Below are 72,089 nucleotides of genomic sequence, written 5' to 3' on the forward strand. Positions count from 1 at the left end.
ATTTACTAAAAATGTCAAACAATATCTTGTCAGCTTGTCCTATGCTGATACAGAAAATATTGTTATTGTGTAAAAATAGTTAAATATAAATTTGTGTTATGTAGAAATCCAACCAGCCAACAAGGAAAAAAAAGGGTGTACTTATGTACGCGCGTAAGAAGTTATACTTCTTTGGCATTATTAAAAATAGTTTTTGATTGCATGCAAATAATTAATTACAATTAAATAATCAAAGACTGGAAAAGGAGTCATTATAGTCAATAAAGTTCAGTTTACATTTGAAAAATTAAATAAATAAATATTTATTATTATTCTCTTACATTAAGTGTAACATAAATTCTATTATTATTCGAATGTTGTTTTTAAATTATATCCAATGCCGTAGCATCTTCCGTGAGCAACTTCATTCTGTTAATTTTGTGTCACGGTACGCGCACATCGTTAAATTTCACTCTGATTAATTTTTCATAACGCGCCTAAAGAACTTCGAAAAATTTAATAACCTATACAAAAATGTCACAAAACAAAACTATCGTAATAAATTCTCAATAATAGTTTAAGAAGCACATTAGTCTCATGAATGAATCATTGCGAACCCGTCCCCAGACCCCGGTGGTCGTATTCGATTAGCAGGAATAATTTTGAAAGGGAAATTGAAAAGCTAAAGCGATGCCCTCAGGACTTGCTCTTTCTGTTATTTGTGGTCTGTCCCGCGCCGTGCGGAATACAAAGCTGGATTCGTTATGGTATGATTTGTGATTCATAATGTTAGCAAGAATGTGTGAATCAGTGTAATTGCTTAGAGCCGCTTATAGTATAGATATGTAACATTATTTTACAAACAATTTTTTTTAATTTATGTAGTTTTAAAATTAATTTATAAATCATGTCCCAACAAATGTCGTTGTATGTATAATATAAAAAAAATGTTTATTTCTCTTTTCACAATTTAGCATTTTTAAGTTTACATTTTTTTAAATGTATAAGGAGGCAAACGGGCAGAAGCTCACTTAGTGTTAAGTGACTCCGCCGGTAAAGGCCTGTATACACTTTGATTAGTGATTAGTGCAGGTGATTAGTAGACTGCGTAGTAAAGTGATTAGAAGCGTATAGTGAAATGCGAGTAGCTACGTCACTCCCTTCCCCCTCACTCGCAGCGTACCTGCCAAAACACATCTAGACAGGAAGCAGCACTCTTCGGTCAACCTGAAAGCAAAGTAATATTCCGTCGTATCTTCAGAAGTCAATTCTTCTGAAGATGGGTAGAAGAAAAGGGAAAAAAGGGTCTTTTATTAATTCATTTTCGAACTATATACATTATACATGCTTCTTTCAGTACTTCTTCCAATTGCAAGCGCGCTTCTCGATGTTCGTCCAAACTTGCTGATCGACATCTGAATTTACTTAACAGAGCCACTAAACAATAATTGGACACTACTTGCACTACACACCTGCAGTAAACATCCTCAATTACTAATCCCTTTCACTGGCACTAATCAAAGTGAATACAGGCTTTTAGTGATACCGCCGTCCATGAACACTCACATTACTAGAAGGCTCTTAAGTGCATTGCCGGCCTGTTAAGAATTGGTTCGCTTTTTTTGAGAACCCGAAGTCGAAATGGATCCGTAATACTTCAGTAGGCAGCTGGTTCCACATAGAGGAGTTGCGCGGCAAAACTACCTAATTTTCTTTATATTATGCCCTAAATATTTTTTAACTATATAATTTTTTTATAAGCTGCCTTTATTAATATAATTAATTAGTTTGCATTAGAAGTTTCGCACTCTTGCAATTATTTTTATTAGAATTACCTGTAAGATAACAATTATTATTAGCAGTAAAGTCTCCAATTCTTTGTATTCGTTTCTTGATTTCTGTTTTGTTTGCATAAATATAAATAAATAAAAGCCTAAAATTATACTTCATAAGACTGCAACTTTCATAATTTCATTAATATATCATCCAGATGTACAGTAGGTGGAACTAAACACAAAAATGCTATTTGTATGTGAATTACAACTAAGCTCGTTTGTGAAAGCTATGCTATTTGCTTTGTCTTCGAACTCTGTAAACACTGAATGGGCAGACAGGGGTCGACCAGTAATCCTCTGTTAATTAGCTGTAGGTCAACCGGCCGTGACTACACACGGACTTTGCAAGCATTTGTATATGTCACCGTAAAATTGTAAACACCGTTAGATTGTAATCTATCGAGATTATAAACTGTCGAAAGATTGTGAACCTCAACGAACTGCTTACAATTTAACGTATTATTATTCGGTAGTTATATGAAATTGTTGGGAAGTAAAATTAATCTGTAATTGACCAAAGAAGTTTGAATGATAACTAAGTTAGTGTAGTACAATTTACCGAATAACAATACGTTAAATTGTAAGCAGTAAGCTGAGGTTCACAATCTTTCGACAGTTTATAATCTCGCGAGATAGATTACAATCTAACGGTTTTTACAATTTTACGTTAACATATATTTATCTAAAACGTATTATAGATGTCTAGGCACACGACTGTAAGCACTCGGGTTCGAACCCCAGCTGCTAATTAACAATAAAATAAAAACAAAATCAAAGGCGCTACAAGCATAATAATTTGTTAATCTAATAGGCAAGTAGGTGATCAACCTGTGCCTGACGCACGCCCTCGACTTTTTGGGTCTGAGGCAATATTCATGGTGTTTTCCTTCACCGTTCAAGCGAATGTCAAATGCGCACATAGAAAGAAAGTCCTTGGTGCACAGTCGAGGATCGAACCTATGACCTCAGGCATGTAGTCACACGCTGAAGCCCCTAGGCCATCACTGCTCTCAAAAAAGAATATATACACATAGAAAAAAACTACACAACATGTAACCTACTTACTTGCCTATTAGATTGGCAAATGATCATGAAACAGATAAAGAAATCTGAGACACAGACCTGAAAAGGTTGTAGTCCCACTGATTTTATTTATGTATTGTTTTATAAGTAATTTAATTTTAATAGTAACCGTATTGGTGTAATCTGTAATGGCAGCCTGTTTTATTTAATAAATAAACTATTGAAAAGCAGGCTGTATGTAGCGAATAAGGCTTCAGTTGTTAACACAAGGCGTACTGAGAATTCATAATTATGTTCTAACTGCGAGTAACGCTGATAGAGTTTTGGATCACTGTATGTTATTAATATATCTAAGCCTTTAAGGATTATAAAATGTTATATATTTTATATGAAGTGGCTTATAAGTTTATTGTATTTATATTAATGTAACAGGAGGCAAACGGCCAGGAGGCTCACCTGATGTTAAGTGATATTGCCGCCCATGAACACTCTCATGCCAGAAGGCCCACGAGTGAGTTGCCGGCCTTTTAAGAATTGGTACGCTCTTTTCTTGTAGAATCCTAACTCGAATTGGTACGGAAATACTTCAGTATTCAGATGGTTCCATATTGTGGGGTTGCGTAGTAGAAACTGCCTTAAAGAACGTTCAGTTGTGGAACGACGGATGTCGAGGTGATACAGATTTTTTGTATTTTGCCTTGAGGTCCGATAATGAAACTCAGCTGCATGTATTTATCCGAACAACTCCTCTGAACACTCTCCATGGTAAATGCGGTAGAAGACGCAACGCCTAGAGAGCAAGCCAGTCGCAAAGTGACTGGTCGTCGACGAATCTAATCGCTCTTCGTTGACTACGGTCAAGTGGAAGGACCTGATACTCCCGCCCAGCTCGTAGTACTCCATATGGGGCCGAATGTAATGAATGAATGAATTAGTAATGAATAATATATAAAACACACAAACAATTATTATTTCCAATTACCTGCCGTTTAAGTCTCTTTTATGCTCTATATTTATAATATTACTAGTGGACCCGACAGACGTTGTCCTGCATGATATTTCAAGCAATTAGTAAAGCAAAGTATAAAAGTACCGACTGCGGCGCCATCTGGCGGGCTGATTTGTGAATCTAAACCATTCCCAGATCACCTTGAACACACACAAAAAATTTCATCAAAATCGGTCCAGTCGTTTGAGAGAAGTTCAGTGACATACACACTCACAGAAGAATTATATATATAAAGATATATTTATATGCATTGTGCAATAATTTAAAAATAATAGGTTAGCATCCTAAATTACATATTACTTCAATATAAAGATAATATTTTGATTTGTTAGAAAGATTAGATGGATGTCTGCTGTCGAAATGGCGAGGCTTGTATACTTCAGTTACTTCCATAGTGTTATGACATATTATGGTATATTGTTGTGGGGCTCAGCGGCCGATATTCAAGATATTTTTGTTTTACAAAAAAGAGCAATACGCGCTATATACAAATTAAAACCGCGTGACTCGCTAAGAGAATTATTTAAAGAGATTGGTATTTTAACAGTTGCCTCCCAATATGTGTATGAAAATATTATGTACGTTTATAAAAACATTAATAAATTTATAAAGCGCAGTGACTGTCACAATTTAAACACAAGAAGTAGGAATAGACTTGATTTTCCAGCTTTCAGACTTCATAAAACTGCTCACTCATTTATGGGGAAATGTATACAGATATTTAACAAGATTCCGGACCGTGTAACCAAACTTCCGATACATGAGTTTAAGCTTTGCATCAAGAAAACCCTAACAAAGGGAGGATATTACACTGTTCGGGAATTTATAGACGATGACAATGTGTGGGCACTAGTGCCGCTGTAAGATGGGGAGTTGACATGCATAAGAGTACAAATTGTACCTAAATGATTAAATGACTTATTATTATTATTATTATCGATTTTAATTTGTATACAATTAAAAGCTTACGATATAATTCTTAGATATAAGTCAGCCACGACGTCGCTAATCCAGGACTAATTGGTGGTCTGAAGTCTATTAGACGTGAAACGGCAACCCCAATGCAATTATCACGACAAAGGATTTGCCGTCTCCATAAATGTACAGCTATTATCTTAATTAATCTGAAAAGAAAACAGTATTGAGCAGCATTAGCTTAGTTAACCTTGTGATTTTTAGCGTTCCAACCCCCAGAACTTTTTGTTGCAATGAACACTTGCAAGTACTGAAACTATGTGGGCCAATATCGTGTGTTCATCAGTGGCTCAAGTATTTGTTTAATTAAAAGAAAGAAAGAAAGAAAAAACTTTATTTTACACAATACAGGATATTTAGATAAAGTAAAGTGCACTGGCACCCACACTAGGATTCCCTGTGTTGTGGGCAGCCATTCCTTTTGACCTGTAAACAGTATGACAGTATGATTAATAATTATGAATTAACGTTTATTTATTACAAAAATACATACATTATCCTTACAGTAAGCCAATATGAAAATGCCGAAAAAAAAATACATAATATTAAATACACACTATCCACATTAGTTACCTACAATCTACATATATAATACACATTAGTTTTATCTAAATAATGATATGTCTTATGTAGTTTTGCACTTTTCCGCTCATCTCTTCTTCTTCCGCTCATCTTATCTTTTTTATTTTTTTTTCTCACAGTTGTTGCCTGAAAGAGATCTCTCAAAAGCGCTAAGGCCGCCAGTTGCTCTCCTTTTTATTTATTTCTTTTAATTGTTCTTTATTTCTGTATACTTTCAACGAAGTGTTAATAAATTAATAAATAAATAAAATAAATGTCGCTACTGTGAACTCACTCTGCGAACATACATATAAAGTCAGCATTCAATAAGCGCAACATCTTTTTAAACGGGGATCTGTGGGGGATTTCCCATGGGTAAAAAGAAACGGACTTGGAGAACACTTGGGTTGCTCATCACCCTCCGTAAGACTAAGTATTTAGTAGTCCAACTGTAAGTCCCGTCTGGTTTTTAATTTATTGTTTAATTATTTATTTTTAAACATTTTTGACAAAAAAATTCCAAGTCAATAACCATTGTACATTTTATCATTTAATTTCTGTTTAAAAACACATGTTGAAAATGTCCCTTAATATGTTTAATATTAAGCCCTTTTTCAAAGTGGAGAGAACTAGCAAGTTACTCAGCTACTTTTAAAAATCGCCAAGTTTTTGGCAAGATGCGTAACGTACTGCAACCATTATAAATCACTCCACAAGACATTGAATGAATTCATTAAATTATGCTTCGATTTTCCAACTTCTAATACAATATTAATTCAATGAACGATGCTTCTTGCTTCCTTTAGTTTCATATACACTCAAGCACTGCTTAAGTTTTCCATAAAAAAATATCGTTACATTAAAACGTCGTTTCCATACGAAACTCAATCGTAACTATGTCGTAATTTATGAGCTATTTGATGTCTTCAAAGTGAGTAACGAAAAGGAACTGGGCAAAGGAAAACGATTTTGAATTTAGAACTCCAATATAATCTGAAGTAAAGTCATCTACGGCATAAAAGAAACATCGGCATTCTTTAGGGAAATATTACTTTGCAATCGCTAGATTCTTCACTGAAACAACTCGGAAGGTACCGTTCGTTTCGACAAAAGCAATATTCCGCGCACAAAGGAATAGCAGCCGATATATTCAATGTAGTGACAAGAAACGGTACGAAGTAACAAAGCTGATATTGAAAGTTACAACGGAGCGAATCGTTTGTCGATTTCGCGTTTTCACTATTTTAAAATTTATTAGTACTTAATGATTTACTTTCAGATCTTGTATTGAGAAATATAATACTTACTATGTTTTAAACGCGAGCCCTCTGGCATTGAGAGTGTCCATGGGCGGCGGTATCACTTAACATCAGGTGAGCCTCCTGCCCGTTTGCCCCCCGTTCTATTAAAAAAAATCATCATTTGGTGGTTCATCTGAGTGATAGATTATATACAGGAATAACACAGAAGTAACATATCCTATTATGATTATTTAAAAGAAAATTGCACAAATATTTATGTATCCTAAATAAATATAAAAAAAATAAAATAATAATAATAATAATTTCTTAAATAATATATATTTTCTAAGTTTTTATTTATCTTGAATCTTAAATGATTTTGTTATTTATTTATCTAGGCGATATGAAATCCATTTGTTTAATGTAAATTACGAAATTTTCTATAGTGGATTTATCTAAGATTTCCAAGCATACTTATTTTTGACATTTCATAGCGTCATGTCCGAAAATAAAATACATATAATAAAGTTCCATTTAACAGCTCTTCTAAATTTTACAAGAATTTGTTCAACGATTTTAGTAAGTGATTTGTATTAGATGTGATCTTGGTACAAACGTTGTGTAAAAAAAATGGCGATTAAAAAGAGTGGCGGAGAGTTTATTGCCAGTTCTTTTCGTCCGTTCTACGCCCTTGATTTGAGAACTGGCAGTAAATGTTAAATTAGTAGCATTAATATGTATTTCTTTACTGACAAGTCATAAGTGTACATTATGTTACCTACATGATTAAATTATTTTTTACTTTACTATAGACGCGCAAGTCTAAAAGTTAATTAATAAAGTATCCAATTAGAAGCGAAGATATGGTTAAGATAGATTGGAATGCGAAACTTCTAGAAGTCTTAAAAGTAAGATAGTCCAGTTTCATTTTCATTGTACGAAATATTATGCATATTCCAAGTACAATACTTATCTGCTCTAAAGAAGTTTGTAGTTTGAAAATTTTCAGAAGACGAACGCATGCGCGTATTTTACGCACCACCCCTTAGACCACACGACCGCCTTCCTCGTCCAAATATCACAAGAAAATTGAACCTTAATCCAATACTCATAGAGCCTATCATGCTAACCGTGATGAAAACTTTAAAATCATACATCATCATCTAAAACAGTCATTATGCTTGTGTAGAAAGATTTGAATTTCGAAACATATTCCAAGGGTCTTTTGCGCGTAATAATCTTTGCGATGAAAATTGAACTTAGTTGCGTTGGGATAGGGTTTACTTTTGCTTGAGTTGACGCGTTCGTGATTTGTTTTCCAGGATAACTAGAGAGAGAATCTGAATTCAGTCGGCGACGAGCCTTGGTACTGATCGTACCGGGTGCCTCTTTCGTGTCCTGCGCGTAACTTATTTCGTGACAATGTTGCTAGTGCTATTTTGTAAGTAAACTTAGAAGTGGTTCAGTTATCTTGAATCGTGCTTGCGGTTTGAATAAAGACGTGTGTAGGGTATAGGTTTCTATATGAAATTTATATCTTTTAAAAACCGAAACTTAAAATAATTAAACATTTTATTTCATTTTGACGCTTTCATAGAATTTTATTCATTTTAAAATCCGTTAATAACGTAATGAGGTATGCTCATTTTATTCTCTCGTTACGGTATTTTGTCTGTGTAATAAATTAACGCAAGTTAAATGTAAATCGTACTGGTAGTTAGCGCAGGGGCGGGCGGGCGGCTGGGCGATCCGGGCATATTTGCCATTTTCACGACATTCCCCAGTTAATTAAACCCATTTATACACTGTCTCAAATATAATTTATGAAATGAGAATTTACTTAAATATTTATTACTAAATATGCAAGGTATTTGGAGTCCATTGCGCAGTTTACGTTCGAGTTTCGTTTAAGATGTTTGAAGGGACGCTTTCGATAAACAACGACCTTTTCTCCACCTCTTTGTCGATATCAAAATAAGCCCGCCTCAATCTTTAGCCACGCCTACTGACAGAAGGTAAATATATAATGTTATATACTTAAATCTCGAAGGCTTAGGTAATGATTATACTATAATATAAGAGGTGACTGAACCTCACTCTTGAATTTGGCAACGTAATGCTTTCATAGACTTCGCCTATGTACCAGTTTTCTCAAGAAATGTATGTTAATTCACTTACAAATCTTCTAGCGTTTCAGATAGGTCTAGGCGGCGGTTAGTGCTTAAGTTTGAGACCTGTCTACGACCTTGGAAGGTCCAAGTCTAATTTCACAAAAATCAAATTTTGGTTCTTTTCGTTCTAATATATATTCAGCGATCGCTAATGTAGAGGATCAAATCAATTTTAGATGATACGAAATGCATGTTTCATAAATTCTAAAGTATAAAATTGTGTACAAGGTATTTGAAATTCATTTTATCAACGTTACATTTTACGAAATATGAAAGTTGGTAATTCCCAAAGTGCAATTGAAAGAGCCAAATGAGCACGAAAACTTTTGCAGCTAAGAAGTGGAAACAGTGCATACAATGTTGAGACTCTAACAAGCCAACCATCAGAAGTTGTTAACCGTACCCGAGCGGCCAGCCGACGTATAATTCCGTGGCTACACTTACTAACTTCACGCAGACACTTTGAAAGTGTTTAACCACATACAGTCCGTATGGAAATTCAAAATCGATAGAATTTAAATATGGAAACACACTCCTTGGGCCGCACACGCCAAACGCCCGCAGCGAGAAATCACATCGTCTACACAGATCACAAAGGACGCAAGTGAGTATAAAATTTAATTTTACCACAGAACTTAAACACGGAATTTTTCATCGTTTTTATTCATAAATGCACCGGTACACTGCAACTCCCAATAGCGGAAGCGAACCCAACTTTGATGTTGTTTGGCACGCGCTCCTAAAGTAGACATTACACATATAAAAAACATATTTATTCAAAGTTACATACAACAACGTGGCGATCGCTGGCACTGGTCGGAGAAAAATATTAAAACAGAATGATTGTCTTTCGAACATGTTTGTGAATAATACAAAATATTTAAGCTAATATACAATCAAGTTTAAAGCTTTTTGGTTTGAAGATGTCAAAAACTGTTATAACATAATGCGATATTATTTTACGTAAGTATATTTAAAGAACACACATTAAACTTTAGTCTCTGCTGAAGAGCATAGAAAACGTAAAATAATGAAGAAAATGTTTTAAAATCGCGTTAATATCGCTTGAAGAAGTTATGATAACAATTTTTCGAGCGTTTAAATAAGGATTGCTCCACGGGAATCGGAACTTCAAGATGTAGATACTAAATGCTACAGATATTCCCATAAAATGGGGAAATTAAACCTAATAAATGGATGGAATTATTTCTCTCAATTGAGCCCCACAAGTAAGGTTGGCCAAAATGTGAAACTCAATGTCCGTGAATTTGTAATCTTCATTAATTTTACCCACAAATTTCCTTAAATATTCACTTTGGATTTTCTCATTTAATTAAAATGTTAATCATGCCAAGGTCAAATCTTTAATATTAAACTGTGTTTTGTTGAACTTTCTATTTTTATACGCTTTATATTCGCTTCACCTGTATGTATATATGTAACCGACTCCTTCGGACTCGATTTTGACACACTTTTAACGGACAGATTTAATTCAGATTATTGCAGACAATGCAATAATCCGAAAAAAAAATGTAACTAAAAAATAAAAAATTAATAATAGTTTAAAAAAACTAGAACACACGCTTTATACCAATGCAATAATATAGAAAACTAAACTAAAAAACAGAAAATAAATATTAATTAAGAATAATGTAAATAATTCCTAATTTAGGCTGAAAATGGTAATGAACAAAAAATACTGGTATTATTGTGAAAAAGCGTGTGTTGTTCATAGACGAAAAATATGGCACAGAGAGTTTTCTATCTAAAAAAAACTTAATTATACATAACAAAAAGGACATTAAGTTAAAAAGAAAGTGCACTAACCCCACACTAGGATTCCCTGTATCGTGGGCAGTTAGTCTCTTCCATTTGACATGTTAACGATACATAATACTTACAATTTTATAATTAAACTACTGTTGCATAATAAGAATACTTTCCGTTTCATCATATGACAGAACAGATGTTGATTAAGATTGTTAGCAAATGTATACGGTTTTTAATAGTTATAGTTATGTTTAAATCCAAATTATCGTGGGTAAATCTAATAAGCTGGTAGAACATGATAATAAATTGTTGCTTTTAAGCCTTAGCCCCACGAGCTGGATTAGAATAAAGCTATTAAGGCTTTTTAATTATCTATATCTCTTCTTCAGGTACCACTTTATTACTAAAGGTTGGCTGTTAACAACTTCAATTGCCGGGTATTTTGCACTATTCTAAAAAGTTCCTCGGCGGATATGATATCACTCCCTTACCGCAACCACGACTTCTTCTTTCCAGCCAGTCTCTTGCCTTGAATTTTAGTTATCATGATAACGAACAAGTCGTATAGAGTTATTTAAATAAATCCATTTAAAAAATACTTGCTTCCCCCGCGAACTTTGTAACTCCTTAATGTGATTTTACTTAGCCTACCTATTTAGTACATACCAACATGGAACATTTTGCTATGGTACCCCAGAGACTGTTCGGTTTTCCAGAATGAAATTTTTGTAGGTTTTTCTGTGATTTTTCTCTATATAAACCTCAGAGTTCTAGTAAGTGAATAAGGTCTTTACTAACAAATAAACAATAGGGGTTGATCGTAGAGGGTAGATGAAAATTATTTTTTTGTATTTTTGTTTGCTGTATCAAAAAAGTATTTAACTAATAAAATTGACAAAAAAATATTTTTTTTGTGGTGGACACTCCTTATCACTTAGGGGTTTGAAAGATAGATAGTAGGATCTTTGACTTACTGAATATCCATAAAATATTTCATAAGAATCGGTCGAGCTGTTTCAGAGGAGTATGGGAACGAACATTGTGACACGAGAAAGTTATATATTAGATATATCTAATTCAAATTAAATATGTTTCTTATACTATGATACTTCATGATAAACGCTAAATCAAAATAACTTATGTTGATGGCATACAAAAACTGAATTAGCATATTACCATTGCATTAATAACATAACTCATATTCATTTCCTTCCTACAATGTTTTTTATGTATCAAAGAAAGACGGGTAATAAGTTTATTGATGTTATTGTTTTTTAATCACTGGAGAATAGCAGGCTTACCCTGTAACATATGACGACTGCGATTAGTTTTCATACCAACGCACTCTGCAAGAAACGGAAAACGAATGAATCAAAGTGAGAGTGGGTTTCGTCATATATCGTAATTTATTAGCAGTGCTAATCAATTAATAATAGGAATCGGTATTGGGTTTACAGAATAAACCTTCCGTTGTTATAACATAGCTGGAATGCGTGGCTGTGTCTTCCCAACGTGCAGAAATCCTCGGACCAGTGAGGTCGCTCCGTGAAGCCCAGACGACTTCTGTGCTTCTGGAAGAAGCTAGGCTGGCTTAGTTAGCCACGACTTTACGCACAACGGATCTAATGAGCGTCTAAAAGCGAAAACTGAGTCCACATATAAACACCGTGTTATTATTTGCCATAACAATGCATGAAAGTGTGGGTAGGAACGCAAATGAATATTAAACTACCCACATAGCATTGCAATAATTTATGACCTATTAATTTCACCTCTATCGAGTCATAGCATTGTAGCAGCGAGGTACAATTCTAAATATAAATATACTATCTGATTACCTATGACTAACAACCATGGAAGCAAGCAAGGTTTTGATATATGTAATATAATTTTTATTAAAAAAAAAGTGCGTGCGTACAAAGTACACATGTCAGAAGTGAAACTTATTTGGCAAAATAATTTTTAGTCTTGTTCATATTACAAGTCTAAGGGTCGATTCGACCAAACTTCAATTTATACACGAGTAACTATACCAAGAATAATCTATTCCATGATTTTAATCTCGAGTAAATCCATAGTCGTTTGTCCACGTAATCGATAGTATAGTTGTGCTAGGAATAACAATACGCGAATAGCAAGAGAATGGTGGACGAAAATAAAACTCGGCAAATAAATGTTGTTCTACAACGGGACAGTGTAAGAGCATACATCATGTCAAACGACAACAAAAAGTTTTTATTCCTTGTTGGTTTGAGGCTTTCGTCTAAAAAGGAACTTCTGTTGAGCCTAGTTGAATTTCATTCTAATATTATAGAAAATAAAAAATCTAAAAACAAATAAATAAATAATAAATTGTTTAAACGTTTCATTATACAATGCTAGACTACTAATTTAGTGCGTTGCGTTGACTTGAAATTAAAACACAGAATACATATTTGTGAAATGACAGATATCAGCTGATTGGACTGACTGACGCCATTAAATTATTCTAGGAATAGCTGTTATTCCGTGCGAAACGGCGGTATAGTAGCAATTCCCGAATAAGCCCACTATTCTTAGAATTTGTAGTTGGTAAAACGTAAAATTGATTTACTCTCGATTAACTGACGATTTATTCTAAGATTAAGATTTACTCTTGTTTGGTCGAATCGACCCTAAAACTTTAGATTTCTGAGGTTTCATGAATTTCATTGTCATTAAAATATTAAAAATAGAATTTCAATAAGGTAATTCGCCCTTCTCACTCTCTCTCGATCGGTCTCAATCGCTCTCTCCCTTTTCTTCGACAAAAACGCTGCGCATATTCGTGACGTTCCGTAAAAATTTTCCCCTAATGCGCTGCAGTTTCACTTCAAAAATAAGATAATTTTCAAGATAATTACGTGCGCAAGTAATAATTGTAAAACAATTTTTTCTGTCGGCTGCAAAAGTACAAATCCCCGAAAACACAACATCAAATAAATCGACTATAAACTATTTACATTAAACGAAATACGAATTGTGACAGGTTTCTATAAAGCGTTGAATTTGAATAGATGGTCCTCGTAGGGTGAGAGGCAAAAGCAGAATGTATGTCACGAAAGGACAGTTTACTTGCACAGTTTCCGTTAGTCACATTTTAGCTACAAGGTATTCACATTTCGAGTCTGGAAAGTTGGCGTTATCGTGTTTAAAATAGTACAACACTCGCATCTAACTTTGTGATGCAAAACGGACGCGTCACTAAGATGTACATTGTATGTGTTGTATTTATAGAAATGTTAATGAAATTGTTTTGAATATCATAGGTTAAACTCATAATTAGTACTAAACTTCCACTCGTAATCTCACCCTACCTCTTATATTACTTATTAATTAAATCTAAGCCATTTTATTATACTTTATGATTATATGTTATTTATAGAAATGTTAATAGATTGTTTTGAAAAAAAGTTCGAAGTCGAAATTTAGCGCTAAGTCATAATTAGCACTAAACCTCCTAATCTTACCCTACCTCTAATACTATTTATGAATTAAATCTAAGCCTACGAAAAAGCCATTATATTTTTCTATATGAATATATGATATTTATAGAAATATTAATAGATTGTTTTGAAAAAAAGTTCGAAGTTGAAATTTAGCGCTTAGTCATAATTAGCACTAAACCTCCTAATCTCACCCTATCTCTCTTGAAGGAATCTAAGTCGAATTGGTTCGGAAACATATCAGTGGCAGCTGGTTCCACATAGTGGTGGTAAACAGTTTTTTTTTATAGAACGGGGGGAAAACGGGCAGGAGGCTCACCTGATGTCAAGTGATACCCCCGCCCATGGACATTCTCAATGCCAGAGGGCTCGCGAGTGCGTTGCCGGCCTTTTAAGAATTGGTACGCGCTTTTCTTGAAGGACCCTAAATCAAATTGGTTCGGAAATACTTCAGGGGACAGCTCATTCCACAAAGTGGTGGTGCCTTGAAAAACGCTCAGTTGTGGAACGGCGGACGTCGAGGTGATACGGGTGGAAATTCGTATTCGGCCTCGATGTCCGATGATGAAACTCAGCTGCAGGTATTAATCCGAACAACTCCTCTGAACACCATCCATGGTAAATGCGGTAGAAGATGCAGAGTGACCCCACATCTCTACGCAACGCCAAAGGATCAAGCCGCTCGGAGAGGGATTGGTCGTCGACGATTCGAACCGCTCCTCGTTGAATACGGTCAAGTGGAAGGAGCTGGTACTGGGGAGCCCCGCCCAGAGGTGAGAGCAGTACATGGAGTACTGTACTGTGGGGCCGAATTTGCGCTTTATATAGTTGCAAGCGGTGGCCCGGAGTGAAGTACCGTCTTGCCTTGCTGAGCACACCAAGCTTTTCGGAGGCTAATTTAGCCTTACCCTCCAAGTGACCGCGAAACTGAACATCGTTCGATATGTCAACGTCAAGTATTCCAATGCTGGCTGTGGCTTTGGCAGTTTTTGTTAATATTATGTATTCCATCTTTGGCTACATCTTTAATATAACGATTCGAACACATCTCACGAAAGTAGCTGAACCACTAAGCTCCCACTCGATAGGATTTCCATATAAGGTGCGGCTTAGGTGCTTCAGCGTGCGGCTGTCATCCCTGAGGTTGTAGGTTCGATCCCCGGCTGTGCACCAATGGCCATTCTATGTATGTGCGCATTTAACATTAGCTCGAACGGTGAAGGAAAACATCGTGAGGAAACCGACATGTCAGACCCAAAAAGTCGACAGCGTGTGTCAGGCACTGGAGGCTGATCACCTACTTCTCATGAATCATGAAACAGATTCGGAAATCTGAGGCCCAGGGTAAAAAGAGGTTGTAGCACATTTGTTTTAAACCTTTTGGAATATTAACTAAATCGGTAACACCACTGAATACTGCTGGAAGACGCCCTGTTTTGTATTAGATTTTAAGGAACGGAAATTATAGTTAACGCTAAGTTTCCATACTGAATCACCCTAAGACATGCCGGTTTTGCCGTAAATCAAACCTGTTTCTATGCGGTTACTAAGCAGTAGGTCGAAAATAGGAAATAAATTCGCAAAAGTAATTACGTAGAAACTACCCGTATTCCTTTAAGCTAACTTTAATGTGGAAATTTTAACATACTCTCAATGTAACTTGCTCCGTGCGAGTATAAGTGTACAAATTGATTTATTGAAGTTAAGGCGACTCGCGAGTATTCACAGGCCGTACAGATAAAGTGAAAATAAAAAAGGTAACTTCACGAACAGAAATCCCCTTGTCGCGAGATTTACGAACGGTACAAGTTGTATGTAAATTTTATGTTTATGTTTTTATTACTTGTTTTCTATTTGGGTTTGTTTTTTTTAATAAAGGTTTTGTAAAACTACCTAGAGACTAAATTAATGTTTTCACACGTAACGTTTCACACATATTACTGACTCCAATTAATGTTCAGTACGTTTGAGTAGGATTTTTTTTTATAAGATGTCTCTGCACAAAGACATCATTTAACTTAGCCTAATAAGGAATATAAAACTAACCTTACTAAATAAATTTAATTCGCGAAACCGATTCTTATATATTTTGTTAATAAAAAGGAAATGTTAGTTAATAACCAATTCAAGATATTATACGGAGAAATAGTGTCCAGAACTAAAGCATACAAAGAAGCTAGAATGAAATATATTTCCTAAAATGGAAGTTAAGGAAGTGTCCAAAAACACTATTTACAGTCTTAAGGGAAAAACACAGTTTGTGTGTACTATTTGTTTCTCACTTATCACTGTTTAGCACTTAAGACTAACGTACTCTCACACTAATGCAATAATTCGAATGGGTTTGTCAAGAAGATGAATAGGACTAATCTTAACTAATCGACTGAAAAAATTGATGATGTGATCATACATAAGAGTTATAATTCTAATTAGTGTAGTCTACATATAAAATTTGTTTTTATCTATTCGTAAGGGATATGATAATATTTTTACACCTTAAAAATAAATCATGTCAGAACATTAAGGAGTTAATAATTAGGTTTATGAATAAGACCGACGGCGTTTTAATTAATGCAAGTAGCCGTTGACACATATCTATATAGTTAAAATGCCTAATCGGTAATTTCGGGTATTACTGGAATATTTGTAAAATTGCCTCTAAAGTAGGCCTTTTTAGGTCTGCGCCTCAGATTTCTGTATCTGTTTCATGATCATTGTCAATCTAATAGGCAATAGGCAAGCCGGTTTCCTCACGATGTTTTCATTAACCGTTCGAGCGAATGTTAAAATACGAAAATCTATTATTGCACAGCCGGGGAACGAACTTACGACCTCAGGAATGAGAGTACGCTGAAGCCAGGCCTACACTGCTCAAGGGCGAATACAATAACTATAACTCAACTTATAATAACTTTTTTTTTTAATTTTGACCTTGTCTATTCGTTTGTTTATGTGTGTGTAATTGGGGAGTTTCTTCGAAATTCTAATAAATACTTTCATGGCAAATAAATACTAATTACTACTAGAATATATCTATAGCAAAGAAAAAAAGGTACGTTATCACTGTACAGTGAATAAAAATGTGGTTTGATGTCTGTACACGGCAACCATGAAACATTCAAAATTATGTCTAAGAATAATTTTGTATGTTTCATAAAATACTTTGATGAAATACCTAACAAGGTACTCAACAAAGTATTTTCCAAAGCATGCCTGCCTCATAATGTGTCTGTCCCAAACCCCAATGAGAGAATTTCAAACAGTATTGCTATTGATTTTATCGGATATAGGTTAATGGTGTTAAGTTAGTCGAACTACATTAGAGATCAATTTAGGATTAATACAATTTTATAAAGTTTTAGTAAAACTAACAATTTTCTGTCGTTCGATCATGGCGCTGATAATTATGAATAGGCACGCGATTTCTTGTCTATCATTTACTCAAAGGTTAAGTTTAACTATGTAACATATAATGTACAAATTTAATTTAAGTAACATTATATTTTTGAGTGCTTAACTGGTAGGAACATAGCTAGTTTCTAAAGAAGTTTTTTATAAATAATAATTCACAGAAGTATGACTACGAAAACCCTCATCTCACTCTTAGCAGACTTATGCTGGAGATGGGGTTCTATACAGATGCTGGTGAAATGCTTGACGCTGCTTGGGTAAATAAGGTTGACGATGATTTGAAAGCTGGGGTTAAAGGGTACATAATAATAGTGAAATAAATATTCTTATTCATAATGAATATGTACGAATATTTTTATAATTTACCAGATTTACAGACTTAATAGAGGAAATCTTAGACCCAAATAAATGAGTCAGAATGCTGATCAATTCCTTGATCTGACGTTTGAGACCCATGTAGGGTTTAAGCGCCACCGAATCATTGTAACAGTACGATGAGCTGACATTTTGTTGTATTTGCACAGCAAATGTCACTATTATGCGATTTACTCTCCTGTTTGTCAATTAAAATATTTTGAATCACTGACATCATTTCAATAGCAGTTAATTTGATTATTTGAAACTAAATGCATACGAGGGTTTATTTGATTTAAATTGTTCGCTCTCTAAATGTTTAATGACAATATTAAATTAATGACAAACTCTTCATTAGTTACTGGTTAAATTATAGATGCGTTGTTGTCTTATTTATTTGTGAATTTAATTTGTATTTCAATTGTGTATATGTAATAAAATATAATGGTATTATCGGGTTAAGTGATCGGTCAATTCAACTGTGATTTATTATAATATGTATTTAGGTAGCCAAGAGTGTATATAAAAATATAATCTTAAAATATTAAAAGATATTATAGTCTGCCACATAGATCGAACTTTTTTTTTAATTACTTTTTACAAATTTTTATTATTACTATGTATGCCTAGAAAATTGTAAATATTCATAATACTGTATATTTGTGTGTTGGATATTTATGGTTTTATGAAGATAAAGATATTCTAGCTAAAGGAAATTTTAAAATAACGCTTTTTATACAAATATTTTCTAACTAATGCTGAAGTAATATGTAATAATAATATAACTATAACCAACTTTAAAATTAAGAACTTATTGTAAACCATAATATTTATCGATAGCTTTTTGACAGTCTAATCTATTTCAATTTGAAAACTAAAATATAAATGTATTTCAAAATAAAATGAATTCATTTTTTGACGTGTAAGTGATGAAGCGTTTATTTAAATTTGACGGGTAATTTTTCAGCGTTTATAAATATTTATTATAGTAAACATTTTGTTTTATATAAAATAAAAAACATTGATGCGTTGTATATTGTTTAACTAAAGGTTATAACACCTTCTCTAAGAGCTGTGAGCGAGTGGAAAATTTCCGTCAAGGTGTGAATCAATTGTAATTGAAATAAAGAAACAAAAGGTCCAAGGCCAACAAAAGTTCTGTTGTTTTAAAGCCTTACATAAACACGTTTTGTGTACATAAACGTGACGTCAAATATTTCGATATATCCAGGATTCGTGTTGCCTAAAATAATTAATGAGTGAACTGTCGATGAGGTATAAAATTATTCGATTCAGTCGACAGCAAGTTGATTTCAGCTCGTGTTCGCAATTTATATTGCATCATGCATGACACGTACCTACTCAGTGGCGTGTTGGTTCAGATTGGCGAACCTCGATAAATATATTCGTTTGATAAGAAATCAAAATGGTCGAACATTGCGTCTGCGGCAACGAAATTGTTTTATTTGATTGACTTCAACGAGCTGTGTTGGTCTTTTGGCATCAGCGTGTGCCTCTCATCCCTGAGGTTGTAGGATCCTGGTAGGATGGACTTTTTTTTTTGACAATTCACACCAATTGACCTAGTCCCATGCTAAGCTGGTGGAGCCTGTGTTATGGGTACTAGGCAACGGATATACATACATTATACATAGATAGACCTAATACATATAAATAGATATTTAAACACCCAAGACCTAAGCACAACACCAAATGCTCATCACATCGATGTTTGTCTCAGCCGGGGATCGAACCCGGGACCCATGGATTCGCAGTCTGGGGTACTAACCACTATGTACGCATTTAACATTTTCTCAAACGGTGTGACGGCGTGAGTCAAGCACAGGAGGCTGATCACTTACTTGCATATTAGATTGAAAAATGATCACACTGAGACAAATATCTGAGGCCCAGACCTAGGTTATAGCGCCAGTGATTTTTTTTATTTGATTACCCCAAAAGGATCCCTCTTTAGAGTTTAGAGACGCACCTATAACCACAACTGCTCACAATACAGATGTAATATTCTTTAGAAAACACTTTTTATGTTAACTATATTTTATATAAACACTTTTTTGGGTTTATAGATGTTCGTTTTGCCAAGAAAGAATCCTGTATCTGTTTTGTAATGATTATCTAAACCAATAACAACCGTGATATTGAATAATTTGAAAATAACTCAATTGGTAAACACAAGCCAAACTAATTTAATAAGTCAAACGAACAGATAATGTTTCACTGACAAACTGTCAATATATTTCACATAAAGAAAAGCAATATTTCATGCAATTCTAACCTCTAAATCTAGATTTAGTTAACATAGTAATTGTTATTCACGTGTCCGAACTGATCCGAATATAGTTGGGCGATGTGGACATTCGTTTCAGTTCGTAGCGAGATAATATTTCACCTTATTTTTGTTGGTCGTTTTTGCTCTGTTATGTATGAAACAGCCGTAGTAGCCGTAGCATTGTTCAGTATATTTCAACTCTATTCCGACCGAGGGTAATAACAACAATTGTTTATTGTTTTGTGATGCAATTTAGTTTTTGGTTTCACGTCATTTTTGCCGTTATTTCTGTTGTAATTTCTTAATAGCTAAAAAGTCGTCATTTGTTTTTCCTTTGTCTACACTAATATTATAAAGAGGAAAACTTTGTTTGTTTGTTTGTTTGATTGTAATGAATAGGCTCATAAACTACTGGACCGATTTTAAAAATTCTTTCACCATTCGAAAGCTACATTATCCACGAGTAATATAGGCTATATTTAATTTTGAACAGAAATAGGGTTCCGTAAGATATTAGGGTTTTTCGGACACAAGGTGTAAAAAAATCAACCAAAAAAGTTACTTATTTTGCGTACCCTGCCTAAACTATTAAAGATAGAACCATAAAATGTTCTAAGTAATTGTAGATCTTATAAATATCTACAAAAAAGTCCGCGACACACTATACCTATCTATGTCGAGTGAGGCACAATAACCATAAATGATATAATGACATGGCAAAACGGCGTTTGCCGGATCAGCTAGTTTATAATAAAGGCAGTGTTAGCGTAGTGGCTTCTGCGTGTGAATCTCATCCCTGAGGTCGTAGGTTCGATCCCCGGCTGTCCACCAATGGACTTTATGCGTGTGCATTTAACATTCGCTCGAACGGTGAAACCGACTTGCCTTAGACTCAAAAAGCCTATTATATTGACAATTGATCATGAAACACATACAGAAGTCTGAAGGTAAGATCATGAGTTCCACTGGTTCTTTCTAAAGGTCCAGACCTATAAAGGTTGTAAGCGCTACTGATTTTTTTTATATTTTTACATAAACATTGTAACTATCGCATTAAGTTTAAACAGTGTTATCTGTTTTTTAATAGTATACTAATTATTACAGACCTTTCTTTGATAAATTGTAATTATGATTAGAGATAGATTCCTCTGTTATCTTATTCTTATAGTAGATTTATTATCAATTAAGGCCCTTTGTGCTATTAGCTGTAATATCTTTGATATTTAAAAAACGGTGAAGGATGTAAAAAGTCTGTCTAATTAGTAGTAATAAGACAGCGACGTTCCGAGTGATTAAAAGGTATTTTTGGTCAACCTGGAATGTGATTTCTTAGCTCCAAGATGTTAAGAAGAGAAGATATAATATTAGGTATAAGGTATATGTAAAAAATGTTCTCTATATTTGCTGTGATGTTTTCATTTCATTTTTTGTATTAATTGTATTTCTTTTTCACTCATCAGTTTAAAGGGAATTTATAGAAACGTCTATAAATCTAAAGAATAACCAAATGTTTTAAAAGACACAAATAACTGATTGAAACAGATTTATCCCGCACAATCACGGATCAGATGTTAGTATTCCACTCGAAGCTCGCGGGAGCAACCTCGTACAGCCTGAATAATTTACACGCACCTTTCCTGATCTCGCATTCTAGGCACTGGATGCATTATGTACATAGCTAACATTGTAAAAATCACTTCTATTGTTGTCTCCCTGGGAGCTGCATAGTGGTTCATGTTTTACGTCTTGATAGTTCATAAATAAAAATATTAAAAATCACTTTTTTTGACGCAAAATATACATTTTGTACTTACATTCTAAAGATTCTAAACATACGAATCGTTGAGGGCTACTAGGCCTAGCCCGTATTTTAAGTTCTAGGTTTGATTTTTAGAAGATGCTTTGAAAATATTGGCTATTTTATATTGTCTCAAATAAATTTGATTAACATTCTTTAACATATTACTGTTTAGAATTCGACTTCCAAAAAACACTTTAACAATCAACTTTTCTATTGCATTAAAAAAATAATAGCTTTCATTTATTTTATTTTCCAAGTTTAAATTGTTTTTAACCAATTTTTATATATATTCAAGTTTAAGTAACTGTCCTTCAAGAAAAGAGCATACATACTCCTAAAAGGCCGGTAACGCAGTCGAGAGTCTATCCTACTTGTGTTACCCCCATTTTAATAGAAATGGAAATGTGGAATTGACTCCCGGTGAGGGTCTTCCCTGATACGAGCTCCAAGTATTCAAAGTTAGAGTGTACTCCTCTCTCAAAGGCCGGCAACGCACAAACTAAAAATGGGTGTCCATGGCCTGCGATGACTGCCCTTTGCCCCCCTATTACATAAAGAATAAAAATAATCTAATTCAAATAAGATATTTTTTTATAAACATAAAATAAGTCCATTTTGCTAAAAATATATTAAAAAGTGTAAAATTCATTCAAGAGACGAAATTGCAACGTAATAAATTATTCGAAAAAATACCAACGAAATGCTTGGACATGCAAACTAAGTTTAGATGTCGTAGCTGACTTTACGCCCTCCGGGCAAAGTTCAGAACAAACTTGAAGTACTATAAGTAAAGCGTGTGGTTACATTACTTCCAGCGATTTCACGACATTTCCTTACACATTTGAAATAAAAATTAAACCGACGACGAATCGTCCATTAGAAAGAAAAATTAACGATAAAATTTACTTATTTGTGGACAAAAATACATCTTCTTTTTCATCTACAAGTGCCACTTTATTACTTAAGATTGGTAGTTAACAACGGTGAGTTGCTGGGTATCTTGCGTTTATAAACCTCGGCGGATGTGATGACGATCCACTCCAGTACGTTCCGCAACCACGACTTCTTTTTTCTACCAGCTCGTAGCTTGCCTTAAATTTTGCCCATCATTATAAGCTGCATCAAGTTGTATCGATGATGACGCAAAATGTGTTCGAGATTAATAAAACGTAACTTAACAGTCTGCTTAAACATTCATGTCTTCCTTCGTTTAAGGCCTCAACAATACAAACACTTATAAACATACGATTTGACCCCCAAATAGATAAGCCAATTATGTGAACTTTTTTAACCTAAAAATTGTGTTTTTATATTTAGACGTTAGTCTGTGCCTCAAGAGAACCATCGTGGGATTTGGTGATCGCCAAGACTCGTTTGATATCTTGAAAAAATTGTTAATCATTATAGTTAGACAATAAACTTGATATTAAAATATTTTACAATATTTATGAATTAATAAAAAGGCGGGTAAGACATAAGTAATCAGTTCGCATAACTGCCACGTCGGGTCTTTCAGCACATATATTACTTGAACCTGCGTTGATAGATTTTTGCGAACCAATTCCTTTTTCATTATGGCTGAGAAAGTAGCCATGATGATTGCCAACCTTCGAGACGGCACTATAATAAGAAGAACACTTAATGCATAAGAGGTCGGAGAGTTCGCTGGTACTATGACTGTCCATGAGCCATTATTTTTATTTAATTTCCGTTCTATAAAAAATCTACAAAAATTACTTTAAAAGGGAGAGAAATGAAATTTTAATGCAAATTAAGCAGTTGTTTCCACACTAAAACTACGTGAAGTTGTCATAACTCATTTAAATGAATTGGTGTTTTATTAAACCAAAAAGTTTTTTGAATAGTTAGTAAAAAATATATACATATGATTAATAGAGTTCAAACAGCGTAAATAAATGATATTAACTTTTATATAAGTTCCTAGTATAAGCATAATAAACCGTTTCGTTGTTGGTATTATTATCGCCTAAGAAGATTTTTAATTAATAGTAATTAAAGGAGGTAGAAATATCTATACATGTGTGTTAAGATTATAAAGATATAAATTATTGCTTATTCGATAAGGCTTGTATTCACTTTGATTAGTGCGAGTGCAGGTGATTAGTGATTAGGAGAAAACAAGTGTGGACAGCGACTGATAAGTGCATGTGATTCGTTGGCTGCTTAGTAAAGTGATTAGAACCGTGTTCTATTTTTTTTTTGAGTGAACTGCAAGTAGCGACGTCGCGTGCGCCCTCCCTTCCCCCTCACTCGCAGCGTGCCTGCCAAAACACGTCTGTACAGGCAGCAGGACTCTTCGGTCAATCTGAGAGCAAAGTAAGATTTCGACGTATCTTCAGCAGCCTTATAGAGTTGGTAGCTTGCGCCATGAATGGGTTAATTAATCCCTTTTCGAACCCATACTTTTCTTGGTCTTGAAAAACTTCTTCGGTTTCAGATAGCACCGCGTTTAATACTTCTTTCAGTACTTCTTCCGCGCTTCTTGATGTTCGTCCAAACTTGCTGATCGACAGTTATCGACAACTGAATTTACTTAACAGTGCCACTAAACAAGAATTGGACACTACTTCCACTACACACCTGCACTAATCACTTATCAAAGTGAATACAGGCTTTTAGACTGAATTCGAATTTATGTTGTTAACAACGAAGAACTCCAGCGTGTTTCTAGATTAGCGTTCTCCATTGTGCGTAACGAAATTGTATAACAGAAATAGTTGATATACTTTATTTCAATAGAGTTGCGGAATTAATTTTATAAAATTTCGAGTGTTAAAAGCAAAGTGGTTTTTAACAGACGTTAATCAATGAACGAAGTTTAAACACGTCTCATTAATTTGTAATGCAATTACTTTTGTTGGCTTTCATACATGTCAGTGGTCTTTAATTTAAATTTGTATTTTGATTATATGTCAAAATATTCCTATCAGAGACTTTGAAAATTTCAAACACTTTGAATCTACTTTAGTAGATATTCATTAAAACATTTTATAATTATTTTGTGGCTTAGTAATACTCACAGATACCGTTTTTGATGCCAGACAAAACGATTTCGACTCAGTCCTTAGTCTAACACTGATAGGTTGACATAGAAATAATCTTTTTTTATCACAATCTGACTTGATTATTCAATATGCCTACGAGAGCAATACATTGATTATAGCGGTCATACAATTTTTTTGTTATCATTTTTATAGTACGATTTGTCGGAGTTAAGAGGTAATTAAATCTCTGTCCAGCGGGCATTCTCTAGAGGTCTGAGAACATGAAAAAGTTGCTGTCCAAATCTGGAGAAAGCGGAGGATGCGGAAGCAATTTGAATATTTGTGCTGCAGAAGCGGGCTGTTCGGGGTATTTGTTGTGTTTCTCCGAGGGAGTCGGTACGGAATAAGTTTAAGGAATTAAATGTTATGACACTATCTGGTCAATATATTCTTGAAGCCTTGTTGTATGTCCAAAAAAATATAAACGATTTTAAAACAAATGGTGACTTTCACCAGTATAATACGCGAAATAGAACTAATTTGAGTGTACGCCCAACCAGGCTCCAAAAGATAAACCACTCCTTATATGGAAATTGTATTCGTTTTTACAACAAACTCCCAAGCGAAATTAGAGTATTATCACTAAATAAATTCAAAGCCCTCGTTAAACGGAAACTAATCAACAAAGCTTTTTATAAATTTGAGGACTACTTAAATGATCCTAATCCTTGGGATTGAATTGCTCCAGTTCAAACAATTTGTATGACAATACCTGGCGATTAAAAAGAGTGGCGGAAAGTTTCTTGCCAGTTCTTCTTACCCGCTCTACGCCCTTGACTTGCGAACTGGTAGTAAATGTAAATTTACGATTAATTTAACTTGACGATTCAAAAGTGTACTTGGTTACCCACTTGAATAAAGATATTTTGAGTTTGAGTTTGAAACCCAATTCATGGAGTTTTGCCATCGTTTTCATTGGTTTGTTACATGGTGCATTGTTTTGATGAACCAGCAGAAAGTTATCGAACCCATTTTATAATTCCAAATTCAAACTGCTTGAAAAAACTGTTCCGTTTACACTCTCGCGAATAATGAAACAACAAAATAACAATTTACGCAAATTGAAAGATCGAATAGGGGTAGACAAGCGAATCCCTCAGAGATGTCAACGTTGTTTTATGGTCGTCGGGACGCTAGCAAACTTCGGCAACTGCTTTATGATCCTAATTTATAAGTGAGCGTGTATTTACGACTCTTTTCGGAGTCCTCCCGCGAGTACGTTCAGCTCCATTGCTTCTACTTGTACTCGACTGTAATAACTACATACATTTAAATAATTGATGTGATTAGGGCTTTTCATAAAATATGTTTTGCGTTTTCTCAATCTTTTAGGTGACTGGGATGGAAACATGTGGCCTATTTATACTGGTGGTTCCATCTAAGTGCACCAATTGCTTTTTTAAAGAAGATGTTTAGACCTAAATATCAGACACTTGTTAAACGAATATGTATGATTTGAAACTATGAAGATATAAAGACAAAGAGATTAATGGATTGTTGAGGTGAACAATATTGGCCTAGTGGCTTCAGCGTGCGACTCTCATCCCTGAGGCTGTAGGTTCGAACCCAGCTCTGCACCAACGGACTTTCTTATTACATATGCGCATTTAACATTCGCCCGAACGGTGAAGGAAAACATCGTGAGGAAGCCAGCATGTCTTAGACCCAAAAAGTCGACGGCGTGTGTCAGGCACAGGAGGCTGATCACCTTCCTATTAGATTGACAAATCATATACAGAAATCTGAGGCCCAGACCTAAAAAGGTTGTAGCACCACTGATTCATTTTATTTTATGTGTTATTATGTAAGGATGTCATATGTAAATAATAACATTAGTAATGAATTAGATTTTTAATACACACGTGTAGTATTTTTTTGTTCGACACATATCGTCGATTTTTTGTTCCAAACCGGTTAACGTTCATCATATGAGCAAGTGTTAATATATCTATTGAATAGCCAGTATTCGAAGCCCCAACCTCATGGTTAAGAGCACACCAAAGCCTCACTGCATCGTCGCATAAAGTTTTTCTAATGACTGCGCGGGGAACTAAGTTAATTTCCTTCGCAAACTGTGTCAATACAAAGCGAGGGATTTGAGTGATTTACAATTTGAGAGCTTTAAATTTCGCAGGCATAAATTAATTTTCAATTTGCCTTTGACGTTTCGCTGAGCCGGCCTAACATGTCTCTCAGGCGAGGTATTAACCCGAACATGACTCTACCTATGCACCATATCTCTCCATACAGGTATGCCTCGTGTCATACACATGTTATGAGAAACTTAATTGAAATACGCCCCTGTGAACAAATATTTTGCTCTTATTTTGTCACGACAGCTTGATTGATTAAACCCTTGGAATTTCGATTGTGATCAATTTTTTTATATCTACAGTATGTACATAAAATAAACTACAAATTCTACGGCATAGGTTAGGTACAATTTGGTTACTTAGATAAAGCTTTTAAACAAAACCTATTTACTTTAAAACTGTATCAACATTTCTCATGTTTGTACTGGAAATGTATAATGGCTTGTAATGTAATGGATTTTTACTATAATAACCAGGCTTATTACATTGTTTAAATTATTTAAAAAATTCTAAAACTGGCCATACGTACATTTAAAATATACCCATACATAATAAATTTATCCCCTTACTTTCACACCATCACGCAGGCCAGCCGAATTAGGTATTATATATTTAATAATTTAAATTAATTTTTGGAAGTAATTGAAGCTTTTTGTTTTTATTCTATTATTATGTATTCCATCTTTGGCTCTATGTGTAGATCATTACTTGTAAATTTATAAATGAAGTATGTCCGTTTTCATTTTTATATCATTTGTGTCAAAAGAAGTGTTAATAAATATGAGGTATTTTTTCAAATTAACGGTTAATTGTTCATTATTAATGAGAATACAAATACAGAATATCCAAAAAGGTTTTATTGTATAAATCTTTTTACGGTTAAGGAAAGAGGGGTTATGATAATTACCAGACATAAAATTTCAAATGTAAACTGTGGCCTTAATCCAAATGCAATTTGCTAGAAACCGACTTTAGCCGAGAAATGTTACGCAAATAAGTACATAACGAGATAAACTTGTTTCTTTCACAACTCCCACAATTTAAATTTAGAACTTTATTTTACACTTTGAGTATATACTCTGTTTTGGGGAAAAACGTATTAATGGTTAAGTTTTATAAAACCGGTAACATTATTGAGTGATATTTATATTTTATTCATAAGGCCTTAAAAAAACAAGTTTTAATGAACCTTACACTATATTTCAAAACTAAATGGTATATGATATAAATTATTTCAAATGTACTTAACTTGATTAAGAATTCCGATAAAACGCTATTTAATCTTTTAAATTGTTTTATTTTAGCATATAAAAAGAAAATACGATAAACAATACATCTAATCAGGATTTCTAAAACAAACAATATCTTTACGAAACAAAAAAAAAATCTGTGAAAAATGACATAATAGTCCCAGATTTTTGTATCTATTTATTTCTTCATAGCCATATCGTTGATTAGCTAGGCATGATACGTGCTGTTAACTTGAGGGACTAAGGTTTCGATATTTTACTTCATATGACCGGCGAGTTAAGCGTCGACATGCCCAAGCCACTGTAGGAAATACTAACCACTGAATAAAATGCAATCAGACAAAATATTTTTAAAATTGTTACGTAATTATTAACATTAAGGTACACAAAGCGATAAAAAGTTTCCTATAGAGTATAGACTATATAAATGATATTATACACTGTCGATAGCGTCCTGTAAACTGACCTACTCAATATAATTCTCCGGGTGCCGGAATTCTCCAGTGAACTTCAACATTGTGTGAATATTATTAAACAGAGTTTGTATAGTTAGAATATTCTAAAATATAAGTAACGAACAGTATTAATAAAATTCGAAATAGAGTGAAAATAATACAGCCCTTTATTTAGCGCCACACCCCGTGTTTATTCACTTATTAACAAGTGTGGTGATAAAATTAGAGTTTTGTTAGTGTTGGTCGTGCGTTCAAGGCCAGACTAGACCACCAATGGATTATGTCTATGTATTTTAATAGAAGTCGCAATTAGATCAGCGTCCCAGTATAGTACCTCTATTGTTACCTATTCTCCATTGATTAATACTTATTATTTGCTTAATTGTAAATAATATTGTTTAGTCGTAACTTTTGTTTACTATTTTATTTGTATATTTATTCAATTTTCATCGATTTTAGTAATAAAGTTGTAAGAGCGAGAGATCCTATTCACTGGACCATTCAAAGTAGCAGATAGGCGAGCCGTAGGTACGTATACAAGACTTTTAGTTCGAGTAACTCTAGGATCACAAAGAAAGGAAAATTTTATAAGAAGACTAGTGGACCCGACAGACGTTGTCCTGCATGATATTTCAAGCAATTAGTAAAGCAAAGTATGAAAGTACCGACTGCAGCGCCATCTGGCGGGCTGATTTGTGAATCTAAACCATTCCCAGATCCCCTTGAACACACACAAAAAATTTCATCAAAATCGGTCCAGTCGTTTGAGAGAAGTTCAGTGACATACACACTCACAGAAGAATTATATATATAAAGATTAATGTGAATGTTAAAGTTAAATATTTTACACAAATATATATTTGCAATACCATAAAAACCCTAAAATTAATTGTGATTCATGATTCTTAAGATTTTGGCCTTTTTATTTTATTTCAGACGTTTATGTTTTAATTGTATTAGCATTGTTATCTGTATTCTTACATTTGTTATGCACTCTTTGCAATTTGACCCTTAGTATTATATATTTTTCCTAACTAGGGTTGCCAGGAAGAAATCGCATGTTACTTTTTTGCTGGGCTCTTTACGCAAACAAGAAATAGACATTAACAAGTATATTTTAGATAATATTTTTCATTGTAAATATTTTTGTTAGTACAGCGTTTCACATTAGCATGTAAAGCAAGTTGTAATGATTGCAAATAAAATAAAATAGTTGGTCACATTATAAAAATGCATTACAATTTAATTTGGGAAGTCTTCTAAGTAAAATATATCCAGCTTTTACATAATAATAACTTTTTTTTTGTTTTTTTTACAATAAAATTTTGTTTAAACTGTTTACGACCACTTCTCTCAATTCTTTCAAAGCATTACTCGAAACCTGCATGAGTGTGTGGGTGGGTGCATGAATAAATACATAATAAAAGTAGTTTAAATTAATATATTTGATTTGTGTAGTAAAAAGCCACTAGAAGTTGTGGTTTTGAATCAATATCCGTGACTGCGGTGATAGTCGCTCGTCACGAAGGAAGAATGTTTCAATGTATTTGATTTATTGCTGACGTAATGGAGAGTTGTGTTGCATTCGCTTGCAATAACTGCATTTATAAGCAAGGTTTACAAATGCATTGCTCTATCTATTTATTTATTAGGCATTCTAAACGAGATTATAAAAATAAACATGTAAACCAAATAGGATTACATTGTTTTCATAGTTTATCGCGTGATTATGATATATCCATGTAGCTTTCAGATCATAAACTTATACATATAAATCAGTTTATTAGAGACCCTTGGTCCGTGGGGGTAGCGCCTTAAGGCTTTATAAAGAAATATCAAAAAGGTTAGTCGACATCAAAGGAGACCAAAGATCTGGTAGCTACCTCGGACAAAGAATTAGTCTAGGTATTCAAAGGGGGAGCGCTGCCAGTATCGTCGGAACCTTGCCTAAATAATATATTATAGTTATTATATGTTTAGGTTAGTTATTTATTTATTAATAATTATAAGTTCCTTATTCCATGTTAATAGTTATTATCTAACAATGTTGTCATCAATAGACTTAGTTTATTAATCAGTTTATCACATTTATTACTGTATCTTCACTTCCCACGGGTGGATATTTAGTTTGTATAACAATTTTAAAATCAATCACCTAAGCAAGGTATGGTAATGTAGCAATTAAACATTGAAATATTTTTTGTAATCAAACCATATCGAAGTTAATTAATTACAAAAAAATAAAACTATCCTCTTAGATTACTGTACCTATCTCCAGACAGGTGAATATTTAGTTTTGATAACAATATAAAAATTAATACAGCCTACGTTACTCTGGGGTAATATAGAATTTTCAATGTGAACTTTTGAAATCGGACCACTATTGAGTTTATTCATTACAGACGTACAAAAATATAATATTATTATAGAAATTAAGTGACGGCCAGCGGTGAATCCAAAAAAAAAACAAAATATACTTCAATTACTTTAATCAAACTATTACAATTATTTGACTTAATTAAATATGAATACTTAATCGGCCCAATACTAAAATAAATATAGCCTTTTTCGACAATCTTGTAAGTTACATTTAACTTATTTCTTAGTTATTTATGAAATTTAGTTAAATTTTATGTAAATATTATTATATTATATCCTATTAGACACCGATATATAGATATAATACAATAATTAATATTTAACAATATAGATAACGGTTTCTCAAACAAGCTTAGTATTTCCAACATACAAATATACAGTATTTACAATAATGAGTTTAAGACATTAAATCAAAGTTTTTTTTCAATTTATTTCCACATAGAGTAAAAAAGAATAATTAAAACTCGTAACGAAGCTCGCAGTTGCGTGTTAATTAAAGCGCGACAAAATCGTAACAATAAAAGTGTCAATTTGTGAACAATCATAAGCAATATAAAAATCACCATGCATGTGGTGTAAGCGTGTGAACTTTGATGACTATTACGAAGCTTCGTTAGTGAAATATTGATAACGATCATCCAACATCATTTGTTATTGATTATTAGTGTGACAGCCTAGTGGCTTGAACTTTTCAATCCTGACGTTCGAAACATGTGTGAAGAATTTATTTTATTTATTTACTTACCAGACTCGAATGACTCGTAAAAATACGTTAGCAAAACTTACTTTAAGTAAGATTACCCTTTAAGCTTTAATTTGGTTTGCATATTCTATGGGTGATGTGATGCGTGACATTGCGGCAGTGAGCAGGCAGCAGAACGCCCAATTAGCAGACTGCACACTATATTTCACTTTTCATATACATGATTTCACGGTGTGCTGTGTTATTACTGTTGATCAATAGTACACCGAGTTTTGTTATAAGATGACTGGCGCCTTCTCTGAGTGATTGGGTAATAAGTTTTAGAATGTAAACTAACTATAACAAATTATGAAGATGACATTTTAAACCTTACCAAAGAGGATGTGAGCAGTAGTTGTCGTTTGTTTAATGTTTAATTTCTGTTTTTTTAATCTATAATGTACTTTTGTTTTCTCTTTCATATATTTTGTTTATCAATGTAATCTGTTTTGGCTTTGTGTATTGTCTAAGTGATTTCTTTTATAATATGGATATGTGTAGCTGTAAGATTACTTATTAATAAAAAAAGACCGAATAAGACCCAGGAACATTTTAATCATGAACCATAAGACAGCTTATAATTTTGGCGGATTAAAACATATTTTCCCCAAGCTACAGTTTACTATTTTTATTGCATTTAAATTAAAAGTATACTGTGTAGTAGTAAAGTATACTACCCATATATTACTTCTTATACTAATTATAAATAAGATTGATATAAACCACAGACATTCGAAATTTAAATGTATCTTTGAACACTACGAAAAATGAATCTGACAAAACGGTATTTTGTTAGAAGGAATCGCTTGTCCTATTAAGGCGTATCTGGGACCGGAGGAAGCTCAGAAGTCGAGTTGCCGTGATGGAGATGATTAATATGCCTCATTTGCGGCACGCGCTCCCCTGCTACGAGCTACGGGCTACGGGCTATCGGCTACGAGACGTTGCTACGTGCCTGAATACGAACATCGTTTACGCTTTCGCGCGGAAAATTTATTGGATTCAACCCCATTTATACCTTTTATCTCAATTATATATGACGTGCGCAACACTCTTATTGCTGAATTTTCGTAATAGTCAAATAAAATTCTTCTACTTGCTGCCTTATTCCAATTTTTAGCTGTAGCGAAGATTATATCCTATTGCCGTGCCCAAATAATGCAACAATTAAATATTAGTTTAGATTTTAAAAACAATTACTCTGATATAGCGGAGGAAGATACAATCCGGAGGAACTGGTTTGATTCTCGAAACTATAATATACTCAGAAGAGTGAAAGCTAACTTAGCTAAAACTAATATAACAGACATATTATATATTATATGTATTAGCTCAGATCGAAGCCATAACTATATATAGAAAAGTAGGGCGTATAATTTTTTTTAATGTTCGCAAGGCTCGCAAGTGCGTTTCCGGCCTTTAAAAATATGTAACTAAATAAAATTCCCCACAAACAAGGAATATACTACGTTTGATGCGTTATGTCTGTTTATAAAATAAATATAAAAAAGCCTTTATATTATTGAAAAAAAAACAAAGTAAACTTAATCCTATCTATATTTATGTAAGGAAATAAATTACAATTTCTTTTTTGTATTTAGATATATTTAAACAGTCTGTTTATTGTTGTAAATATAGTATTATCAAAGTTAAGGTACTGTGGGTAGAATTTAAAAGACGTGTGGGCGTAGTGATAATGCTGTAATTGGTTTCTAATGCCACACAAAACCCCCAAACGTGTTGCAAGGCTGGACGAAGAGATAAACAGAGCACCCCGGCTCAAGCGTTGTCTTTGTAAAGTTCTTTATTTTAACGTTCCGTTTATTTAAGAATATTTTATATTTCTTACACTTACGTGGCACTACAACCTTTTTACACGCTTTATATTAGCTTCACCTGTATTTATGTATGTATGTAACCGACTCCTTCGGACTCGATTTTGACCCACTTTAAACGGACAGATTTAATTCAAACTTTGTACACTTATAAAGAATCAGCGACAATATAATAATTTCATAGGTTTATCTCGAAAAAACAATGAAATTTTTTAAAGTCCACAAAGCAATACGATTAAATTGAGACAACACGTATTGCTGCTAGGACTCTAAAGTGGAAAATAAATATAGTTTAAAAAAACTATAAAACACGCTTTTAAAGCACATCAAACTAAAAAGTGAAAAATAATTCCTAATTTAGGCTGAAAATGGTAATGAACAAAAAATACTGGTATTATTATGAAAAAGCGTGGGGCGCCCTGTGCCATATTTTTCGTCTATCGAGCAACCCACATTTTATAGTTTTTTTAAACTATATTTATTTTCTTAGATCTGAACCTCAGATTTATGTTTCTGTTTCATGATCATTTGTCTAGGCAAGCTAATGATCAGGTATACCTGACACGACGTCGACTATATGGGTCTAAGGCAAGCCGGTTATCTGTTGTGTGTGATGTTTTCACCGTTCGAATGAATGTTAAATCCGCACATTGAAAGAAAGTCCATTGGTGCACAGCCGGTCACCAACCTACCACCTCAGGGATGAGAGTCACATGCTGAAGCCACTGCTCTTATATATAGAAAAAACTAAATCTAGTTAATAATTTATGATTAATAGTGCATCAAACAGATGATTTACTATTTTGAAATAGTACCGAGTTTTTTACGCCGGCTTTTTCTCTCGGCCTATACCCTCTGTCTTCTTTGCCGATGAGTAGGGATGTCTACCGATTCAAATTTAATGGCGTGGAATAAGTGATACCTGTATCTTATATTCCATAATAAACATATTTTATTTATTTATTCTTTATTTTGTCTGATCGGTTTTGCCCTGTAGTGGTGCCGGGATTTGTTTCAATAACCTCGAAGTGTAGTACGCTTTACTATTAACTATATAGACGATACTGCCTTGTGCTATATAAATTACGTTTCATAAATTAAAAATAATGAACAGTGATTATAGTTACAGTGAAATTGTACCTAGCGAAATTTCATAAGCATCACCTTGACGGCTGGATACTTCCACAAGATACTTTCTTTTGCGAATTAGCGAACCGTGGAATCGACTTCCAGTGTCTTCCCTGAGAGATACGACAAATTGTTTAAAAAGTACTACTCCGTCAAGACCGGTAACGTACCCACTAAAGTGTCCTGATACCTGCCCTTTTTGGGCTTCCCGTAGGCACATTTGTATTCTATAATAAAAATATTCTTTATAATAATATTACTGTTTCTGATGGAGCTTTTTAATTAGCCATAGAAATTAATTTATATATTTTTTTAAAAGTTATCGAAATATTCATTACATTAAATAAAAGTCTTGGGAAGTCCAAAGCCAATATATACTTCGGTGGCATGTTACTCCATCACCACCAAATTGCGCCCCCATAGACACAACAAATGTAACGAAAGTAAAAAATTAAAAGGCAGAATGAACATAAATTGCGAAAACGCTAGGAAAAGGTTTAAACAAACACCATAGGTTAAGGACACTATTAGAAGTTTAAATTTAAATTATAAATATAGGCAATCAAAGTGGCAACTGAAACTGCAAATTTTGTTTATATAACTATAACTTACGTAGGTAGTTCATTCATAACATTGCAATTAATTTTTATTTTAAATGTTACATAAATTTTGTTGTCAAGTTGAATGTAAGCAAAGTGGACAATATTCTTGCATGTTGCGGTGAAATACAAGAATTTTTCACTGTACAGTGCTCCTGTCGCTCCCCAATCCTTGAAAATTTATAGCCGTTGCTGACGCTACATACATTACTATACGTGTCGCTTTAAATATAATGCCTTTGATATATATTTATTTAGTAACCTGTGAGTTTGAATACGTAAATTTGAATAGACTTTTAATTTTCAAAGAAACCCTGTATTCATAAAACAATCGTAGAAATTTAGTGGTTTTAAATGATACGTTTGATGAATGAGTTTTTTGACAGTCATTTACGAACAACTATGACCCTTTTCATCTATTTATGCAGGTTGTATAGCAAGAAAGACATCAGCCCTGCGATTCTGTAACTCACTTCACGAACTCACACAGCGGTTTTCGCATCGGCGGTCGCTCTCAAATCAGTCGTGAAGCAGTCATTTTATGATTTGGCATTCTGATAAACAATTAACTACAAGCTCCCACCTTTTCAGAATGCCAAATCATAAAATGACTGCTTCACGACTGATTTGAGAGCGACCGCCGATGCGAAAACCGCTGTGTGAGTTCGTGAAGTGAGTTACAGAATCGCAGGGCTGGGCGGTTTTAAATCAACGTTGTAAGCAAATTCAATGAGGTGGCTTGTGGCTTGGTGGAGTCGTGGTATTACAACATCGATAAATACATTAACAACTATCCAAAAAATATTTCAATTAGTACCATAAGTTCCAAATGAAACAAACAAAATTTCCTTTAATAGATTTACTAGGTAAATAGTACTTAACTTACCTTTGTTTAACCGCAAACATTCGTTAATGAGTTTAGAAATAGAGTTAATTCAACATTTATTATTAAAATGCTTAGTAACAATTAATTAAACGATCTCTCGTAAATATAAACTCTTTTGAAAACGTGTTTCAATAAACTCGCCACAGACCAAAAAGCAATAAATGTGTGCAGTCGGCTGTATTCGAAATATTTTATAAAAAGACTCGTTAAAATTCAGAATTAACAAGACTATAAAGTCAATCCATGAATATGAAAGTGCATTCGATTTTCGATGTTATAAACAGCTATTTAACTTCGCTGCGGCGGATTTTACTGTAAAATAAAAGTGCATTTAATAATTTGAGGAATACACAATTTTCGATGGTTGATAACTCGTATGACATATTAAAAGATTAACGATGACGTTCTTGTGATCAGTACCAATCGGTAGATATAGTTATATAACATTTATTTCTAACGAAACACACACACAGACTAATAATAATAAAAAAAAGAAATATTTTTTTTGTTTTTAAAAAATAAGGTACTTTTTTAGCGGGTAATATGTTTGTGATGTGGTTGTAACTATCCCTGATTCAGCATTATGCTGAAGAACAGACGTGTTCCACAGCGCTGGTTATTCTCCCAGAGACCACAACAGTTAGTATGCGCCTCAGACGCAAAAAAAGAAAAATAATGTAATAATAATAATAGTAAAAATTAACACTGTAAGTAAAGCAGTCTAGTGTAAAAGTATAAAATAAATAAATAATAAGAATTATTGTTAAGAAATAGATAAATAAACATTTTTGGGCGTAAACTAGATTTCATGGGATTTGTGTTGACTTTATAACTGCGACAAAACTTTGATTTTAGTAGAAGATTTTTTAGCGGGCCAGTTTGAAGGCCATCGGAAAGTGCCTTGATGCATCACGTTCAATAGTGGCGTCCTAAATGTGTTGGTCTTAAAACAATCTTAATACGTTGTCACGATGTCCATGCCCCACTATAGGTATTTCTATTCTGTTATTAACCAAAACTCAGTTTTGTATCGCGCAGCCCGGACATACAACGACCAATATTTAAGCTTTGACTTGTTTAAGCTATCTCGGTGTATGCTTAATAGGAGTAATAAGAATATCCATAGTGCTAAATCACGTGAATCACACCACACACACATAACCTTACGTACATACCCTCACTTTTATACCATCATACAACACAGCCGAATTAGGTATTACTTAGATAAATTTATTGAATAATTTTTATTGATTTCTTTCCTTTTGTAATTGTTTAAACCTTTTTGTATATACAGTCAAAATCTGTTATAACGACATCGAAGGGACTACTCATATTTGGTCGTAAAAACCGATAGTCGTTACAGCCGATTAAGTACCTACAATAGAGTTCAGCCAGGACCTTTGATTTTGGTCAAAAACCGGTATGTTGTTCTAAACGAGGTTGTCGTAAACGGTTTTAACTGTATTCATATTTGGCTATATATTTAGTAAAATTGTTTTTATGATTACGAAATAAATAATATAACATAGCAATTAAGAACGAACTACTAAAACATTTAAATAAATAAATCAGTTTCGCTACAACCTCTTTAGGTTTCTGAATCTGTTTCATGATCATTTTTAAATCTAATAGGCAAGTAGTTGATCATCCTCCAGTGCCTGACACAAGCCGTCGACTTTTTGGGTCTAAGACAAGTCGGTTTCCTCACGATGTTTTCCTTCACCGTTCGAGCAAATGTTAAATGCGCACATAGAAAGTCCATTGGTGCACAGCCGGGGATCGAACTTACGACTTCAGGTATGAGAGTCGCACGCTGAAGCGACTAGGCCAACACTGCTCGCTATACTAAAACATTTATCTGAAATAAATATTGATATGATAGAATTCTGTGAGTCCACATTTTTGCTATAAAAAGCACAAGCCTAAATTTTTATACGGCTTGGTATAAATCTAGCATCGCGTGATCAAAGTATATTAGGCACGTAGCCCAACTGATGCCGCGGCTTAAAATAAAACTACAATTTTTATTCCTGTTTAACGGATCAGTGTTTTGCTATGTAAATTGTGTAATTTGTAATGAGAAATATGCTTATGATTATAGTTTCAGATTACATACAGTCTGCGTTATACATTATACTGACGTAGCATAGTGTATATGCGTCGGTTTATGTAAGTTTACTGCTTAAGACGATTTTTGAGTTTTAAATTAAATCCTAAATATACAGTACTCACAATTTTCACCTACATAGTAATAATAAAAATTCAAACAAATTTAAAAAACTTGGTTCCTGTGGCAGTGTACCTTTAACGCTGGCAGCATTTCATTTAAATCAAATATTTTTGTAGGTTACTTTTGTATACTTATGAACGAAATAACTACTCCCTCTCTCGGGCGATACGGCCGCCCGTTGCATCCCTTATAATTTTTATGTATTGTGTTTCTTTTATTTGCAACGAAGTGTAAATAAATAATTAAAATAAAATGTACATTAAAGGCGCTAAATAAACGAAAAGAAATAGTAGGGTTGACTGGAAGAAATCGCTTGTTAGCGATAAGGCCCGTTGCCTAATAACTTATGTAACCTGCATTTTTTATATGTATGTTTTTGTTCGTAACGAAGTGTAAATAAATAAAAGTATTCGTATAAACCTTTCCGTGATTTATAACCGTGAAATGCCAATTAGTTTGTGTTACAAGATGCTTGTAAGGAACTACATTTTACTTCACATAAGATGAATAATTAATGTTTTAATTGATTCTTAAAGTATACAAACAAATGTTTAGCCAGTACCAGCAGTAGGCAGGTCGAAAAAGAAGCACGCACTTACAGTATATTGAGATAGGTCCACATTTTGAACGTATTTTACTGGTTCATAATTTTAAGGTTAGCGTAGGAGTACATAAGGTTTTTCTTAATAATCTTTTGATAATTCTCTATAAATCTAGAAAATTTTCAAAATGACACAATATGATAGTCTGTTGGAGATTTAATACAACAGTAGACAAACGGTAGAAGTTCTGATGTTTGGTGATACCACCGCCATTGGTGGTTGAAGGAAAAACTTCGGTGGGAAGCTCAAACTATCAATAACTTTATTCATATAGGTAACCAGGTACACATATAAACGTCAACAGAAAATATATTAAATTGATTATAAATTTACATTTACCTCCAGTTCGCATGTAAAGGGCGTAGAGCGGGCAAGAAACTCTCCGCTACTCTTTTTAATCGTCAAGTTTTAAGTCATACAAATTGTTTGTCAAGCAGATCAGCCACAAATATTTTAACTGGAGCAAATTAATCCCACGGATTAGGATCATTGTTACAGTTAGGAGCTCGTTATATACGAAGAATTATTTAAATAAGCTTATTTTCTCAGTACCTTGAAATTACAATAGTTGTAGTTGCCAAGGCAGGTGCTGCTACTACGAGGAGGCTCGAAAAATCTCGATGGCTACTATTTCATTATACTTGAAAGAAATAAAAAAAATCTGGTTAAAGTATAAATAAGTGAAATACTAAGTTATTGTCACTTTAATCAAATATGGGCTCATATTTAAATAATTATTTTTACTAACATACATGAATTTTTTTTTAAAGTATATTTTTTAAAGTATATCAATTTATTTATAAGTAATATTAATTTCATATCAATATTATAAAAGAAAACACTTATACAATATACAAAGCCAAATCAGATTACATTGATAAACAAAATATATGAAAGAAAAACAAAAGTACAATATAGATATAAAGAGAAAACTTAATTATTTTTTTTGAAAAACGAACTTACAGGATGTCCAAAAAGGGCAGTCATCGCAACCCAGTGACACCCATTTTAAGCCGATGTGATGCCAGCCTTTGAAGGAGTACTTTCTAACTTGGAATAGTAGTATTTCTCCAGACCCCCAGGAGACGATTCCACAGTTCGCTAGTTCGCAAAAGAAAGTGCCTTGAAGCGGACTGTGGAAGACTTCCAGGTTAAAAAAAACGAAATTGTACCACTGCTAAATAAAGTCATAATTGTATAAAGTAATATCCATAAATAATAATATGTATTAAGTAATCTTTATTTTAAGTGAAAATACACATTTGAGGGGTAGTTCTTTAAAACTTAAGACCACTCAACATAACACAAATTCCCTAAAGAATTTTCTCCCAAACCGAGTAGTGGCCGACTGGAATAGGCTTCCGGAAAGTGTAATCAGTGCACCATCTCTGAACTCCTTTAAAAATAGATTGGATAGTTTCTCCAAATCTCAAAATACACGCGCATCAGCTTTTAAGCTGCTAGTGTGTTTATATGCATAATAATAATAATATAATTTATAATAACGATATATATACGAATCCCTGTATAACAATTCGTCACTCTTGTTGTTAGCAATAAGAAAACGTAACAATTGTGTTAGGCTAAGATCCGACCGCGTGATTTATACGTTCATATGTTTGATTAATAAAATATAATTTTTATCGATATTTATAACTAAACCAATGCAGATCCGCAAAGGTGGCCATCCAAATTTGGCCGCAATTAATTTTAATTAAAATGTAATTAATTATTTATTTTTGAACAATTACGTTCACTTGTAATTGTTAAAAAATATATTTCATTAGAAAGAAATATACCTGAGATACCGAGAAAGTTCAAGGTGCCATCCCTCACTTGGCCGCAACCTAATGTCAGCCAGGTGTAAACAGGTATAATTTCGTTAAATATATACGTTCATAATGTATTATCATGTTATACATACCAAATTGAAGATTAATTCTTTCCCTACATGATGAGATATAGGTGCCTATGCAAAAATGCCCGCAAATAGTGACTGCCAACGATTAAAGATAAATAAAAGCGAGAGAAACTTAAGATAAACACCCCATGTCGAATAAAGATAGAGCATCCCAGCTGCTTGTCGTTTTTATGCTACTGCGCATGCGTCCATAGGCAAGGTGCTCAACTAAATACCGTACTGAATATTGCAATCATATCAATATTGTTTTAGTTGAATATAATTAAAAAAATATTGAAAACACTAGTTTGGTAGATTAATTATTATGACATATTATTTTTACTGCTCAATTTTTGGAGTATTTTAAACTCCAAGCAAATACGCGAGCTACTAGTTGAGCACCTTATCTAAGGACGCATGCGCAGTAGCATAAAAACGACAAGCAGCTTGGATGCTCTATCTTTATTCGACATGGGGTGTTTATCTTAAGTTTCTCTCGCTTTTATTTATCTTTAATCGTTGGCAGTCACTATTTGCGGGCATTTTTGCATAGGCACCTATATCTCATCATGTAGGGAAAGAATTAATCTTCAATTTGGTATGTATAACATGATAATACATTATGAACGTATATATTTAACGAAATTATACCTGTTTACACCTGGCTGACATTAGGTTGCGGCCAAGTGAGGGATGGCACCTTGAACTTTCTCGGTATCTCAGGTATATTTCTTTCTAATGAAATATATTTTTTAACAATTACAAGTGAACGTAATTGTTCAAAAATAAATAATTAATTACATTTTAATTAAAATTAATTGCGGCCAAATTTGGATGGCCACCTTTGCGGATCTGCATTGGTTTAGTTATAAATATCGATAAAAATTATATTTTATTAATCAAACATATGAACGTATAAATCACGCGGTCGGATCTCGTACTATGTGACAATATTATTTAATACAATTTACTTTAGGAGCACTTGTATACCAAAGCGGGATACGCTACGATCTGTTGAGCTAAAGGAAATAAAGTTATGATTTATGCAAGCGAGATGTGTTTCAAAGAGCTAGTTGTAAACGTTCCATCGTAGTCCAAAATATTGTTTCCATTACAATATATTTTGAGCGCGCTTCAAATATTTTATGAGATTCTTGCTTTTATTTACGCTGATCTATTCATACTGTAATAAAAATCCTATCTAGTGGGAGCTTAGTGGTTAAACTACTTTCGTTAGACGTGTTCGACGCCTGTTGTGTTTTTTTATTTCGTAATAAAGCTAACATAAATTATATATAACAATTATACTAAAGATATAGCCACAGATGGAATACATAATATTAACTATGTGGAACCAGCTGCCCACTGAAATGTTTCCGAACCAATTCGACTTGGAATCCTTCAAGAAAAGAGCGTACCAATTCTTAAAAGGCCGACAACGCACTCGCGAGCCCTCTGGTATTGAGTGTCCATGGGCGGCGGTATCACTTAACATTAGGTGAGCCTCCGGTCCGTTTGCCCCCTGTTCTATAAAAAAAAAAATATGCCGTCGATTTTGGCAGTCTTGTCAATTGGTACTCTACGAGTATATATTTCTTCACCACTTGAACAATTTTTATATGTAAATACAACATTATCCCTTAGAAATATACTATATAGATTTGTTTATTTATAACACACAACATAAATTATTAAGGGTGCAACAGGCGGCCTTATCATTAACAAACGATCTCTTCCAGGCAACCCTAGTAAGGGAAACTAATAAAAGAAATACTAAGGGTAAAGTGCAAGAAGTGCATAATCAAATTACCAAAATTAAAATAACAAGTAACACTGAAAAATTATAAAATTACCAAACTTAATCTAAAATTAAATAAAAAAAAACAACTAAAGGCTAATCTCTATTCCTGTTTACAATGCAATACAAAAAAAAAGAAAATACAATATAAAGATATGGTTAAGAAGTGTTTATGTAGAAGACGTTTTTTTTATGGCTCTGGCACGATTTGTGCATTAGCCAGCGTCAAGTATAGGATTTTTTATATAATTCGTGCTTGTCTTTAGAAATTCGATCGTGTCCTCTATGTACGGTTTATTAAGCACTCGCTCGGTACCGCACAACCCTCCCAAAGGCCGAGAACAATTATAAATTAAATTAAAACTTGCCCTCGAACCGGGAATCGAACCCGGTACCCCTAGCTGCCACTTAATAAGACCGCTAGGCTATGAGGCCCCCATAGAAGACTTTTAAAAGTAGCCAATCCAAAATATTAAAATTATATTCCTATCCAGCCAGTGCCAGTACAAAATCAATTCGTCAATGCTACGCAGACATTACATATTAAAAAATAATGACATTCTAATCCTTTTACTCCAAGCATTCAATTTCCAAAGCACATTTCAACAGAGTTTACCCTGAGGTAATGAAACGTCACATCTCAAGCAATATTTTGTTTTCAGAATCCCTTACGCCGACAAGATCACTCCGGAGCCAATCCTCAACAACAATGCAGGCCGAGACACAAAGGCGGACTCGATCAGAAACAGTTATAATAGCCAATTCAAAGTTGGCATTTATGGCTGGCGGAAGAAATGCCTCTACATTCTTGTCATGGCACTCATGTTTATGATGATTATCAATCTCGCTTTGACGCTTTGGGTTTTGAAAGTTTTAGATTTTAATTCAGTAAGTATCTTTTAATACAATACATATATTAAATAATACAATACATATTTTTGTTATTTTTTTTAATTTATATAATGCTACAAATGTAATTATTTTTTTTTGTATCTCACACACTGTTTTGTTGTGTTTTTTTAATATTTTGATTACTCTTTAATGTTAATATTCTACGGTTTCGATATTTGTAAATATGTGAGGAACATGTATACTAACTTTTTTAGTATAGTAGTTTATTCTAAGAGTACATTGTCTTCACATATAATTATTTAACAAATGTAACAAAATATTGTAAACCTATTTTAAAAGAGTAAGTGTGGAGTTTCTTGCCCATTCTTCTCCACACGAAACTACCTTTTGGAAGGGGCAACTAGAATCATCTTTATATTTTTTTTTTGACGTTCAAAAGTGCCATTTTAGATGGTCTAATTGAAATAAACGATTTGACTTTGAAAATGTTTTAAATAAATCACAACCTCTTTAGGTCTTGGTCTTAGATCCCTGAATCTGTTTCATGATCATTTTTAAATCTATTAGGCAAGTAGGTGATCAGCCTCCAGTGCCTGACACACGCCGTCGACGATGTTTTCCTTTACCGTTCGAGCAAATGTTAAAGCGCATATAGAAAGAAAGTCCATTGGTACACAGCCGGGGATCGAACCTACGACCTCAGGTATGAGAATCGCACGCTGAAGCCACTAGGCCAACACTCACTCCTCCTCATTAAATGTCTAGCCGAAGCTAAAAATATACTTGTCTTTGTAACAATTAATATCATTGCAAATTTAAATTGGAGTTACTGAACGATTGATAAGCGTTAGTAGTTTTTTTTTAAATTTAAATTGACTTAATCTCCTATAACCCCAAAGGCTCACACCAGGTTTGCTTGGGACCCTTCCGCTTTCTTTGTGGATTCCAATCAAGCGCCTGCTTGGATATATAATTGGTATATCATCATAGTGTATAGCCTATCCATTTCCACTAGCCTCGTTTGATCTGCTAATCGGGGTTTCTAGGCAGCACTCCCAAAGTTGCTCATTAGCTCCTCTTCTCGGGCCAGTAGATACCCAGAATACGGGAAGACAGTGGATGACGAAGTCTTGGAGTCGGTGCGAGATGTCATTACTGACCTTCCAAGTTTCACACCCATAGAACAGAACATAATACAGCAATAATAAAACATTTACAAAAAACATTAATAAAACCTAAAAAACTAATATTTAAAATAATGATTAAAGCAGGAAGAAACTCATATTTAAAGACAACAATTACCTAACAATCACTTGTATATGTACATTTTTTAGGAAGGAATGGGTCAACTACGAATAGTACCAGGGGGCCTACAATTGTTGGGACAAGCTCTAGTATTGGATTCACTTTTTGCGTCAAGTATTAAGTCGCGACGAGGGCATCCGATAGCTATTGAATCGTCAAGGAATTTTACTGTATCAACTCGAGATGCGAATGGCTTTGTACAGAGCAGGCTGTATTTAGGTAAGTAAAAGGTTTAATGGTTATCTCTTTACCGCATTTAATATTAGAAAATACAGCGTTAGTGGATTTGATATTTGATTTGTATTAATATGTACAAGACTTAAAAATTAGTTTGCCAAGGAAGTTTCACTTCTGACATGTGTACTTTTTTTTATGTAACAGGGGGTAAACTGGCATGAGGCTCATCTGGTGTTAAGTGATACCGCCGCCCACAGACACTCACATTGACAGAGAACTCGCAAGTGCGTTGCCGGCCTTTTACAGAGACAGACAGACATAACTTTTATTATTAACGAAACACACATAATAATAATAATAATAATCAAAAAAGAAAAATTAACAAAAAATTATGGAAATAAAAAAGGAATAAGGTACATTTTAAATGTGTAATGTGTGTTTGTTTTAAGAATTTGTACGCTCTTTTCTTGACCCTTATTCGAATCGGTTCATAAATACATCGGCAGATTTAAATGCGTTGATATATCACAGTTTATAATTTAAATAAAAAATAAAAATAGTAAAGTTAGAATTACAGTTGATTAATATTTTTTAAGACAAGTAAATTAAATCTTTTTTAATGGCTCGGCTTAATTTTAATAGATTCGAAGATTGAGATATAAGACTGTGTAGGTGAATTAAAACTATATTATTTTATCTGAATTGTGTCTACAGTGTCTTTTCATAGAAGATTTCTCTCAAAATTGGTTTAATTTTCATGTAGTTATATAAAATAATAATAAATAAAGAAACACAAATATTTTTTAATGTATAAACACATATTAAAGCACAACACTACTTATTTACCCAGAATTCCTCGTCTATTATCTTTGTTAAATATTTAAATTTGAGCCCATTAGACTAAAATTGTCCAGCTGATGGCGACATGAATAAAAAATAATTTTTGTAATGAGAAATAAAGTTCTTTAACAATTAAACATTAAAAAAATTAAATCAATTGTTTTTGATTGAGAATTTGTTTTTTTTAAATTTTGTATCCTAGGAGCACTAAAAGTACTCTTTGTTTTTCACCACTGGAACATTGATGGTTGATATTTCTTTATACAGGTCATGATCGTTTAGAGGTGAACGTAGCCCGTTTAGAAATAAGAGACGCCCGCGGTGGACTCTTACTCGGGGCTTCGCACGACGCGGTCACAATCGGCGCAGACAACTTATTCATCTCCAGCCCAGCGGGTGCAGCATTCAACACCGCAGTCCAAACTCCTCTCGTTAAAGCGCCACCCTCTAAACAACTTATGTAAGTATTCTTGAACTATTGTAGTTATATCACGATTGTCGGATAGACTTTAAACTTATAATTCCACTGTTCTAAATTCGAATGAAAATCAATTCTATTTGAAAAACAACGGCGAGCGAGCTTTTGACCCATCACTGCCATTTAGTCAAGGGGATGCGTGGACAATTTTTAAGGGAATGGCTTTTTGAAGATATACTTCTTTAGGCGCGTTATGAAAAATTGATGAGAGTGAAATTTTACGATGCGCGCGCACCGTGACACACAATTAACAGAATGAAGTTGCCCACGGAAGGTGCTACGGCATTGGACATAATTTAAAAACAACATTCGAATAATAATAAAATTTATGTTACACTTAATGTAAGAGAATAATAATAAATATTTAATTATTTAATTTTTCAAATGTAAACTGGAACTTTATTGACTCTAATGACTCATTTTCCAGTCTTTGATTATTAATTGTAATTAATGATTTGCATGCAATCAAAAACTATTTTTAATAATGCCAAAGAAGTATAACTTCTTACGCGCGTACATAAGTACACGCACCCTTTTTTATTGACTAGGCCATTAAAGATCACTCCTACTAATTCTACAGTTCGCTAGTTTAAAATGCATTATAGTGAACTGAAATCAACGAAGAAAATAATTATGAGAGGAGGCGCTACGGTGCACCATTCACATTTACTCCGCAAGAAATTTTAGTCTTTTACAAAAGAACTTAGTTTGTGAAAGTGTGTAAAGTTTATATAAGCCAGTGAACTAAATCATTTATTTGAGACGGTTATCAAAATTAATACAAAGTATTAAGAAGAAAGAAAATGTTTTTGGTTAGAGAAATATTAAACATTTAATGAAATAGTTCAACACCAAGAGAAAGGATAAGACAAGGAAGTTTAGTATATATAAATATACATAAATCAGTGGCGCTACAACCTTTTTAGGCCTCAGCCCAAACCTAAAAAGTTATCATACAAACATCTGAGGATTTTTGTACCTGTTTGTCATGATCATTTGTCAATCTAAGCAATTAGGTGATCAGCCTCCAGTGCCTGCATACCGTCGACTTTTTGGCTCCAAGGCAAGCCGACGATATTTTTCCTTAACCATTCGAGCGAATGTCATTGGTGCACAGCCAGGGAGCGAACCTACGACCTCAGGGATGAGAGACACACACTGCAGCTACTACACCAACATTTCTCTATATACAATATACATATTACATAATATATATACAAACTAATATATAATAAATGTAGTGTAATCTCTAAGTATAATAATAATATATCTCTAAGTATAATATAATAGTCCGGTCAATTTAGACATCCAAGGTTACAGTAATTCGCACTTGGCTGAATATTGGTAGGATTGCTCAATACACTATTATAAAGGAAATGTGAAAAGTCCTCATCGATCCGGCACGTGCAAAAAAAATTACTCCGGTTCAAAGATCACAAAAATGGGTTTTTCGCGATTTTCAGCAAAATGGTAAGTTTTATCATAAAATTAGTTAGACAAAAATTGTAGATCAGATAACTATCTATAAAAAATGTCCAAATACTTTTTTCCTAAGAGCCACCGTTTTTGAGATATAACGATTCAAAAAGTTGAAAGGGTTGTAATCGTCATAATATGCACACGTTTCCACGCCACCTTTGAGGTAGTGTACTTAGCGCTTTTTTTTTAATGTGGTTTCCCCGGTAGGCCTATTCCACTGATCTTTTATGATTCTGTTTAATTTGAAACTATTGAATAACTGTAGATATTGACAAGGGTTGAAAATGATGAAAGGGGTGTAAATTACAAAAAATAAGAAAATGTATCCGTCTGAATCTAAATCATCATTAACTTCTGCTTTCTCTTGTTCTTGTTCTTCTTCTCTTCCTTCTCCTTCTTCTTCTTTATCTTCTTCATTCTGGGTGTTAATAAATTGCCCCAATAATGACACATCGCATGTCTCTTCGTCAACATCAAATGAATCTTCAATTGTTGGCAATTCAACATTGGAGCATGACCGGCCTTGACAGTTAGTACATGCTACAGAACAAAACAGTCCAACTTTTTTTGCAACCACATTTAGCACTACATCCCTTTTTACAGTTGCAAAAAATGGTGTTTAGTAGTTTTTCTGGTGCAGGTGGAAGTAAAGTCTGAACTGGCTCTAATGAATTGTCGACCAACTTCCAACCCCAGTCTTTTCCAACAGCACGAAATAGGTTAGAAAAAATAGGTTACAATAAACACGTGTTTTCACTCCAGATCGATGTTGCTGAAGGTTACACTGGCGTAGAAAATAAAGGACTGGGTTTTTTTTTATCCGAAATTTTCATATTTTATATGTGTAAGTCACACTGACCGATAGAACGATATTTTTGCTTGTATTACGGCTTCAGTGATGTATATACGTGGTGTACTTATATTATACATAATATGACGATTACAACTCTTTTAACTTTTTGAATCGTGATATCTCAAAAACGGTGGCTCTTAGGAAAAAAAGTATTTTGACATTTTTTATAGATAATTATCTGATCTACAATTTTTGTCTAAACTAATTTTATGATAAAACTTACCATTTTGCTGAAAATCGCGAAAAACCCATTTTTGTGATCTTTGAACCGGAGTATTTTTTTTTGCACGTGCCGGATCGATGAGGACTTTTCACATTTCCTTTATAATAGTGTATTGAGCAATCCTACCAATATTCAGCCAAGTGCGAATTATTGTAACCTTACCCCTATTTTTTAGTCTAATTTGACCGGATTATAATACCTACAGCCAATTTCTTAATTCTAAGACTATAAAATATGAAGTATATGTTTATTTTGCAAAGGTTGGAGTCACCCACGCGTTCGTTAGAAATGCACGCGTCCCAAACGATATCGCTGGAGTCCCGAGCTGGGGACATCAGCGCGAGCTGTTTAACTAACTTTAAGTTGCGGTCTACTGCTGGATCGGTATGAAATTTGCTTAAATTCTTTTAATATTTCACCCACAATAATACTAGGCTGTAATAACTTTTAAGCAGGGAGCATAGTGCAGAAGACAACTCTAATAAATGCAGTATAACAGTGTTCAAACCCCCTGTTTCATAATCACTCTAATTTCACCTAAAGTACTTAGTTTCCTTTCTTTCTGTGATATGGTTTCTGCAGTGATGAAAAGGATGAATGAGTCATTTAATCAAAATAATGCAATAAAATGTATTTAATATTTTGGTGGGTGTTACGAAACATTTGCAGTTCATTAAATATAAAACAAATATTACATAACACTCGCTCAAATATTATATGAAAGAATAGTACATTAGCTTAACAAGCTTTACGGTTTATTATTTTTTTTTATTAATTAATAATATAGAAACTAATGGTACAGAAGATGCAAATAAATACTACTAAGGGGTTCTAAGGGGTTTACCATTGGTGCCTGAAGGGCTACACCACAAAACACATTTTAAATAAAATAGTTAAAAATACAATTAATACAAAAAACGAAACGAAAACATTACAACAAAACAGACAAAAAATATATGTTAAATGTACATACATATGTTTAACTAACTTTAGTATATTTAACACACAGTTTTATAATTTAAGATATATGCTTACAAAGGCACCCTAAACGCTGAGTGGGGGATTTCGTAGTACACTATCAAACATACATTACTGTAACAGTTGTTTCTTCACGGATGCAATAAAAATGATATACGACTCCTATTTGAAATCGCCGATTTTTTGTGTTTTGTTGCTATATTGTACCTTCAGTATTGAAATGAACGCTCAAATATAAAAAAATACAATAAATGGGTAATAAAAATACTTATTTAGAAAATAACAACAAAAATTTATTTCTTACTTTTCTTAGATTTCTATTAAATAATTGTACTTACGTAATTATTATCTATATTTGTATAGTAGTAGTACACATTATTTTACATTTTTTTTTAAGACAATTCACACCAATTGACCTTGTCCCATGCTAAGCTGGTGAAGCTTGTGTTATGGGTACTAGACAACGGCTATACATACATATAGAAAGAACTAGAACAGAAGATAGAACAAATTTAATAACTTAAAGATTGACATTGATATGTTCACTGAGAGTGTGGTGGTGGCTTTAACACAAAATTATTTTAACCATGATGAATGAAATGCATTGAGATTTAGATTCTGTTTTTTCTTTTTTGTATTACAAACTAAAAATATTTGGCATGGTTACCTTCTTGTTGTATAAAAAAAAAAACTATGTGTGAAGATTTGTAATTGGCCCATAATGGTATATATATATATATATATACATCTATTTCTGTATTGTGCTGTGAATCTTCTGAATAAATAAATAAATAAATATTATAGATAGATAGACATATAAATACATATTTAAACCAAATGCTCATCACATCGATGTTCGTCTCAGTCGGGGATCGAACCCGAGACCCATGGATTCGCAGTCAGGGGTACTAACCACTAGACCAATGAGTCGTCAGAGTTTCCTTGGGAGGAAGTATCACTTAACATCAGATGAACCTCCTGCCCGTTTGCCTCCTGTTCTACAAAAAAGGAATGTCATTTATAGATAGGTTCTATTAAAGGAGATTTTAGTGTCAGAGGGTCAGAGGGTTACTCTTGTGTTAATCCACTTCCGGTTTAGTTCTTAGGGCGCGGGCATCAAACCCCTCCGCCCTTTGTTTCGATACCCAAAAAGCAGTATTTTTTATTAGATCTATAAAAAAATAGTATAACTACCTATTTTTATAGGAACCCACGATTAGTAGACTGTATTTCATTCTCTTTTCAGATAAGACTAGACGCGCCAAGTATTTATATGCCAAAGTTAAAATCGGCCCTGCCACTGCCACCTCCGGCGTCGCATACGCACGATCCGCACCATCAAAATATCTACCAGTTGTGCGCATGCGCAAATGGAAAATTGTTCCTGGCACCGCCGCACGGCGTCTGCGCAGCGCGCGAGGAAAGTCTCATTTGTCGATGATCCTTTAATTAATTACGATGTTAAAAGATATTGTATTCACTAACTTCTGACATTATAAATGCGATTTAGTCCGCTAAAGTTTGGAATGGTACTTGCGTACATAAAAGTCGGTAGATAAAAAGCTTGGAATCTGTTTTTATTTAAATATAACTTTTTTTTAACACATTTAAACTATAATTTATTACTTTATTTAGCAAGTTGCTAAATAACTATTTCGTAAACGAATAATATTGCTATTTTAATGCCATCCTTTGACCATCCAACTGAATTTGTTCTTTGGTTCTTTGTGTCTTATGTTTTTTTAAAATATACTGAAATAAAATTTTTATGAAATTATTAATGATTATATTACATCAAAATCAGTTAAATTATACAAATATTGCACCACAAAATGTATTAAATGCTATATAAAATAAAAATAAATTTATTCGGGTACCTACTATAATTTAAGTTACATTAAGCTTATGTTATTCTTATATTAAATACACGACCTTTGAAGGAGTGAAGGCCTGCTCCAAAGTCTCTTTTTTTTATCTTCCCAGGTTTCTAGTAAGCATCATCTCCTTTTCCTGGCCAATGGGCCAAGTAAGTAAAGACCATTTTTTGCTATATATAATGCAATATCTTTTTTCATCAACGTAGGTATATTAAATAATGGATTTACAGTGTATAGAAAATTATAGACAACAAGCTTTAGATGTGAAATGGTAATATAGTAGAACGACCACAGACAAACGTTTATTCGCATAAATTCTGTTAGTGAAATTTCTTGAAGTTTATCAAAAAATTATATTTATCTGTTGATAGTTAAGTGTTGTAATGAAATAATCTACAATGCAGTACTCAGTTACTTTCAAAAGTGAGTAATTGTAAATTTTACACCTAATTTCGTTTTAAAAAACTAGTGGCGCTATTTAGGTCTAGGCCTCGGATATCTCTTCTATCCTAACACAGAACGTCTAATTTTTTGTTTCCAAGGCATGCCAGTTTCCGCAAGATGTTTTCCTTTGCATCACAACAACTTTGGGATCATGTAACCAATATTAAAGTCAAGATTGGTATCGAGGAGTTCTGATGCTGGTTTGATTGATATGGGACCTTGTAATTGATTTTGTATAGCACAAACTGGAACAAAAAAGGCACCAGAAACAGACACAGTTTGTTCAGTGAAGATATGGTCTCTTCCGCCTCGTGTCAACGCCAAACGAGCCGTATCAATTCAAAAATTTCACCAGCATCACTTTGATGGTTGGAAATCTTCGACAGTCCACTACACAAACCACTTTCTTTTGCGAACTAGTGAACTGTGAAATCGACTCCTTCCTCGCCTATAGGTTTCAATGACTGTCCTTTTTCAATGACCACCTGTAGGCTCGTTGGTCCCTCTAATCTATAAAAAAATCCATCAATAACAGTCTTTTGTAGTTGTTTCAATTATACATAAATTCAAATCAATTATTCCTTGACACACTTAAAAAGGTACTCTAAAATTAGATTAATTTTCGAACATTGTAAACTGTTTGACTACAATGATAGTCTATGCACAGCAAATATGTATTCTCTTTGCCAATTACGAACTTTGTTTGTTAAAATCACACGGTCTGCAAGACAAGTTGTTGGCATTAATATGAGAAAACGAATAATTTAAAAACGGATTTATTATAGAACATACTAAAGTTGTTTCTTACCATGCTTTTATAATAATTCATTATCTAATGATTTTGCCACCATGTCTTAGTTTTTGACGTAACCAAGAGTGAATTGTCAAAATATGAGCGTTTGTTTTCTTCTGTGCTAACGAAAACGAAATTTGATAAGGCTGTCTAATGATTTTGCCGCCATGTCTTAGTTTTTGGCGCAACTAAGAGTCAATTGTCAAAATATGAGTGTTTGTTTTCTTCTGTGCTAACGAAATTTTTATATAGTTTATAAAAAAAGATGGAAATCATAGATTTCTTTACGTTAGTTAATAAATTATTAAAATCTGTTAGTTCAATCTTTTGTGTATTTTAGGTACATTTTATTCTAGTTCTAGGCACGAAGCTGTTGGCATATATTACATTTAACCCCTTCGACCACGTAGATATTGTAAATAGCACTTGGAATATATAAAGGTAAGTAACAGATATAGACATATATGATTTTTTAAATAACGAAATACAACGACAACCTATCAATTAAGGTACATTATATGAACTAGTGCCTTTCCAATTGCAAATAAGAAATGGCTGAAAATCTTCAATGTTCATAGTACAGTGTTGTGATAGAAATAGATGTAGCTTGTGTTCGAATAGCTAAATAGCTAAATCTGATAAAAAAATAGTATATAACCTGTTTGGATTCTAGGGTGTAGAATTTAAAACAAAAGACGAAACTGCGTTTGATCCGTGACAAGCGGACGTAATGTCACAACGTGTCATGTCACACACACACATGTAACACGTATTGGACTAGAGGCCTCTGACCAATCACAATCAACTAGAATGCGCCGTCATTTGGCCACTGTCACCTTGAGTCGAAACGGATGCGTTTTGCTTGATTTATTACCAAACTAGTAAGAGAAAACTTTAACAATGAGAAAACTTTCGAATTAAACATAAAACGTAAGGCTTTAAACTCTCGTCCAATCACAAATGTGCGACACGATACGATAAATAGAGCGAGCAACCGTTTCGTTTTTGTTTTACATTCTAAACTTAAATTGTAAGTTTGAACTGTCAATTATGAATTTCGAATTGTCAAACTATAAATAATGTATCTGTGACAGGACTTGACTAATTTTACTCTATGTATAACAGAATTGGTAATGGCCTTTTCTTTTAGCTTCAATACGCCTACGAAAATGTCGCAGGAGACACTATTCTGTCAAATTCCAGGCTTAAAAAGTGTAGTTTTAATTATGGAATATCTGTATGAAAATTATTATCTATGAATGAAAAAAAATTATTTTGTTTGCTTCTAAAGCCATGTAAATTTTAAATTTTTTATTTGTACGTATATTCTAAAATGTTGAACGTATAAATTGTTAGTTGTACATATGTATCTATTCGTGTAAATAAAATATGTTTATGAACAATATAATATATCAAATATGGCTTTAATTTTTTATTTATTTCCTAAGATAATGAACCTACTTGCTTTTAAGGAAGATTAAACATGGCCAAACTAGGGAGAAGGACTGCCTACACGCAGATTCCTATAATATGTCCAATCCTGTTATGGGAAATTATTTTGACAAATGAATAAATTAGTGGCACTACAACCTTTTTAGGTCTGGGCCTCAGATTTCTGTATCTGTTTCATGATCACTCGTCAATCTAATAGGCATGTAGGTGATCAGCCTCCGGCTTTTTGAGTTTAAGCCAGTTTCCTCACGATGGTTTCCTTCACCGTTCGAGCGAAAGTTGAGAAAAAAAAAAGGAACATAGACAGAAAGTCCTTTGGTGCACAGCCGGGGATCGAACCTACGAGCTCAGGAATGAGATTCGCACGCTGAAACTAATAGACCAACACTGCTTTTTATATTTTTATATTACTAATAGAAATTTAAAAAACAAAACGAAAATTTACCTGTCCGTATTAGTAATATGACTGTCATTTTTATTAGAATGTATTAGTAGACAAACATACATACATGTGCTTGAAAGCCTCACATAACTTACATATAAACCAATACTGGTCAAACTGATATTCGCATTTGTCGTAAATGAGTTACGACGTATTTATAAATATTTAATCAAACAAAGTAACACTATTCCAGGGAATATTCTATCGCGAAGAATAATCGCGAGTTTCATAATTGAATCTTTCCGACTAACCGACAGAAGTATTTAATTGTGTTATAAACAAGCTCAGAATAACTGGAAAGTTTGTCGTTTAATTTTGGTTTAAAGCACGTTTTCGTAAACCCAACAAACTAGATGTGCGACGAATTTTTAATATAACACAGCGCTTGGGATATCGTCTGATATAAACGCATAGTTCGGAGTACCGGGGTTCAATTCACCGTGAAAGAAAATTTGGATTTATACTCATGGAAAAAATATAATTTATAATATTGACATCCAATGATACGTCCACTGAAAAGTCCACAGGACTTTGGAAATATCAAAATGAGCGATTGGAATCATTTGAAGGACTTCCCTTGAAAGAACAATGGCACTTCAATTATTTACTCATTACACATACAAATTATTAAATTTGTAAATATGAAAATTGTAAATACATACTGTATATTTGATTTGATAGATTTGATTGTCATGATTACTAATAAACGGTAGTTTTATATTATTTATAAATATCCTAATATTTTTACAAATTTACTTATACAAAAAAAGGAATATAAGTAAATTTTATTCACTTTGACCAAAAACGTACGTATTAGATCACATCAGTAAGTTGTAAAAACTTTTCTTTTCCAAAGCTTCAGTGGTGGTGAAAAGACATGAAGTTTAACTAAAGAGTCGTGATTAATTGTTGTTGGTTGCATTTAAGTTTTTTCCTTATATAGATACACTTTATTATACAATTATATACTTAAGGTTTAGTTATTTTTTTAATACAAATACATTTCTTAAACTAAAGAGAATAATACAATAAGAATAATAAAAAAATAGTTTAGTTTTAACAGAAACTTTTAAGTATTATCTGAGTTAAAAATTAAAAAGCTCACATATTTAGGGCTTTCGTGCATTGTGGGTGTACATGAACGACGTTATTAAATCTTTCTTTCTATTCCGAAAATAGAAAGAAAGATGTACCAATTCTTAAAAAGCTGGCAACGCACTCACCCTCTGTTATTGAGTGTCCATGGGCGGCGGTATCACTTAACATCAGGTGAGCCTCCTGCCCGTTTGCCTCGATATATAAAAAAATATCTTAACGATGAATTTATTAATTACGTTAAGGATTAAACAACTCCAAAAAGCTCTCAAAATTACCGTAAGTTCTCTTTGCAGTCGTTTCAGACCTTTTTGTACATTAGTACTGATTAACGGTACATAAAAGACAATTAAGAAAGTACCTACGTTAAAATGAAAAGAAGCAGTTTTAATAGATTAAAACTAATTATCATTTATTTCAAAACTGAAACAAAATGAATAACAATTGAGAATTTATTTATTAATATTATTTTGGTATAATCCCTTATATCATTTACATTGAGTTTTTACGGTATTTTTTTTATAAGAGGGCTAACTAAATTCATTATTCCATTTATTTATTAATGAACAGATGGCTTTTTGCATGTGTAAAACGTGATAACAAAACGATGCCATAGATATATACAGTATTTAGAATTTTACTGCAACTGTCTTTACCTAAGACACAAGTGACACTGTACACAGGCCAATACAGGCCAATATATGTCCATGCATGACCCACGCTAGCGTAGTCTTCGAGTATTGTGCCCCATCCAATATCCACCCTTATCCCACATCGATTACCACCAGGCTGGCGCCACTTTGAAAAGGCTAAATATCATCCCAACCCGTTGGTGCGTAAATGCATCAATTATTATTACACGTCTTAACGTCCGGGCACGGCAAAGCAAAACTAGACTATGGTACAAAACCGCTTTCACCAGGGAAAAAAATCTTAACTACGTACTTCGCTCAATCCAGTGAGCTTCTGTCTTACCTTTCAGGCGATTGACCACCCCACCTCGGTCCAAGCCGAGGCCTGAGTCTTGCAGGAGGCATTGCACCAAAAAAAATAAGATGAAGTTTTTCTGTAAATAGCAAAGTTTATATATGGTTCTTTATAACGTAATATAAGAGTTGTAACAAGACAATCCTCTCTTTGATTAATAGTAAAGCAATTTAACTAGCAAGTGTCTTTCTTACGGTAGCCAATCATGGACTCGAAAACAAACAGAAAAATAACAACTTGTGCAAAAGCTATCCCATTGCAAAAAAACTTAAGTGGAAATGGGTGGGCCATACCGTTCGCATAAAGAATGCCAGATGGAATGAGCCAGGGCTCGGTGGGCTGATGAGCTTAAAGAAGTTGGATAAGATTGGGAAAGCAATGCTAAATATAGAGAGAGATGGAACCAATTAGAGAAGGCATTTACTCTATAAGAGGTCCTTGGAAATTAAATTAAATAATTTATTTATAATTCTTCTGTATACCATTTTTACAATATGTATACTTTGTAAAGATGGATTAATGTTTCAAGGAATAAATGAGGCTAAATTATTATTATAACCTAGTGTGTGTTAATCTGTACGTTAGGTTAGGTGAGTTATATTGTTATTTTAATTATATGATTAATTTAGTTATACCTGTAATTTCTTTATAAATAAACGTTTATAAGCACTAGTACATAAATAAAATAAAATCGTATAAACTTACATTCATAACTTAAGACTTACTTTAATAATTTTGAAATTTAGTTCGTCTTGCTGTTCTCTATCTTCGCCTAATTTAATTTTGCACTCCTTTGTTGTGGTGTAGTGGAAAGCTCTTAATGCGGTTTCAAAGACACCTCGCGTCCATTGCGAGAGGAAATATAGTGATGCGGTAATATGATGCCTTTAAATTTCTCCTTACTGTTGGAGCTTGAAAAGCTTGTATACGGTAATGCTGATCTTATTCTTATGATTATAATTGATTATATTATCTGAGAAACATCTTTTAAAATTGAGAAGAACATGCTAAAAAGGGATGGAAAGAAGCATGGTGGGTGTAACAGTGAGACATCGAAGATGCAGAAGGGATAAGATCAACGACCAAAGTAGAGGAGGTTATAAAGAAAATAAGACAATTGAAATGGCAACTGACCGGGCACATGACGAGATATAGCAGTTTTAAATGGACAAAAATTATAACATAATGACATACACGCGATTGAAAAAGGAAAAGAGGAAGACAGAGCAACAGATGGTCAGACGATATAAAGACAATAGGAGGCACAACTTGGACAAGAAGAGCTAACATCAGAAAATAATGGAAGCAGCTGAAAGAGGCCTATGTGTCACAGGACACGCTGATTACCAAAATCTAGTCATATGATTAAGTTAGGTTATGTAACTTAAATAAGTGTTAATATATTATACTGGGTGTCAGCAATAAAGGCTTAAAAATAATAATATTTCAGTTAAGAATTAACTTACCTCCCAGCTAAGAGCTGATAAGACAAAATACTTCCTAATCGTGTCCAATCAATAAATAAGATGCTTAAACCGTAATTCCTTCACTAAATTGAATGTCAATTAACGATACAATATTGTCCAATTAGCAACCAAAAGTCTTTTCGAGTCTGAATTTATTGAATACGAATAGTATTTTGTGTAACTGCCGAAATTATATTAACTTGCACCAATAATAGGCTACAAACATCTTCAAATTAGTTAGTTACTTCTGCTATTCTTACATTAAGCTCATCGGAAAAATGACCCATTAGAACTTTCCGAATAACACATAGTTACTATGACCGTAAGGACTGATTTTGCCAGACGCAATATTAAGGCAGACTATATCTGTATAGGCTGCTTGATATCTACCCGCTCACCGTCTACAATGTAAAATACGATTAAAGGACTGGCTTATGAACACACCTTACGCAGTGTTGGAGATGCTTCTGAGACCTAATACATAATTAGTTACACATTGCACTCACATGCAAGCACACACTTACTCGTTTACTAACATGCATATTTTCAACACACTCATTCATGTACTCAGACGTGTTGAAAACAGTTGAAAAACAAACATTATAAAAAAAGATGCAGTGTAATTTTATATTTTTATGGAATTCACTACTAAGTTTGTTTATAGAAGAGCAGGGAACCCTGACAAAGGTATTTTTTAGTTAAAAGGGTTCTAAAATCTTACACATTATTATGAAATGTTGTCAAATGAATAAACTCATTTTTATGAAAAAAAAAACTATACCTAATTCCATAAATAAAATAGCAGTTTTTCTTTATTATAAGTATAAGCATTTATTTACATTATATTGTCAATGTTATATCAAAATAGATTAACAAGGTTTTATGTCACCTTATCGCTATTGAGTAATCTCTTCCAGGTAACCCTAATTAAAAAAAATGTGCGTGTACTAGTGTACACACGTTAGAAGTGAAACTTCTTTATGACCTTATTTTTCGAAAAATTATCTATATGCAACTAACTTTACAGAAATTGGTTAAATAAAGTTAAATTAGATAAAGTTTAACAAAAGGCTTTTAATATCACAGACTTGAATACAAATAATACAATTATTTCATTTTACCTTATTACCACTAAGATTATTACAGAATTTCATAAATTGTAATATAATTTTTAGTATCATTGTTATAGTTATTATAAATTTTTGTTATTTTAATGGTTTAGAATCTCTTCGAATCAACCGTGGTAGGGACGAGAAAAAGACGCGCGTAACGGTCAAATGTGACACGTAACCGAAACATGTGACGCGTAACCGAAAAATGTGACGCGTAACGAAAAAATGTTACACAAATTTTTTTCCAACCCCGATAAAGAAGTTTCACTTCAAAAATAGTAAAAAAAGATTGTAAAGAAGTGCAAAAGTTCAAGACTAAATTTATAATTAAACAACAAATAATTTATAAACATAAATTCAATGAGAAGAAAAAGCAAATGTTAAGAAAAAACAAGATTATTAAAACTAACGAGTTTTAGCCCATATATAACAGTGACAAAAATTAAAATAAATTTTCTATTAAGCATTTAATTAATTTAAAAATCCCACCTTTTTACAAGTTCTTTTCTATTCAAAGGGTAGTATCATTGCATCATCCTTTGTCACGGACACATATTAACAAATAATTTTAATATAATTTTACAACTAAATTAATATTCACACACCTTTGAATTTGCATCATTGAAAACGGCGTCTGAACTGCTTCATTATTAAAATAGTTACGACGTATTTCCCAAATAGGTGAATACTATTCTTTACATACAGTAAATCTAAATAAAAATGGAAACTATAGTGTCAACATTTTGTACGTGAGATTGATAACAATATTGGAAAAGCTATTTGTAACTTTTTTGTGCCCCTAATTTCAAAGTACTTTACGAACTTTTCTCTAACTCAATGTAAAGGTATGTGTAGATTATACTCAGTTCATTGTTCAGTACATTCACGTGGCAGTTTCGAAACTTTCCAGTACGCGCTTGATTTTAATCTGCGACGAGCTTATAGTGAGGAAGACCAATTTGTGAAGGATAAAGGAAATTCTTTGTCAATATTTTGTAAATGTGTAATAAATGTTAGTTTATTAACTAGAGCTGCTGTTACCGTGTCATGAATCTGGCGATTGCTGGTGGCACTGTGGGGTTTTAGTGGTTAGGCACAGCAGCGAGTCCCACATAACCCTTCACCACGAGGCAACCATAACCATTTTCCCACGAAATAGAAAAATTAACAAGAGGTGAACATATGTTTTAATTCCTTGGCGTGTTAGTTCTAGACTATTATGAAGAGTGGCGTTGCCGGGGTTGATAATGACAAAGGAATGGTGCCTTTGAGATGTGGTGCTAGAGGCGATTGTCAGGCATACCATGAACTGCAAAGCGCACCAATACATGGATCCTGACCGCACGGACTTGCCTGTCTACCATATGGCTACAACGAATTATATTATATTTCGGCCACACAATGCGCAGAGGCGATGCAAACTTGGAGAAACTGATCGTGGTTGGTATCACAGAAGACAGATCACGTGGGTTTCACCAACCAGGTGCACCGATCTAGGGAACTCATCGTCCTCAAAACTGTACACTGTAAGAGAGGCGCTGGACAGAAATCGGTGGAAAATGATTGTCGGATGTTTCCTTACTGACCATGACGCTTCACATGATTGTTGCTTGCCAGGGAACTGGCTATAAATTTTAATAGGCTTTAATTTAGGTAATTAGTAGGATAATAAGGTCACCCAGTGCCTTCATTATTAAAATATAAATAAATTATGACGTTCGGCGCTTGTTACACGTAAAGTATTTACTGTGATTCGTCAGTTCAGTATTTGTTGATAGAAGTCTAGAAGTTCAATATTTATTACGTCAGTATATAGTTCGGTTTCTTGCTGAATACAACGTGTATTGGACACAGAGCTAAAAATTAAAGCTTGTGTGGCTATTATTTTAGCAATTTAAATAATTTAAGTTTAAAAAAAAGTTAAAAGAAATCGACGGTCAAAAAACTGGTACCTACAAAGATAAAGGTACACCCATTTAATTGGCCGAACTTAAACTACATAGCGAAATGGATGATTACGAAAATTTATTTCGAATGCCCGATATCTGCTTTGAAGAGCTTCTAACAATGGTAACACCATTATTAGAAGGTGTTCGTTCTAGAAATCTATTATCAAATATTGACATTCATTAGTACGCTAGTTACACGTTCAATGAATACCATGATATTAAAAAAATGATATGTGAAGATTTGTAATTGGCCCACAATGTTATATTATATTTAATTATATCTATTTCTGTATAGTGCTGTGAATCTTCTGAATAAATATATGAGTATTTATTGGCAAAACACTGTTACATTTCATGTAATAGGCGCCCAACTCGAAAAACAATTGAAAACGAAATCGTAACACGTATGAGTCTTATTTAAACACCCGTTATGTTTTATCTAAGTGACAGGTCATATTCACTTGGTCGATTTGACGTAGGTCGAGCGTGGCTTCGGCCGATTAGAGCGCTCGACCCAAACGGATTTGATTACGACGTTCAGACTGAGATTATTATACCAAGACTAGTACAAACTGCCGCTTTATCTAGCTCCAGTTACGGCTAAGATACTGAATTTAATTTGGAGTAACTAACAAATAATAATCAAATCAAAATTTATTTAGACATAGACGTATAATTTATTACAAACAAAAACACACACGCATAAACACATACTAACAATAATCAAAGAAAAAAAATAAATAAAAAATATAATGAGAGATATATAAAAAAGAAAAAAAAAAACCCTTTTCCCATTCGGTTCGTTTCAGTGTGTAATGCGTGTGTGCCCTGGCTCAGCATTATACTGAGGAGTAGAATGTTCCACAGCGCTGGTCATTCTGCCAGAGACCACAGCAGCTAGTTTGCGCCTCAGTTGCAAAAAAAAATGTAATAGGTACTTAGTAGAAAAAAAATATTAGTAAAAGTCAACATTTAAAAAAATTAAGATTAAATTTACATTTACCAATTCCGAAATCAATAATAATAATAAAACTATATTCATGACAGAAATATGGTTGGTAAAAAATTTATCTTACACTAGCCCCCACACTGGGGAGCCTCTGTGGGAACTAACAATTATTTCGTGGTACATGTTAAATAATTTTTTTGTAGAGTGAATTTAGTGAGAATTTAGTGTATAATATATATAGAAACGGTCCAATTATATTAGGTCCTTATGAAATTGGTGTTTTGTATAGGAGGATCAAAAAGTTTAAATTAAATAGAATATATTTAATTAATCAAAGTATGTACTATTGCCATCTATGCACTTTTCCCTTTTTATATGTTCATTGTTCCCTTTACTACAAAAAACATTTGGTCGGAAATCAATAAAATCTTTGAAGGCAATTTCGACTGTCCCATCAGAGGTAAATTTTTTATGTTGCAAGATGTTATTTTTTATGTTGCAAGAAGTTAAATTTCGAAAATAATAGAATTGGAGCAAGGTCCGGGGAGTACGGTGGATGTCTTAGACATTCCAATTGAAACTCTTCTAATTTGGTAGCAGTCTGTTGTGCAGTGTGTGGTCTAGCGTTGTCGTGAAGCAGCAGTGGCCTAGAGCGGTTGACCGGCCTTATTATTAGGTAATTTTTATTTAAAGCGGATCTGGGTCCATTTTAAGAACTAGCCATAATGACCGATTGTTTTTATTAATGTGCTGTACAACATTGTCAGAAGGCTTGCGGAAGCATTCCAGGCCTTAATAATCGGCTAAGATTTAAAGGACACAGTCAATTATACTAACATTAGACCAAAACGGTTTAATATTTATATTCTGTAACAGATACTTGACCATTGATAGAATTATGCATTTATCTTAACTTTTCTATGATTTATTCTAGCAGTGACCGCCATCAAAACCGCCCGCCTCATAATAGACAGCTGTCAAAATGTCACGCTGCCCGATAAAATTAGCAGGTATTAAATGCCTGTCAACAGAAACAAAAAAGACAGCGGTATGCTTGGGTATTGGCCCGGCGATAAAATTATTATCTTAACTAAAAAATTATATTTTAGTTTCTTTGTAAGTATGCGATCAGCTTTTTGTACCCAATACAAGATTCATTGTGAATAAACATCCATTGGAGTACGATCGGGGTTCGAACTCGTTACCTCAGAGTTCATTCGCACGCTGTTCGGCCAATAGTACTCATAGTAAACTTAACAAGCCAAAATAGAATTTTTAAAGGTTAAGCTGTGATAGGGAGCATTCAAGTATTACGTAACGTATTTTGGGAGGGGGGGGGGTCCTTTTGTAAACCGTTACGATGCGGGACCGGGATTAAGCCACTAGGTGGTCACGAAACGTTTTACTATAGTTGGGTACAGTACTGTACTTGGGTACTGAATAACGTTACGGCGAGTTACATGGGGGGGGGGGGTCAATAATCTCCAAAAATTGCGTTACGTAATACTTGAACGCTGCCATACACGATAATTGACTGTAGGGTCAGTGTTAAAATAGTATTACAAGATTGATTTTATTTTATCGCTAATAGCACAACAAAGTTCGGCTGTATCTGTCTTTATAAGTGTACTTTAACTGTGCCGTGAGATGATCCCCAATGGCCCATAACGGATATATTTAGTTGCACACTGGCTGAAGTCACAAGAATTGCATTATTTATAAGTTACTGTAAACATAGGAAATAAGGAAATATATAGAAAATAAAAAATTAAATAAGTCTGGAACCTAATAACTACCAAATATTCTACAAAACCGAGACAACAAACCATCACGAATATTCCATATACTTAAATTATCTAACTGTTACTCGGCTAAATAAAACCAGTTCTAATAATAACGTACGTACTGGACCTGAATATATAAGTATACAGTGTATGTTCTCCTAAATTTATAAGGCCGTTGTTTCATTGATAATTTTCTTTGGCATTTTCTCACGATGTTTATCTTCCCCGGATTAGCAAGAGTGCACGTATACATTTTAATTAGTGCACAGCAAGCGATCGAACGCAGGGGTTGAGAAAGTATTATATTCAATATGCCAGTAATTCCTAAATAGATCTTTACAGGACTTTTTTTTGTATTTAAAAAATACAACATTTTTTTCTCTCTTCGTGTTTGTCTAGTGATTGTCACTTGTATTGTGTTTTACTTATATATCAATATATCAGTGTGCGAGCGTTGGCAAGGTTTGGTAAATAATTAAGTAAACTTAAAAAATAAATGGCACTAAAACCTTTTTAGCTCTGTGGCTTAGATTTCTGTATCTGTTTCTGGTGATCAGCCTCCTGTGCCTGACACACGCCGTTAACTTTTTGAGTTTAAAGCAAGCCGGTTTCCTCACGACGGTAAAGTTGAGAGAACAAATGCAGATATAAACAAAAAGTCCATTGGTGCATAACCGGGGATCGATCCGACGACCTCAGGGATGCGGGTCGCACTCTAAAGCCACTAAGCCAACACTGCTCTAGATAAACTTTAAACCTTCGCTAATTCAAATTCAATAACTTCGTCTTGTACACAAGATCGAGAACAATATTGGAAAAATATACTTGTTAATAAAAATGTAATGATTATAAAAATAATGGTGATTCATAAAATTGTATTAAAATTATTAAAAAGTTACTTTTTAAGTCCTTTAAAGATATTTTTGTAAATAAACTTGATTTGATGCAACTATATCAAATTCCATTGTTTACTACGCTTAAGATGAAAATTATATGAGCAATGTTATCTCGTACAAACAGATACACTTCAATGCACTTTGGAATGCAGTGTTTAATGTTATGCAACTCAACTGAACATTCGGCAATGGGTAGTGGATTCCGAGGAAGCATTTAGGATCCATCATCTCGGACTGTATATACATAGCCTTAGCCGTCTGCTAAGCTTAACGTGACAGCTATATACAGCTTTGTTTTGAGGTCTTACGTTGAAACAAAAGAACAATTCGTCAAAGTAGGTATCACCAAGGAGTTTACATAACATTGTTTTGTAAAAGGCGGGAATTCTACACTCTATGGTATATTCTAATTCATGAAATGTCGTTACCAGGCCATAAAATTATAAAAAAACATAAAAAAATTCATGAAATGACATAACAAACATGTTGTTTTATGAAGAAAGTCCTGTATTGTTGAATTAGATTTATTCTAGCCTTGAGTTTATAAACAAATCTTAAAACTAATATATGAAGACAAGTAATTAATAATTAATAAATCAAATACCATTGAGAGTGTTATTTCATAAAAGTTCTTAAAAACAATTATTTTAATCTAATTCTTAATTATAATCCGAAAATATTGTAGCAAAAATTCTTCTTGTGTTAAATGACAAAAACTAATGAAAAAAACTCGGGTTTTTCCACAGACTAACAAACACTCAATATTACAATTAAATAAAACGTCTATTTTGACATGATGAGCTATGAAAGAATATATATATAACTGTACATAACACTACATCTTCTGTGTTGGTAGTGTTTATATTCGCAATAAACAATGGTGGATTTTCGCTCACCTTACCCTATAGGTTACCTATATTTAGAAATAGCTCCATACGAAACTATTTATAAATAAATAAAGTTAGTATTCACAATTTAATGTGGAAACAGAACACACATATTTCACTAAATATCATATCAGCGGATATAATTATCTATATAATGCAAAATCATTATGTTGCAGTGCCCTAATCCCGTGTGCGAGTGGGATGATCGTCAACTGTCAACGGGACTTAGCTGCTCTACAGTCTCTGGCTTTCTGACTCTGTTATTACTGGGTAATCTTACCGCTTAAATACCCGGTCTGATTCGGATAATCTATGGTTTAGGTATACAATTTGGCGGCGTAAAGTAAAAAACAATAAGGTGCGTAGCACTTGGAAATTAGTTGCAAGGCTATTAAAAAAAATTAACAGCCCCGCTGAGTCTTTTGGCTTATATTACACAAAGTGTGACTCATTCTTGACTTTTTTTTAGGAATGATTAGATCATCATGTAGTCCTTTTCATGAAAGAAGTCCCCTAGACGCGGCGCTGCAATCGCATGACTTAATGTTGCCATTTATGAGTAAAAAATTTACCTAATTTATTTACATTTAGCAGATGTAATTTATCAAATAATATTATTTTCTGCATACTTTGATAAAACAATATTTCTGTTATGTAAAAAGTATATTTTTATTTACTTAAATTAGCGGTGTTCTACCTACTTACAGGGAAAAGATGAGAAAATAGGGTAAAGAAAAGCAATACAATTTTTTATTCATAGTTTTATTGCATAATTGTTGGGTTACAATTTTTTTCGAAGTACACGCCGCTGTTATACCTTCGTTTGTAATTCTTGTTACAGTTTTCTATGACACACCTGCAATTAAATTATGAACAATTAAAAATAATAGTAACTTTAAGTTTATAATGCTTATATAATATGTAATATATGTTTTAATTTCAGTTACCTAGTTTCATAAGTTATGTATTTATTCAATTTTGTCGCAAAAACGAATTTATATCATAAAAGTCCCATCAATACAGCAAAAAATTACTAAATGGCAACTCTAAAAAGTACCTGTTATGGCGGCAACTCTCTTCCGAACATCGTTTAGTGGTATTAAAACGCCTTGATTCTTATGTTCCGCTTCACACAACTCTTTCACCTTTAATATCATTTCTCGAGCCGAACTTTTTACAACTTTTGGCATTGTAATCAATCTTCAAAATGCATTAAGCTAGTTAAAAATTCACTAAAATCTACCACAACAAACGAACTTGATAACATCGACGAATGACAACATTGCCGACCTGTCAAATTTAGTTCCAAAAATCACCGCGGGACTTCTTTCATGAAAAGCACTGTATACGCAAAACAAGTCGCCATCTTTTTTTATTTATTTATTTTTCTTTTGTGACGATTACTTTGATGCTTTACCTAGTAATTTTAACATTATCATGTACGCTATTGTTCTTAGATTGTGCAAAAGAATAAAACTAAGCTTGATAATCTTTAGCATGGAAATTAATACAGACGAAAAATGCCTAACTCTCAAAGGGACTCGGAAGACTATAAAATGTTTTTGTGCTTTAATTTGATTATGACGCATTAAACTGCTATCGCTATTAGAGATTTAATCAAATTGGAGTAGAAATAGTTATAACGTATCTTTAAAGGTCACATCACAAATATTATCATATCAAATTAAATATTATATTTTATTCGACATTATCGTACTGGCCTTGTTCTGTAAGGATAATATATGTACCTATTTTTATAAATAAATAAATAATCATCAAGGCTACAGACAATCAGGCCTCAGGCTGTCCGGTTTTGTGCTTTTTCCTTCCACGTCGTGATAATCATTAAATAATATATATTAAGAACATAGACATAGATAAAATATGTCTTGTTGTTCCCACAGGGGGAAAGGTCCACAATACTTTGCCATCACGTTACATCTTGAGACACGCACTTAATTTGGTAATTGACTTAAAAAAGTCTGATGTCTCGCAAGTGGGGCAGTGTCCAGCGTAGAAAACCAACCTGATATGTTACTCCATGCCATTCCAGCTTCCTTCGCCTCTGCAATGATGCTTCGATGCTAACTCTATTTTGGGCGGACATGTTTCCTTTTGCCTTGAGGATTCCAGTCAAGGGCTTGCTTGCCAATGTGACTTGGATCCTTCCGGAGTATGGCCCACCCAGTTTTACTTTCAGCGTTTTATAGACCTGTCTATTGGCACCCCGTTGCATAGTTCCCGTAGCTGATGGTTAGAAGTTCTCTCGGGCCAGAATATTCCAAGTATTGACAAAGGCAGCGGTTCACGAAGGCCTGGAGTTATTGTGTGGAGCTCTTTATTACTAATTTCGTAATAAAATTTCGTTTGAATACCTTAAAAACTCCAAGAGTAAGAAACAATTACAGTGAACACAGAATTGAAAAAATGTGAAATATCTAATAGAAGATACAAAATATTCAGTTATAAGCCTTGTCAGTTATATTCCTGGATCATGTCATCTTCACGCGTAAAAATAACAAGGTAACATCGCAGTTAAGGTTTATTTATACCACAATTTCACAATACAAATTTTCAATAGAATATTTAAAAAAAAAATAACACTTATAAAAGCATTATGAATTAAAAAAAATATTGATTTGTATAGGTAATAAACCAAATAAATCACAAAAAATACTCCTGGGTTTATAAATATATTCACGGTATAAAGATTTCGCTCTTCCATACAAATATTTGACTCAAGTAGTGTTTACGTTAATATTTCATTCGTTAATATTCCACCGTTACGTATGAAAATACGTAACTTATTAAATGTATGGACTATAAAATACCGTTTTTTATTTCATGCATCGCACAAAGGTCAAAGGAGGTGGATATTGATATATTGAGCTATTCCTGCGAACAAAGGCTGTCGTGAAATTTCAATATGATAGTCGATTATAATAAGAAAAACATTTTATAGTAAAGTATAGTAGATTTAATACGTACGTAATCATTCCATTTTTAAATAATAAAGCCATTGTTTGAGCCTTTTATCTACAAGTTACAGTTGCCCTTTTAAGTAATTCAAATTTAGAACAATTTTGAATTTCACAGAAACACTTGTCGAAATCACTTTGAACAATAGAAATATAAAGGAAATAAAATCAGTAGTGCTATAACAGTTTAAGGTCTGGGCCTCAGATTTCTGAATCCGTTTCATGATCATTTGTCAATCTAATAGGCAAGTAGGTGGTCAGCTTCCTGTGCCTGACACACGATGTTTTCCTTTACCGTTCGAGCGAATATTAAATGTGCACATAGATAGAAAGTCCATTGGTCCACAGCCGGGATCGAACCTACGACCTTAGGGTTGAAAGTCGCATGCTATAGCCACTAGACCATCAATGCTTTGAAGGTAATAGGTATAATAGTAGATATAATATACAGCAAAAATCATTATATTTTTAAAAATAAAGGAAATGTTTGATCCTATACAACTTACCTTTTTAGTTATTCAAATTTAGAACGATTTTGAATTTAACAGAAACACTTGTAAGGAGATATTAAGTTTGTCGAAATCACTTTGAATAATAGAAATATAAAGGAAATGAATTCACTTATTATCAACAGTAGAATTTCAACACTTAGTTTACGAATGTCATGTATAAGCAAATTAGTTTATTTCCTCTAGGCGACAATTTACTTACGATCTCGTCACAAATTGTCGGCGATGGTAGACTATTAAGGAAATACAGCAATTCAAACGCCCTTTACCCTATATTATTGTACAATCTTACAATCTTAGAGTGTGAACGCACTGCTACGTGTAGCTGCGAGGGAAACGACGAGGCATAATTAAAACCTGTGCGTTGTACGAAGGTTATTTTTTATAAAACTACCCCAGTTTTCCACCTTGCGATTATTTATTTAATCAAGTTGGAAATTGGATATTTTTATTACTATAATGCATATTTACGTAGCGCATCGACAGACATAGACATAGACATAACATTAATTACAAACGAAAACACACACACATAAACACACAAAATAACAATACTTAAAGAAAAAAAATAAAATAAGACATCAAAAACAATAAAAAATAAAAATTAACAAATTCCCTTTTGCCATTCGGTTCGCTTCCAGTGTGCAATGAGTGTGTACTGTGGTTGTAATTGGCCATCATTGGCGCATCTTGCTAATAACGCTGAATAAATTAAACAAAAATGTGTTAATTTATTATAACGATGTGAAATATTTGGGAACCCTTTTACGACAATAAATACCTGTGTCAGGGGTCCCAACTCTTCAATAACAAACTTAATAGTTAATTCTATAAAATAAAAAATTAATCAGTGGCGCTATAACCTCTTTAAGTCTTGGCCTCAGATTTCTGAATCTGTTTCATGATCATTTTTAAATCTAATAGGCCAGTAGGTGATCAGCCTCCAGTGCTTGACACACGCCGTCGACTTTTTGGGTCTAAGACATGTTGGTTTCCTCACGATGTTTTCCTTCACCGTTCGAGCAAATGTTAAATGCGTACGTAGAAAGAAAGTCTATTGGTGTACAGCCGGGGATCGAACCTACGACCTTAGGTATGAGAGTCACACGCTGTAGCTACTAGGCCAACACTGCTATTATATGCTGTAATATATTTTTTTTAGTTTTGTGTTTCTTACACTTTTGTTATTTTATTTAAAGCGCATGACGTAAAGCGCATGCGCAACCCTATTTAATTTATTGTAGATGTAGTCTGCCTACATATTGCGTTTATAGAAGTGAGTCCCTATTGTCTGACCGACAGTGGGAATATATTTAAAAGGTGTACAGTAGGACTTATTTGGACTACAAGAAGTGAAGTTTTAGTTTCAAGCTTTGATAAGAGAAAGCAAAATACATATAATATTCATAAACTAAAATCATAATCAAAAACTTCATAAACACCTAAGCTTAAATTTATTTACCATATAAAACGTCATAATCGCTATATGCCATGAAAATAGAAGAAAACATACAGTTTACGACGAAGTCATCTCGTTTTGAAGTATTCAAGCTCAAATATTTTCTGCTTTCTGGCTCACATAAGTATCATACCAGCACCGTTTTCCATTAATATTTTTTTATTTTGCTTTCCTCATGTGATTAATCAAAATTGATCTGACGATTTGTCTGCAGTGCGGTCATAGCATTACCGTATAATCGTACAGTGAAATTATAAGTTACACCTTATTTCGTGTCAGAAAGCACTAACCAACACCCGAGGAAATTCCAAAGATATGAAGAGTTTAGGGGGTTCAAGTAAAAATTATAAAAGTTTATATGTAAGTGAATAAATTTAAATAAATCAATAGCCAACATACAGTGTCTTACCGCTTACGTCAAATTGTTAAATGTCTTTTTGAGAGATGACAGTTTCCCGCTGACAACTTCTGTCAAACGAAACGTCAATTCAATGTAATATATCCGCGTTTATATCTGTTTAAGGGTCGATTCGACCAAACTTCAATTTATACACGAGTAACTATACCAGGAATAATCTATTCCATGATTTTAATCTCGAATAACAATACGCGAATAGCAAAGAGAATGGTGAAAGAAAATAAAACTCGGCAAATAAATGTTGTTCTACAACGGGACAGTGTAAGAGCATACATCATATCAACTCGATTTTGCCGTATTATAGTTTGAAAAAGTAGCTTTTAACAGGTGTCAAACGACAACAAAAAGTTTTTATTTGTTTGTTTGAGGCTTTCGTCTAAAAAGGAACTTCTGTTGAGCCTAGTTGAATTTCATTCTAATATTATAGAAAATAAGTATAAGTAATATAAGTATAAGTAATTAATAATAAATTGTTTAAACGTTTCATTATACAATGCCAGACTATTAATTTAGTGCGTTGCGTTGACTTGAAATTAAAACATAGAATACATATTTGTGAAA

The 72,089-nt window shown here is 33.4% G+C and overlaps 1 protein-coding gene across 3 annotated transcripts; it reads left to right on the forward strand.

Moving 5' to 3' along the window:
- The first annotated feature begins 7,978 nt into the window (after positions 1-7,978).
- LOC125061599 (delta-sarcoglycan-like) lies at positions 7,979-51,744 on the forward strand. Of its 3 annotated transcripts, none has more exons than XM_047667104.1 (7): positions 7,979-8,064; positions 9,005-9,398; positions 43,509-43,734; positions 45,033-45,222; positions 46,288-46,480; positions 49,314-49,437; positions 51,278-51,744. In XM_047667104.1, exons 2-7 carry the CDS (start codon positions 9,316-9,318, stop codon positions 51,470-51,472), a joined length of 1,011 nt encoding a protein of 336 aa, XP_047523060.1. In that variant the 5' UTR covers positions 7,979-8,064; positions 9,005-9,315; the 3' UTR covers positions 51,473-51,744. The 3 variants fall into 3 exon arrangements, with proteins under 3 accessions (XP_047523060.1, XP_047523062.1, XP_047523061.1); XM_047667106.1 differs by having other exon boundaries at positions 9,071-9,398; XM_047667105.1 differs by having other exon boundaries at positions 7,980-8,064; positions 9,023-9,398.
- Positions 51,745-72,089: the final 20,345 nt, after the last annotated feature.

The sequence above is a fragment of the Pieris napi genome, chromosome 23 (genome assembly GCF_905475465.1).
Source record: "Pieris napi chromosome 23, ilPieNapi1.2, whole genome shotgun sequence".
Taxonomy (NCBI): Eukaryota; Metazoa; Arthropoda; class Insecta; order Lepidoptera; family Pieridae; genus Pieris; species Pieris napi.

Excerpts from the sequence above, each read along its gene's own strand:
- LOC125061599 (XM_047667104.1), top strand. The coding sequence starts at position 9,316 with ATGGAAACACACTCCTTGGGCCGCACACGCCAAACGCCCGCAGCGAGA. Across the intron at positions 9,399-43,508 it reads ACAGATCACAAAGGACGCAA|AATCCCTTACGCCGACAAGA; the intron begins GTGAGTATAAAA and ends TTTTGTTTTCAG. Across the intron at positions 45,223-46,287 it reads ACAGAGCAGGCTGTATTTAG|GTCATGATCGTTTAGAGGTG; the intron begins GTAAGTAAAAGG and ends TTCTTTATACAG.